This window comes from Panthera tigris, chromosome B4 (assembly GCF_018350195.1).
Source record: "Panthera tigris isolate Pti1 chromosome B4, P.tigris_Pti1_mat1.1, whole genome shotgun sequence".
In the NCBI taxonomy this organism is placed as follows: domain Eukaryota; kingdom Metazoa; phylum Chordata; class Mammalia; order Carnivora; family Felidae; genus Panthera; species Panthera tigris.
The window spans coordinates 84,504,310-84,576,398 of NC_056666.1; the positions used below are offsets into that span (position 1 = coordinate 84,504,310).

Sequence of the window (72,089 nt, forward strand, 5' to 3'; positions counted from 1 at the left end):
AAAAAAATGGTGCAGCCATTGTTAGAAAGCAACCACCATGTTAGAGAAAGCCCAAGCCATATTGAGTGAACATGCATAGGTGTTCCAGCAGGCAGGCCTATCTGATGTCCCTCCCAGTGGTTAATCGCCATTAACCACCATGCATGTGAGTGAGGATATACTTTCAAGATAACTCCACCCCCAATCACTGACTACAATCACACAAGAAATTCCAAATGTGAATCAATGAGCTGAGTGTAGCCAACTCCTAGAACTGTGAGAGATAATAATATTGTTGACTTTTTATTGAAGTATAGTTGGCATACAATGTCATATTAGTTCCAGGTATACTACACAGTGACTTGATAATTCTGTACTTAAGGCAATACTCACCACAATAAGTGCAGTTGTCATCTGTCCCCAAACACTGTTGTTAAAATATTATTGACTGTATTCCCTATGCTCTATTTTTCATTCCCTTGACTTACTTATTTTATAACTGGAAGTTTGTACCTCTTAACCCCCTTTGTCTATTTCTCCCATCCTTCCAAAACCCATCCCTTGGGCAACTGTCAATTCTCTGTATTTATGATCCTGTTTGTTTATTTTTGAGTCCACATATAAGTGAAATCGTGGTGTTTGTCTTTCTCTGATTTATTTCACTTAGCATAATACCATCTAGATCCACCCATGTTGTCACAAATGGCAAGATCTCATTCCTTTTTATGGCTGAGTAATATTTTGTTATGCGCATGCGCGCGCGCACACACACGCGCGCGCGCGCACACACACACACACAACATCTTTTTGATCCATTCATCTATTGATGACTGTTTGGGTGGCTTCCATATCTTAGCTATTGTAAATAATGCTGCAATATACATAGGGGTGCGTATATCTTTTGAAGTTAGTGTTTTCATCTTCTTTGGGTAAATATCCAGTAGTGGAATTACTGGGTTGTATGTTATTTCCATTTTTCACTTTATGTTTTGTTTTTAAAATTTTTTAATGTTTATTTCTGAGAGAGATAGCACAAGCTGGGGAACAACAAAGAGAGAGGGAGACAGAGAACCCGAAGCAGATTCCACGCTGTCAGCGCAAAGCCAAACGTGGGGCTCAAACCCATGAACCCATGAGATCATGACGTGAGCTGAAGTCAGTCCCTCAACTGAGCCACCCAGGTTCTCCTTCCATTTTTCATTTTTTAAGAAACCTCCATACTGTTTTCCACAGTTGTGCCAATTTACATTCCCACCACCAGTGCATGAGGGTTCCTTTTCTCCACATCCTCAACAACACTTGTTATTTCTTACATTTTGGTATTAGCCAGTTTGACTGGTGTGAGGTGATGTCTCATTGTGGTTTTGATTTGCATTTTTCTAATTATTGGTGATGAGAGCATCCTTTCAGTGTCTGTTGGCCATCTGTATGTCTGCTATTTTAAGGCAAGGCACTAAGTTTGGAGTCTTTTGTTAGGCAGCCACAGATAACTGTAACATAATAGGGAAGAATTCAACAGTCATTCTGCTTTTCCTGTGCAATCTACATCTCAGGGTAAGAAAATCTTGAGAAATTTTTGTATGTAAATATTTGAATTAAGGAAAATTATAGAATTAGAATAGAACAGAATAGATCTAGGCTATGACCATTAGTAACTCTAATGTCTCGAAATGAGACAGTGAAATTTTATGTGCCTTTTATGAAACTTTATACTGCCACCTATGAAGCATGCTTGCTGGAAATCAGACCTGAATTTGATCTTAGAAGTCTGTCATGTTACAGGAAATGGAGATGACAGAGCAGCATATTAATCATGGGAGGCAATCAACAAATTCTGGGATATAGGAGATGCTTCAGGACAAATGACTCAATCTTTTAAAGAAAAGTAATTCAAGAGAAGGAGGACAATAAGTAGAAGAGAGATAACTAGTTGCAATAGATCTTATTTTGATCTTGATTAAACAGACCATTAAAAACATGTATGAGACAATCAGGTAATTTGATAATTTAAAGCAATTTTTGTTAACATTCTTAGTGTGATAATGATACTGTGATTGTGTTAAAAAATAAGAAAAGAGTCCTTATCTCTTAAGAGATACATGCTGAAAATGCTTTCATAGCTAAGCTTTGCTTCAAAGTAACCTCAGGCAGGAACATAGATGAAATAAGATTGGCCAAATGTTGGTAATGGTGGAAACTAAGTGATGGGCACATGGGAGTTCTTTATATTATTCCATATCATTCTCCTTTTGTACAAGTTTAAACTTTTATGTAAAGTTTTAAAAAATGCATTTGAACTACTGAATGATAATTTTAGGGTCTCTTATCTTTGGGGCAATATCTTCTTTCTTCATACTGAGGTGACTTCTACCCGGTAAATCAGAGTGGCTGAACCTGGTTATGCAAGTTTCTAAAGGAATTTCCTAAATGAGGTGAGAAAAATTTAAAAAAATATTTTTTTTTTCAGGAAAAAGGGCCCTGAAGTCTTTCTCCTTCCTCCATTGATTTCTTTTTTTTTTTTTTTACAAAGTTTTTATTTCAATTCCAGTTAATATTCAGTATAGTATCAGTTTCAGGTGTACAGTTTAGTGATTCTTGGGGTGCCTGGGTGGCTCAGTCTGTTAAACATCTGACTTTGGCTCAGGTCATGATCTCATGGTTCGTAGGTTGGAGCCCCACATCAGGCTCTGTGCTGACAGCTCAGAGCCTGGAGCCTGCTTCAGATTCTGTCTCTCCCTCTCTCTCTGCTCCTCCCCCACACACGCTGTGTCTCTGTCTCTCAAAAATGAATAAACATTAAAAAAAAAAAAAACCTTACCTACAACACCAGGTGTTCATCAGGAAAAGTGTGCTCCTTAATTCCTATCACTTGTTTCACCCAACTCCCTACTCGCCTCCCCTCTGATAACCATCAGTTTGTTCTCTACGGTTAAGAGTCTGTTTCTTGGTTTGTCTCTCTCTTTTTGTCCCTTATGATTGTTTGTTTTGTTTCTTAAATTCCATATATGAGTGAAATACTCAATTGGTTTCTATCATAAAACTAAGTAAAGGTGAAAAGTCTAGGCATAAAAATGAAACTAGTAACAAACAAATGAAAACATTGCTTCAGAACTGAGCCAGTTCTCAGAGGCTGCATAGAGGGAAGAGTGTGTTGCTGTGTCTGTAAAGCTGGATTCCTTCTCTGAATCTTCCTCTAATAAGGGGAGTGGCCTTAGGCAGATCACATATCTTGTGGCCTCAATTTCCTTATCTGTTCAGGTGGACCATCATGTGGTACAGTCTTCCTGGATTCCAGTCTAATACAATCCAACTTCAGTTCAGTTCTGTTCTGCTCTATGTTCTTCCACAAATGATTTGTTTAAAAATACAAATTGCAATAAACAGATGAATCTGTTTTGCCTAGAAATGCATTTGCTGTCAGGGGTGGGGAGGACATTCTCTGTCAAAAACGACAACAACAAAACCCCCAAAACTCATTTACTATGTCAAACAATTGGGTTAAACACTAATGCATTATTTTAAATATCCTCTCTGGTAATTAGGTTAGACATGAAGTAATACATCAATCTTTCTCTTCCTTCTCTGAAAAAATACAGGAATCAAAGGAAATTCACATTGATGTTACATTTCCTTTTATTTAGTATGATTGAAAAGTTCTAATGTATTCATATAACGGCCAGGAAATTTTCACAGGATGATAAGTCTGAATCTTCTAGTACTAAGGTTGCAAATATTTGCATTGATTAGTCTTAAAAAATCATTTTCCTTCATTTAATATGCATATTCAGTGCCTATATATCATTGATGGTGATGCTTAATCTCCACTCCTGTTTCCATCTGAAAGAATTTCCGTTAGAATAACATTTCTGGCCGCCTGTGCTCCGTGTGATGCTCACTCACTCTTCCCTAGAGCAACAAGTCTGTTCCTTGGCTGGTGGGTTTGCAGGAAGGAAAATGAACAGGCTTGGCTGGTCCCTTGATCTTCACTTTGCTCTATAGCCTGCCCACAGAGGCGATTCTGAGCTGATTTCATCCTTTATGAGAGGGCCTGAAAATGACCAACTCTACTTGAGACTGGATTAATCTTTCTTTTTCTTTTTTTTTTTTTTTTGTGGTGATGTGTTAACAAGCCCCTTTGTCCACAAGTCTAAAATTATGCCCTGTTTAGTAATCCCCTAACTTTTGTTTAACATTCACTACCCTTGCAGTCAAGTAGGCTATACATTTTTAGTTTTACAGCTTTTACTAGGTTTCAGAGACATGGTAAGATCACATTACTAGCAAATATAGAAGTCAGTCCTGATCCAATTGGGAGTCTTCAAGAGGGTTAATTAAAGTGTTTCACAGCCCTTTCCCTGAACCCAGTTCTGAGAAAATTGGGGAATAAATCAACAAGTGATAGATAGGGGACAAGAATCAACGATATTTATATTAAGTGTTAAACTGCCAATGCCAAATCCTAGGGTTAGGCAGATTTGTACAAAGGACTGGGACATATCTTCCACCCCCACCCCTGTTGCCTCCCATTTCTTTTCTCCCCTTTCTTCTATCCTTCCCCACGCCCAGCAAGGATAGAGCCCGACTATTAACTAGTCGAGAGACACTAAGGAGAAAGAAAGCTTGTTCCCTGAAAGCAACTCACTCTCACAGTTAGAATCTCAGAGAGGTGGTAAGCACACTTAAGCTCAGTCTTCTCCAACTTGCCAATCGCTTAGTTTGCTCAGATTTCTTTGGAGTGGAGTGAGTGAAAGTTCACAAAGAGGCTATAGGGTAGTTCTGCACCTGCATGGAAGGAAACATCAGGAATGGGAAGTAAGCATTCACTCCCAAACTTCACAGATTACTTTTTTTCTTAAACCATTACATTCAAATGGTAATGTCATGCTTAGCCCACAGAGGAGAAGATGCACCAGGTATCAGATAGTCCTCTCATCTTCATGAGTTTATTCTCCAAATTCTTATTGCCTATCCTTTCGGATTCTCCTGGGACCCCTGGACCACTGTAAAATTGGCCTCTAGAATGCCCTGAAATGGATATGTACATTTCATTAAGTAAATCAACTTTAAGGCCAGTCTCAATCCAAAGCTGAAAAGTCATTCCTTATTTTGTTTCCATTTCTAGATGATGTTCAGTTGTGTTCTCCCATAGCACGTCAGAGGTTCTTTGATGAGATTTAATGACAACAGGAAAATAGAAAGTATAAGATTTCTCTAGTAGGGAGATGGCAACACCATAGAAATACCCCAAATCTGAATATAAAGACCCCCCACTACTATAAAAGTCCCAAGGCAAAACTGAAGTTCAAAGATTAAATCTCTTTTCAAGTTAAAGTCAAAATATAGTAACATCCAAATGAATTAAAGTCTGATATCAAATTATTCTCCCTGTGGAATTAAGTGTTTGAAGTTTGAAAATTCTAAGTTGTAATTAAGACCCAAGCTATCCTTCCAAATTTATTCAGCTCAGTCTCAGCAGAGGGATTCTGGATGCCTGGGTAGAGTTGGTCTTCTTTCGGCAGCTGCCTTCTGAGATCTCAGAGGAATAGGTGTAGTATAGTTCCTTCATTCAGGGCTTCAGAATTTGTAATGTCAAGTCTCCAATGCACCTCACTTTAAAAAATCCAAAGTATTCATACGAAACAATAGTATTACACCACTGGCTCCACACCCACCAGATTGAGAAAACAATTTATCTGTAGTCCCTAGAGTTATCATCCCACACAAAATTATTTTGCCAGGAGCCAGTGTTAACCAAAGACCATCGCAGAGCTTCAGTGCTCTGTGAGAGAAGGATAGAAGGACGCTGGTCAGTCCATACCAGTTGTCTGTACTCCACTCCCTAGAAATGTAAACTCCATAAATCTTCCAGCAAGAAGGTAATGAAGGTACTACCAATTTGCAAATCTCGGGGTAGGGCTCTTCCCCTGTGCATACTGTTTTCTCTCTGAGAGAGTGACAAAAGAGCCATTATTGTCTGTACGTTGAGAAATTCACATCAATGACAATCCCATATAACAGAACTTAGTTAAGATGCCTTTCTAGCCATGTATTTCTATTTCTTAGTTAAGATGCCTTTCTAGCCGTGTATTCAAAGCCTCTTGATTTCTACTGCTTCTGGTATTGAGTGTAGACTCCATCTAGTGCCACAGCGTCTTTCTTCTGCAGCAAGATTAGTTCTTGAACCACTATTATTGCTGCCATGCCCTCCTGTCTAAAGTTATATTTGGGGCCCCAGAATTGTTTCCCTGAGAATGTTTGTCATTTTAATTATATTATGATTAATGAGTCAAGAACCAAAGTGAGTTTGTGGGCAAACCTCATAAATCCAAGGCTAACCCCAGCATGTTTCCCTTGCTACACTCCAAACACAGTTCAAAACATCTAGAAGAGGATAATTTTGGAAGCCTGTTCAGGCATGGCATGACAAACTTAAACCTTATTAGTGCTCTCTATAACACTAGAAGAATCTGCTCATTTTCACTGTAAAGTGAAATTACACCGTAAAGCAGGAAATATCATTCTGTCCAACAGTGCCAGTAAGACCTGGAAGACCTATGGCGATGGAATGTTGCCTCAGCCATGACTACTTTGGAAATTTGTACCTACTTTTTATAGTGAGCTGAGGTCATCTGCAACCTGCTGAGGGCCTCCTGGTGGGACTCTGTCGTCAGGCCCCAGTGTGGCTAGGAATTTGACTGTGGCCAGATCTCTACCGAGGCCAGCACTCTTTGCTTTGGCCCAGTGTCTAAAAACGCCCAATTGTTAGCCTGTGGAGGAAGTTGCCCTAACCTATTTTCATCCACCAAAGTCAAAATACAACATTCCTCAAAATTTAACATCTCTTCTTCATGTCCTAGCAATTAAAATCTAACCCCTTGTACATCTCAAAAAAAGAAAAAAAGAAAAATGCAATTTCAAGACACCCCACCCAAACAGCAAAGCCCAAGCCTGAGATTGTGCCTTGGCTCCTCCCAAAACCTTTATGTACATTTCGTCTTCCATTTCACTCTAGTGTTTCATTTCTCAAGGTTCCCGGCCCAAGAAAGAAAGGTTGGGAATCTTGGTGCGAGAGGGAGCAATACACTCTTCTTCCATAATTAGGTTCTGAACTAATTCACAGATAAAACAAAGGAATACAGATGGAGTTTTAAAATATCAGCTTATTTTTGGTACATGCCAATTTGGAGTATGTGATTTACATATACAAGCAGGTCAACTTCCTCCTGCTGTGTTTCTGAGTTAGAACTATCCACATGGTTGCAGATAGCACTAAACTGGTGGGCCTCCTTCCACAGACTGTTGGAGTGACCAAGGAAGCTTGTTGTCAGCTCCCAAGAGAAAGAAGGGCAGAACTCAGCCGAAAATGCCCAATTTATTCTTCACAAATTTAGCAATTGTGAATGTCTTTCTGCCTCCCCAGAGAGGAGCAAGGAGAGAATAGAGAGTGTAATGTTAATGAACACTGTGCCCAAAGGAGGAATCATCTTAGGACATAATTCTACCCCCCGCATCCTCCATTGCCCTTAACAGATCCAAAAGCTTATGTATGACTCTCGATCTTTCTATTAGAGAGCACCTGTTTTCCTACTGGTAAGGAGTCTGTGCTGTTGTTCAGATGCATATCTAATATACACAGTCCGTTATCTTTCAACAGACTGTCATCTCCACTTACTGTATCACAGTCTAGATGTATGTATCAGCTGAGACCATGAAGGTGATGGTGAAATTAGACGACATTAAACTGGTCTATGGCAGAGTGCCTTTACCTTAGTTCCAAAATGTGAAGGTGTTAATGTCGCCCACAAGAACCAACAATATTACTTTTCCGTTCCCACAGCCTCTGGAATTAGAATAGAGAACAAAGTCGGTAAGAGGCCATGCATGTGAAAGGGACTGCCTGTGCAATTATAGTGCAGTATACATTAATTGTCCCTCTCCTTTCCTGTGAAGAGACACATTCCTAACACATCTGAAAATGGAAACAAGTGAGGAGAACTTTATTCTTTATGCTGAAATGGCATTATTTATTTAAATGCTTTGATGACACTTGGTGGAACATAGTTATTTTTGTGATAGCTGGGAATAAGCCATTTTTTTTAAACCTTCCTTAAATGAGAAATTCATCAGAATGAGTCAAACAGTCTTTACTGGACTATGCCTATTGATTCTGATTTGGGGCACAGAGTCTCTCTTCCTTATTGTTTGAGATCTGTTGTTTATAGAAGAAAAGGAAGCCTACTGGAATTATTAGCACTGGGGAGTTGGAGAGCAAATAATACTAATAGAATAAATAATACATCATTTATTAGAACTGTTCTTTAGGGATTTATACCAAATCACTTTATTAGCCTCAGCAGCATAATATTTAGCAACCTCTAACAAGTTTCAGGGAGAGATATTACTTTGTGACTCAACAAGGATCCTTGATATACTGCCTAAATTAGATAGCATATTAAAAATTAATGGCAGGCCAATTCCTTATGATTATACTTTTATCTGGGGAATGGACAGCCTGGTTTGCATGACACCAGTAACTTTTGGCTGTGCATTTTCTCTACAACTGGAGCTGAGTTTGTCGATGAATTGTTTTCACATGTGAGCATGTTCATAAGCAGATATACAAAAATGGGTATGGAGCATCACATGATAAACATTTTAGAGTGACCTGAACTGTCAATGGTATCAATTTAAGGTGGCTGTGGGATGGACACTGGGATGCATAGCCTAGACTTGCTTTCTGTAACTGAAGGACTAATTCCCATAGCTGCTGAGAGTGGGAGAATTGGCCTTTAGCTGCCAGCTCTTTAGGGGAACTGCCCTTAAAGAAGAGGATTGCCTCAACCAAGATCATATCTCCTTCCAGAGGCAGCCCACGTCCAATGGCTGATCAGTGTAGCGCTCGTAAGACTCAATACTCAGTCCCCAAGTTAGGAGAGCTTTTAAGGTCCATCTTAGTTCCAGAACTCCCCAGGGGCTCACCTGAGAATTTGATTGGGACTGAGTCACAGGTTAACTGATTTCTTTGCCCCAATCCCTGTTCCTCATGCTAATGTCTAGATCAGTATCTGCTTTTTGGGGAGCTAGAACTGCAGCAAGCTGTCAATTCATAATTATATTCTGAATCAAATTTTCTACACACACACACACACACACACACACACACTTATCAGCTACTCTTTTATACCCATCTGTTGGCCCACTGGGAAGGTAATAGATTGAGCCTTCTCTTTTCCCTCCTTCCTCAACTAGTGAGCAAGAGCAGTGTTGCTGTAGGTTATCAAACACAGAGGCTCTGGGCAAATAAAATTGACAACTTAAAGGTATTAAAAAAGACAAAATAGCAAATTTGGCAGAAGAATGAATGGAAAGCTAGGGGCACCTGGGTGGCTCAGTCAGTTAAGCATCCGACTTCTGCTCAGGTCATGATCTCACGGTTCTTGAGTTCGAGCCCCACATCGGGTCCTGTGCTGACAGCTCAGAACATGGAGCCTGCTTCAGATTCTGTGTCTGCCTCTCTCTCTGCCTCTCCCCTGTGCATGTTCCCTCTCAAAAATAAAAATTAATTTTTTTTTAAAAAAAGAAAACTGAATGGGCCTATTCTTATTAAAGATATTAAATTCTTAATTGAAAAGTTCTCCACAGAGGTAATCTAGGTCCAGATGGCTTTCCTGGTAAATTCTACCAAATATTTGAGAACAAAATAATTCTAACCCTACTGAAAATCTTTGGAAAAACCAGTATGGGGAGAATGTTTGCCAATACACTTTATGCTCATAGTAAAATGATGCAACATTACAAGAAAACTACAATAAAACCAAAAACATACTCTAAAAATATAGGTACAAAATATTTATTGATATATATTATGTTTTTATAGATCTACTTAATACATATTCTTAATTAAAATAAATATATATTTTTTCCTGTTACCAAATAATTTATCATGACCAAGTATCATTTATTCCAGAGTTGCAAAGTTGATTTAACTTTGGTCAGTCACTCATTATATTCATCATAATGGCAGAATAAAGGACAAATATATATGAATATGATCATGTCAATAGATGCTGGAAAAAAGTACATTTGCTTATATTTAAACTCATTCATGATAAAACCTCAATAAACCATGAGCAAAAATACTTCTCAAAGTAATTAAGGGCATCAACTAAACCCCACAGCGAGCATCACGCTGAACACTTTCCCACTGAGACTGGGAACAAGGCAAGGTATCTGGTCCCACTACTTTTATTCAGCAATGTTCTGCATACAGTGCAGGATGGCAGTAAAGAATAATAAAAGGCATAGACATTTCTGAGAAAGAAATAAAATCTTTCACAATGTGGAAGGTCTGTCTTGTCTTATAGTGTTATTCAGTTCATTCTTTTCCAGAAGAGTTCATTTTTCCAATTTGCCTCTTCAGATCCTACATATTTTCAAGTACTTTTTTATAGCCAGTGCTCAGATCTCACACCTGTTTTGGAATTAGGCCTTGCCATCCTGGATATGATTTTGTCTGAGATCTTCCGGCTACCCCATCTCTTCAGGCACACCCGATTTCCATCTTGCCTGTGGAGTGAGGTCCAATTATGTCTGCTAGAATTTGGTGTTAATTTCTTTCCTTATATGCATTTGAAGGATTGTGACACCCTCTGTGTCCAGGTGATGTCAGAGAAGGCAGTTTTGTGTGGTTTCATTTGCCCTGTTTGTTGATTAGTGTGCCTTTTGGAGGAAGTATTGAGAGATTTTAATCTAAGAAGCTGGCTCTTTTCCGGAGCAACCCAGAAGTGCATCCCATCAATTTAGCAAGTAATTTTCTATTACTTACATTTGTGTAATAGTTATCTCATTAAGATAACCATATATGAAATTGCTGGGAAAGGTAAAATCCATAAAGACAAAGTAGATTTGTGGTTGCCAAGAGCTACGGGGATAGAGAGATGGGGAGTTACTGCTGATGGATATAGAGGTTTTTTTTTAATAGACTTTATTTTTTAAAGCAGTGTCTGCTTCACAGCAAAATTGAGTGGCAGGTACAGAGTTTTTTCCATCTACTCCTCCCCATGCATATAGCCTCCCACATTATTAACATCCTGCACCAGAGTTGTTCATTTATTACAATTGATGAACTTATATTGACACATTATTATCACCCAAAGTCCATAGTTTGCATGAGGGTTCACTCTCAGTGTTCTGCATTCTATGGGTTTGACAAATGTGTAATGACATGTACCCACCATTATAGCATCATACAGAATAGTTTTCACTGTCATAAAAATCCTCTATGCTCTGCTTAATTTTGGGGGAGGGTAATAAGAAAGATGTTGAAAATTAGATTGTGCTAATGGTTAAACATCTGTGAATATAGTAGACATTGAATTAGTAAACCCTGGTGGCTGAACTGTATATATTATATATATTAATAAAGCTGTTAAAATATTTTGTGGAGTTTCATTGTTTGGATATTTTCATTGTTCAGATTTCTGGGTAAATATACACTCATGAAGTAATGAATTCTGTAAATTATTAATATTAGATTATTTCTAAATTTTCCCTTCTCCACCTAGTAAATGGATCCTTGCTTTGCTTCCAATTTTGTTCCCTTCACCTCCTCCTCTGAGGGTTAAGTTGTAAGAAAAATTCTTCGTCTTTTATCCCTCATGCACGTTTTAAAAAGGAAAAGGAATACCATAAAAATAAAGCACGCATATACTAAGGCTTCAGTGGGAATTTTTCAGATAATTTGAAGAAAGGCACTTATGTCACTAAAGAGGATGGATGGAAAGGGGCTATTACTAAGCATTGCTGTGATCTAAATATGATTTACATATTGAGAAATGCAGGTACACATTTGCTTATTTTCAAGTTGCATTTTGGTTGTTAAACTGTTTTCTTAATGATTACTGGACCATTTAGATCATGGCTTCAATATATGTATAATTTGGGGTGGGGCATATAGTTCGGCCCTCAGCTGAATCCCAGGGAAAATAAAGCCCTTAGACTTGAATCATTTGTTCCTTTTTACCATTTTTATCGGACAGTTGGAACTGGGTTGTGAAGATGGAGCCAGGAGGTTATCAGAATATCATCAGAACAGAAGAGACAGGGTAGAGACAGCGCTAATGTCTGAGTGAAAACTATAGGAGCATTTGCTTGTCTGGACTGGATGTACCAGCCAGAGAATTCTACTCACACGGTGTTTGTGAGTCACGCTAAAGTGAGAAATTAAAAAAAAAAAAAAAAAATTAAAGCACCCTCTGCAAGTAGCAAACTGAGAATATTTATTCCAAAATCTGTTGACATACACACTTTTTAGATGCCTACAGGTGGTTAATGCTAGGCATGAATGAGCTAGATGTAAATAGCATGATCTCAAACAATTATCTTAACTGCATTAAGCCTCAGGGGGTTTTATTTGTAAACTAGGGATTATACTAGAAATGTCATGCAGATATTGTGAGGTTTAAATGGGATAATATATCAAAACTACCTGGCACATAATAATTAATAAATGCTAACTTCATTTGGTTCCTCCTCCTTTCCTCTTTATGCAGAATTTTCACTAATCTCAAAAGAATCCATACATTTACATGTAAATCTTCTTTGGTTGAAAACCATAGGGAAACATAATTACATTTAATCGATGAGCAGATATAAACACATATTAACAGATGCCCCATTTTATAGTGGCAAAGGCTCACTGCTTTACAAATGCTTGTTATAAAACATGACATTAATCAAGAAGACTAATTTCAGTGCTGATGTGATTTGAAGTACTTCCACTCAAACTCCACCTAGGGGAAGTAATATATTCACAAACAGTAGCAACTGGGGCAAATCCCTGTTTGCTGATCTTACCTATATTAGCTTTTCTGCCTATGGGAATATGATTAATTTCAAAGTGTAACAAAGAGAATAGGATGCTGAGAGAACTTTAAATTTAATTTCTTGATTAGTTAATGTTTCAGCTCTTAGGATTTCACTTTTATTCAAGTCATTTCCCAAATTACTATTTTATATGAAATGATCAGATGTGGAACTCAAATATAGGACAGCAGACATCATATTTTCAGCACCTATCCCCTTAATTCACCTGATAATATAATTTAATTTTATTATGACACTTACCATAACATATTGTATGTGGGTATTTATTTGTGTATCTTTTTTTAAAATTTTTTAAAAATGTTTTTATTTTTTGAGAGAGAGACAGAGTAAACAAGGGAGGGGCAGAGAGAGAGAGGGAGACACAGCATCTGAAGCAGGCTCCAGGCTCTGACCTGTCAGCACAGAGCCTGACATGGGGCTCGAACCCATGAACCGGGAGATCATGACCTGAGCCAAAGTCGGACGCTCAACTGAATGAGCCACCCAGGTGCCCCTATTTGTACATCTTGATGTACAATTTTAAGTGTTCTCTCCTCACCATCTTAGAATCATGCCTGGCCTGTGTCAGTGGCATATATGGTGCCATAGTTGCTTAATATGGCACAAATCAAGCCATGGTTGCTCAATAGCATTCTTTGAAAAAATACTTAGAAAAGGTTTAATATGATTTATAACATACTTAAATGTCATGTATTGAAGTAAATTTAGATAGTATGATAAACAGGAGAGATAAACTGTCATAAAAGTCTCACTCTAGCTGTGTAGAGCATAGTATAAGGTTAAGAGCACAGACTCCAGAGCCAGCCTGACTGGGTTTGAAACTCACTTCTATTTTTACAGCTGTGTGATCTTGGTCAGGTGATGTAAGGTCAGTGTGTCTCTCTTTTTCTCCTTTGAAAAATGGGCATAATAATAGTATACTCCTAAAATAGCAGGACAGTGTCTGGTACATAGTAAGTACTAAATTACAGCTTGCTAAATATAATGAAAATAAGCATAGGGGCGCCTGGGTGGCTCAGTGGTTAAGCATCCGACTGTGGCTCAGGTCATGATCTCGCGGTCCGTGAGTTCCCGCCCCACGTCAGGCTCTGTGCTGACAGCTCAGAGCCTGGAGCCTGTTTGAGATTCTGTGTCTCCCTCTCTCTGACTCAAAAAAAATAAGTAAACGTTAAAAAAAAAGCATAGAAGAGGGCATATGATGTCTGTAGTGGACCGAATTCTTATAATGACCCCCAGTGACCCTGATCTTTGTATAATCTCCTTCCTTTAAGTATGGGTGGGTATTTGATATGGGTAATTTTAGTAGAAAAGTCTTCAAAAGATGTACTTCAGGAATTTCACACTGACTAGAAAGCCAGCTTCCATACTGTACAGAAGTGAGCTATCACATAACAGTTCTATGCAAATCTACCACTTTTTTTCCAAGTGTGGGAGGGTGGTGCTGGGAGTTTTTTAAAATCATACGTGTAAAAGTTCATTGGGTTTTACTAGCAAGTTCCTTTTTATTTCAAGCTACTTTTTATGAAAACGAAAATTTGGTTTCCAGTGTGATTTTAACACATAAATATTTCTAACATATTCAGACCAGCACTTAGCTATGTATCCATTCTATAAAACGCATCATGTTTTATATTTCTAAATATAGTATATATATAGTGTATATACATACACTATATATACACTATATATACTGTATATATATATATCTATATATACTGTATACATATACTTATATATACTTATATATACAAGTACACATATACTTATATATATATACATATATGTATATGTATATATACATCTATACACATATACATATATATAATATACATACATATATACATATATAAGTATATAAGTATGCTTGTATATATATAAGTATATATACATATATATAGTATACTTAATATAGTATATATATACTTATATATAGTATATATACATATATAGTATACTTAATATATATATACTATATATATAGTACTATATACTATATATATACTGTATACTATCTATGTACATATATACATATATATATACAGTATATATTTCTTAAAATACTGCCTTTTTAAATTTATTTTTTAAATTTACATCCAAGTTAGTTAGCATGTAGTGCAACAATGATTTCAGGAGTAGATTCCTTAATGCCCCTTACCCATTTAGCCCATCCCCCTTCCCACAATCCATCCAGTAACCCTCTGTTTGTTCTCCATATTTAAGAGTCTTTGTCCCCCTCCCTGTTTTTGTATTATTTTTGCTTCCCTTCCCTTATGTTCATCTGTTTTTGTCTCTTAAAATCCTCATATGAGTGAAGTCATATGATATTTGTCTTTTTCTGACTAATTTCCCTTAGTATAATACCCTCTTGTTCCATCCTTGTAGTTGCACATGGCAAGACTTCATTCTTTTCTTTTTGATTGCCAAGTAATACTCCATTGAAAATACTGCCTTTTTAATGGTGGTTTCAAAACAGAAGATGTCCCACTTATTGCCTTAAATATGGGAACCAATTTTCACTTTTTGAAAAATAGTTGCATTTAAAATAATCTCACAGTGTTATTACCAAAACAAGTTCAAATAAACAATTTTTAAAAAATCATATTCGTCTGTGAGTATGATGACATATCACTCTCCTTATGATTATGTTATGGTGAAAGGAATTTATACACATTTAAGTAAGGTTTTTAATCAGTTGGTTTGGGGCCCATTAGAGAGTATCTGGTAGGCCCAATCTAATTATTTAGGCCCTTTAAAAGCAGAGCATTTTCTCTGGCTGTGGCAACAGGGGAAGTCAGAGAGATTGAAAGCACGAGAAGGATTTGATATACAATTGCTGATTTGGAGACGGAGGAGGCTACCAGGTAGGAAGCCTCTAGCCATGAAAGTGATTCCTCATTGACAGCCAGCAAGGAAAGGAGAACTTCAGTCTCAAAACCATGAGACCCTGAATCCTGCCAACACTCTGAATGAACTTGGAAGCTGATTCTCCCCTGGGGCTTTCGAAGAAGAATCCAGCCAGGTTAGCCAACACTTTAATCAGCCTGTGAGTCCTCAGAGAATAGAGTCAAGCCTGCTCAGACTTCCATCCCCCAGACTATGAGATAATAAATGGATGTTATTTAAATGCTAAGTTTGTGGTAATTGGTTACATGTCAATAGAAAATATATACATGTATACAGGTCCATTGGAAATAAATAGCAGGCTCATCCAACTTAATCTAGAAAGACCCTTAAGGCTTCCTAGAGGCAGTGCTATGAAGCTAAGACATGAAATGATGAGTACGAGTTTTCAAAGAAAAAGCAGTAGGAAGAGAAACTCAGAGACGTGCAGAGTACGATGATGAAAAATAAATGCACTTGGAATGGAGATAAGGTCAGAGGACGGCCAGGGTGAGAAGCATGACAGATGAGTGTGCATAATTAGCAAAGTCTAACCAACCAGGCCAGGATGGGACTTTAAAGCAAAATTAGGATATTTACATATTGTCTATATATGTGTGTGGTGTCACATACATTACACACATACATGTACACATAGCTTTGGAAAGCTGTATGAAGGACTTAAATAGAGGGAGAGTAATGTGGTTAAGATTTCCTCATCTTCTTTCCTTGGTAAGGACATCCTATTTATATTTCAAACGCACCCTCCTTTCTGAAGCTTTCTGGTATCCCCAAGGTAAATTTAATGACTTCTTCCTCTGTTCTTCCATACATCTGAAGTCTCACATTCACTGGGCACAGATTGTTTCAGGCACAACTCTAAATGCTTTACACTTATTAATTCTAGTATTTATTATTCCAACTCCATGAGATAGACATGTGTACAATCCCTATTTCGCTTATAAGGTGGGCCAAATGTGGGAGATATTATTGGAATCATGCGAGCCTTCATAGCCACTGAGTCATTCTGTAGGTAATAGTCACTTCATTTATGTATGCTTATGACCAATCAATCAACAAGTACTTATTGATTGGTATTTCATAGCTTGTCCGGGGCTAATTTTAAGGAAGGTTTGGATGAGGCATTCTGAAAGGAATCTGTTATTATATGTTCCCACTAAGTATGCACATTTGATTTTTAAAAATACAAAGATTAATCTTTTTAATCATGGTAGTGAGCACATGTGAATTTTAGCTCTACACTCTCCTCAAATGAAACATATCCTTCCATCTCTGTTCTAAAATAGAAGACATATTTCCTTATTATCTTGGAGTTTTATTTACTTCCAAGCTTTCCCTGAAGCTCTTTTGTTTGCTTTTTCTACCATGAGAATATTAGGGAGTTCTGCTAGGTATTGTAGATGGTTCTAATCAAGGCTTCATTGTGCACAATATATGCTCAGAAAAATCCACACCTGATTATGCCAAAGCAAGTTGAGGGTTGTTTTTCTTTTTACTCAGTTATGGCATTTTTTATTAGGTCCCAGATTGCTTACTTTGCCTTAGACATTTCCTATGTTAATTAAACTGATGATGGTTTCACTGCTTAAATTCTTCTCTTTTAAAGAGTTGAATAAAAGGGAGAATGCCTTAGAGTATTTTTGAAACTTTTGTGTTTTAACTGCCACATGAATATGTAATCTCATTTCTCTTCCTTATAACCATTGAAATTCCAGAGAGATAAATATTTGGAGCCCAATTTACAAAGTCTTGATTGACAATTGAAAAATTGCTCTTTGCCAGACGAAAGAACATCTCTTTAGATGTCAACAAAATTAAGCACAACGTACAAACCTTTTTTATAGATTTCAAGATGATCTCATAAAACGAAATGATTTTAAAATAAAAACTAGCATGATGTTATGTCATAACATTGTCAGACAAAATTTTGCATTTATTTGTAATCAGAGTGGAATTAACAGGCTCTGCACTAGTGTTTCTATATTTGAAAGTAAACGGTAATAGTAAAAAAAATCTTGAAATTGTTGACATCAATTATAAAAATATTCCTTCTAGATAATAAGACATTTGAGTTAAGAGAGGATGAGATAGCTGTGTTGTGCTAGTTGTTACAACTACTCCAGACATCCCTACCCCCTTAGCAGGTACATTAAGGGTTGCCCTTTCACAGATCTGAGGATGTTTCTTTTCCTTTGGCTAAAATTCCCTTGCAGCGTTAGGAATAGAAGAACACGCAAATGTCCTGAGTCTATTTGCAGATATGGACCCAGAACCATTAAGGCTCTTGCATTACTACTTTTCAAGACAAACAAAATAAGTTCTCTAAGTGTAAAGCTAGGGCTGAACTTACACTGGCCTTACCACCACTTCCAGGTCATTCCCAAACTGACATTTGTGTTAAACCGGCCTACACAACTGGCCCCAGGATTGAGTGACTCTGCAAATTAACAACCGTTTGATGTTTTCAAAATGCAAAAAAGCATGTTAAGAGTTGACTGTTATCCACTTCTTTTTCCTCCTGCTCACGTTTGCTCTACTGAAATCAGTCTGGATAACTACACACCTCCTTTGCCTACCTGGAGTTGTATACATTGCGTCCACATTTCTCCCTTTATTTGCCCAGATAGAGGGCCTTTTCTTTAAAAGCCAATACCTCACTATTACGAGAACTAAATACATTTTTATAAGAAAAAGACACAGGGTAGTGATACTGTCTTTGGTTCCAGAGGCTACAAAGGAAAAGATTTTCTTGTTCACTGAATATTGTCTTTAAAAGTTACCTTTTAAATGCATCTCAGTGGGAATTCTGTTTGACTTCGTAGTGAATACATTAGCAAGTGGTGTGTGGTTATATTTTTAAAAACCCTGAAGCTAACAAAACCTCTGCAAAATGACTCAGAATGAAGAAATGCTTTCCATCACGGCCTTTATTATTCATCAAATCTACCCGATTGCAATTTTGCTTTGAAAGAAGCAAATAGGGTTAGACATCTTATATCACAAGGATATGCTTCTTGAAATTGGGAATTAAAAGGTAACCTAAAATTCCATTCATGCACATGGCAAGGACTAAAACCCTTAATTTTATTTGTGGGAAGTTGACATTGGTTTTATTAAAATATTTACTGAATATAGGTTCTGATCAGGAACTCTGTTAGGAGCTGGGAAAATACATGATCAGTCACAGTGTCTACATTTAAGGAGGTTGGAATCTGTATCAACTATTGCTGCCTAACAGTTTACATTATATACACCTAAATGGCTTAAAACAACATGTGTTTGCAATCTCATCATTTCTGCGAGTCAGGAATCTAAGCATGGCTTAGCTCAGTCCTCTGTTTAGTCTTTCACAGGCTGCAGTCACGGGCCAGCCAGAGTTGGGTTCTCAACTGAAGAAGGATCTGATTTCCAAACTGAGGATTGAGGAACTCTCTTGCTTGCTGGTGACTGACTAGTGACTAGCCTCAGTTCTTTGTCATGTAGAACTCTCCAACATGTTCAGTTTCTGTAGAAAGATGAATATTGCTTATTTAAGGCTATAAAAACTTTGATTATTGTAATTTTTTACTTTCTCTCTTTTCCCTCTCTCTGACACACACTTGTACATATATGCCTCTTTTTTTCTTTTGTTTCTTTTCGGCTGTGCCTTCCCTAAGGCCTCCATAGCTCATGATGTTTAACATTTGCATTTGCAAGTATTTTCTTTCCTTTAAAAAAAATTTGTTTTGAGAGAGGGAGAGAACAAGTGGGGAAGGGGCAGACAGAGATGGGGAAAGAGAATCCCAAGCAGGCTCCACACTCTGTGCGGAGCCAGACATGGGGCTGGATCTCACCACCATGAGATCATGGCCTAAGCTGAAATTAAGAGTCAGGATGCTTAACCAACTGAGCCACCCAGGCACCGGTGCAAGTATTTTATATCCAATGAGACTTGTGTGTCTACATCTGTTGCCACATGACCCCATACCTTTTGATGTCCACCTGGATATTTTTCTTAAGGACACCTACAATGAAACGGAATAACCAAAGGAGAGTAATGACAATATACAGGAACTTAAAGGAAATCTTTTAGTTTAATTAGTTGTCTTAGAGTGTTTCTGTTAGCTGTAGATCATAAAATGGTAGAGCTTAGAACCTGTTTTTGTCATGTTTATTTTAATTTCTATTTCATTCTGTAAGCATTCACTGTAGATACTCAGTAAATGCTGGTTTTCATTAACAAGTGGGATTTGTCAGTTGATTATGAGGCACTATGCCTGATTTTGTCAATTAGTGAAGACCTCTATTCACTAATTAGAGTCCTGGAGTTCCTGAGCACATTCGCACAGCAGATGAAATAAGCACCAGCCTTATAAAAAACAAGATTATCGATGTGCCAAAGAGAACTTCCCTTGGGTTAGCTGTCATTGGCTTGTGTCGGTTAGAAGGCACTTTTTTTTTTCCTTTCCAATTACATTATCCCACAAAGGCACATTTTTTGTCTCCTGAATAAAATTTTGATATTATTGTGATTTAAGCCAAATCATTACTCAGAAATGACTGATGAACAGAGTTGTGGCTACTAAACACGGACAATTGAGATGTCAACTGGCTTCACTTTATTAACCGTCACTTTGGTACCTGATGAATCTTCACATGTCTCCTTCAATCCAGTCATGGTCATTTATCCACAATGGAGTACCTTATTTTTCTCCCACACCAGCAACCAGGTGTAATGCAGACATGTTGGACAAAATCTATACGATACAAAAACTTACAAATGAAAATTTTCAGTAAGACCAATATTTAGTCAACACGATACTAAACATCTCGACATTTGAAAACTTGCAGAGGACAGAAGCAAGGGTTCACACTTTACCTGTATGTCTCTGCTGTGTTGCTAATGTACTGATTAACTTTCTTCCCAGCATATCAAGTTGTTCCTTCTATCCTAAAGGAAACTGAAACAGTGGGTGAGAAAAATTAAGCAAATTTCTTCTTTCTTCAAGCCATCATTAAATTGAAAACTGTGAGAGATTGAAATTTTACTGACATGTGGTTTCCAGCACAGTGGATGGGTGTGGCTTTAGCAAAGTAGGTGGCTATCTTTAACCTGACTCCCTGAACACACAGTTCCTGTACATTTTCTAAATCATTATGTGCTTTCTGTAATTTGCCAACCCCTGCTCCCCTGCACAGAAATACATTCCTATCAGGGTCACAGCTGAAAGGAGTTTTCTCTTAGAATGAAGGAAGTGAATAAACACTTTTCCAGGTTTTATATACATTTTACGTACCCTAGTTTCAAGGGCAATAGGAAGAACATGAATTGCCTAAAAACATCTATGACTTACTATAGTTGAGAGACACAGTTTTATCTGTTCAGTTTTATTTCAGTCCTGAAACCTTTATTTGTACAGTTTCAAGAATATAATTCATCATCACTTTTCTTATTTGTACAAAAAGAAAAAGGCCAACAGATTATCACAATAAGAACCTTAAGTTACTATATATGATGATAAAGCCTTTGGTTGGTGAAAGTCAGAATAGAAAAAAAAATGGTGAGATGTACCATTTTATGGTCTAATTCCTTATAGATACATTTAAATGTTGAGGGTCAGAGATCTGAATCTAAATCCCGGTTCAGATTTCTGCAGCTTCCTTTAAAGGCATTGATCTAATCTCCCAAGAAACGATACGGGGATGGCAATTTCCACAAAATCTCTAATAATCTGATTTCCTCTTAGAGCATTCCTAATATACATAGGAAAATATCTAGAAAGTAGTATAGAGCATGAACCCTATGAACAATAAATTAAAAGAAATTCAAAGTCTGCATTTTGTTTCAGTTTGTCTTTATGGTAAATGATATAAAATGATTTATATAGGAAGTTATTGAAAAGATCAGGAAAATGTTAAGTTAATATGTTTTGTGGCTATACTGAGATTTCTGTTATTGAATAATAAGTGGTACTTATTTTTTAAAGGACCCTTGTAGAACAATGCATTTCAAAAGGGTTCATCACTTATGAAATTGTATTATATTTAAATTTTGTGCATTAGCCAGCTTCTATCTTCTGTTTTTTGGCCCCTTGCTCATAATTCTTCTCTGTTCCTCTAGGCCGCAATGGGCTGATTTTTCCCATGTTTGCTAACTCTGCACACAGTCCATTCAACTCAACACTCTTGTGACAAAATCTGCTGCAAAGACTGTGCCATGAAAATGTACTGTTACCTTTTCAAGTCCAACCTTAAATATTAGTTTTGACCCAAATTCATGCAATCAGAATATTCTTTATATGTCATGATATCTTACAGTTGGAAAGGATTTTTATATTTTCTGGCCAAATTAATACTGTACCAATACATTTTCCAACTACCTTTATTTTAAAAATCTGTACAGAATAGTAATTACTTTCAATAAACTATAATTAGTTTGTTCAAGTACTATTTTAGGATTGGTATTCAATACACCATTCCTTGTATCTATATAATTCATGATTTGATTTTGAGTGTAAATGTATAAAAAATATTTAAAATAGCCAAGGGAAATTAAATAACATATAATTTGATTCCAGAATAACAAAATATGAATTAATAGTAAATAAATTATGTTACTCAACCTTTTTTAATATTAAAGAAATGCAAATCAAAATGAGGCACCATTTTTTCACCTATCAGATTAGCAAAAGTTAAAAAAAATTACTAAATATTTGCAAGAGTGTTGAGAATCAGAAGTTCCAGGTGATTTTAGTGGGAGGTTAATTAATACAATCCTTTTGGAATTAACAATAGATGTCCATATCCTTTGAACCAATAAATTCACCATATTCCAGAGTTACAGTAATCAGAGCAGTATGGTACTGGCATTAAAAACAAACACATAGACCAGTGGAACAGAATTGAGAGCCCAGAAATAATCCCACACATACACAGTCAACTAATCTCTAACAAGGGTGTCAGGAATACACAATGGAGAAAGGATAGTCTCTTTAAAAAATTCTTTTTTTTTTTAATTTTTTTTAACGTTTATTTATTTTTGAGACAGAGAGAGACAGAGCGTGAACAGGGGAGGGGCAGAGAGAGAGGGAGACAGAGAATCCGAAACAGGTTCCAGGCTCTGAGCTGTCAGCACAGAGCCCGACGCGGGCCTTGAACTCACAGACCGCGAGATCATGACCTGAGCCGAAGTCAGACACTTAACCGACCGAGCCACCCAGGCGCCCCAGGATAGTCTCTTTAATAAATGGTGTTGGGAAACTGGATAGCCTCATGTAAAAGAATGACACTGAATCCTTATCTTTATACCATATACAAAAATAAGTCAACATGGAGTAGAGACTTATATGTAAGACTTGATATTGTAAAATTCCTAGAAGAAAAGAGGGAAAAAGCTCCTTGACAGAGGTCTTGGTAATAGTATTTTTGATCTGACACCAAAAGAACAGGCAACATAAGCAAAAATAAACAAGTGGGACTATATCAAACTAAAAAGTTTTTGTGCAACAAAGGAAACAGTCAACAAAACGAAAAGGAGACCTACCAAATGAGAGAAAATATTTACAAACTATGTGGGGTTCATATCCAAAATATATAAAGAACTTCTACAACTTAAGAGCCAAAACCCCAAATGAAACAAATAAAAACCTGATTGAAAAATGGACAAGGGACTTGAATAGAAGCTTTCCCCAAGAATATATACCAATGGCCAACAAGTATATGAAAAAGTCAACATCACTAATCATCAGGGAAATCCAAATCAAAATTACAAAGAGATATCCCCTCGCACCTGTTAGGATGTCTAGTCTCAAAAAGACAGACAAAAAAATGAAAGTATTGGTGAGACTATGGAGAGAAGGAACACTTGTGCACTGTTGGTGGGAATATAAATTGGTACAAACATTATGAAAACCAGTATAGAAGTTCCTCAAGAAATCAAAAATAGAATTACCATTTTTAGTAATTCTCCTACCACCACTCCTACTTCTGAGTATATATCCAAAGGAAATGAAATCATGGCCTTGAAGAAATAGTTGCACTCTCCTGTGTATTGCAACATTATTTATAACAGCTAATATATAGAAACAACCTAAGGGTCGACAAGTGAATGGAGAAAGAAAATGTGAGGTATATATCTCATTATATATTATAATGAATACATTATATTGAGATACTATTAAGCCATGAAAAGGGGAAATCCTGCTCTTTGTAATAACATGGGTAACCTTCGAAGCTGTTACTCTAAGTGAAATAAGCTGGACACCAAAAGACAAATACCAGATGATTCCACTTATATGTAGAATCTGAAAAAAAGTCAAACTTATAGAACCAGAAAGTAGAATGAATGATGGTTGCAAGAGTTCGGGAGTGGAAGAAATGGCAAAATAGCGATTAAAGTGTATACTTTTTAGTAATAAGATGGAATAATTTCTGAAAATCCAGTGTTACAGCTTGGTGGCATAACTGGTAATGCTCTAATGTATACTTAGAATTTGCTAAGGGAGTAGATCTTAAGTGTTCTAACACAACAAAAAAGTATGAGAAGTGATGGATGTTTTAGTTAACTTGTTTGTGGTAATCATTTTATAATGTATGAGGATCTCAAAAAATCAAGTTGTACCTTGTACAAAATGTACAAGACATACAGTATATACAGATTTTATTTGTCAGTTAGATCTCAAAAAGCCAGAATAAAAAGAAATTTATCTTGGAATTTCCTTTACATGAATACTGCAAAATTATGCATACAAGAATATTAAGTGCAGTAATAGAAACCTGTAAAACCATCTGAGCTTTTAGTACTAGAGAGATGGCTAAGACATTATGTGTTGGGCTACTATGCAACTGTGCAGTATGATATTTGGAAACATCGTGTAGATCTGTGTAAGCTCATAGGGATGGTTGCCCACTATTTTGCAAGATCAAAAAAATGCAAATTCTCAAAAGTTACATATTTCGTGCACGGCGCTAGAAAATTTTCCTAAATTTTTATAATTTCTGTCTTAATATTCCCCACTCTTCTTGTGATACTGCCTTTTCTTTTTACACTAGGAGGACGTTGACTTTTTATTTTGTAATCTCACACTTTTGAATTTGTTTTTGTAAGATAATTAGAAAAATATAAAGGGATAAAGTAGAAGAAATATCTTAAACATTTTATTTTTACAACAATTCTTAGTTAGTACATGGTATCTTGAACATCAACATAAAGAGGGTCCTGAAACTGGGAATAGTAAGAGTGAGGTCTTGCTGGAGAATTGAGTTTTAGAATCATTACCAGTGGTTTTGGCTGAACCGATCTAGGTAAATGTGTTTCCTGGGGAAGGCAAATAGATTGAGGACTTCAACATTTAAGGAGTAGAGATAGCTGAGGAGCCAGGAAAGAGAATTTGACCTTCAGTCGCATTCAACAGAATTTGTTGAATAAATGAGTGAATAAGTTAAAAGGTTTTCATGAGAACCAGGAAAGAAAGTTGTATGTGGCATTAGAAAGTTTTCTAAGACTGTGCGTCAATCAGTTTAAGGGTTGGAGAGAGATTAAAGTAAAAACAAAAATATCCATTGGTTTTGGCAAAATGGAAGTTTTTAGTATCCTTAGTAAAGCCATTTCATTAAAAGGTGGAGAAAGAAACCAGGTTGTACTAGGTTGAGAAGGAAATAAAAATCAAAACAACTGAGGGCTGTGAGTTAGACATCTTTTTAAATAAACGGATTGAGAAGGAAAAAGTAAGAATAAACTAGTACCTGCAAGCAGCTTTGGGCCCAGGTGTGTTTTCTTTAAGACTCAGGTGGTTAGACCTGAGTTTGCTGAAGAGGAATGTGTTCTGAGAAAACATCTGAAAGAGAAAAACCTGATAAAGACTTACAACCATATCTCTCTAATACCAAAACATAGACAAACTAGAAAAGACCTGTGTTGCCAATATTTAAGTTTTAATGAGAAACTATCCAAATAATGGGATAGTATTTTTCCCTCCTTAAAAGCTATTTGCCTGCATTTCACCTTCAGGTGTAAAGTATGTTAATGCTACTTATGCTTAAATACTTCATGAAAACATTGCTTTTAAAATAAGAAATTGGAAATGTATTACCTTATATCCAACAGGGCACATTTTCATGCAAGAAACATCGCTGAAACATCACAGCATAATCTTTCAGAAAGATGTGTAAATTGCAGGGGAAACTTTTGGTGGGTTTGTGATTTTTCTTTGAAGTTGAAATGGTGAACCAAAGTTATCAAACCACAAATCCTTGCTCAGTGAAACCCTCACAGAAAGGAGAGTAGACAGCTTTGTATTTCCTTATTCTAAAGAAACTACTCATACCTGCGGTTCAAAGAAAACACATGATCATTGTATATTTTTTGCCCTATGCTTGAAATGGTGAACTTGGAACAGGTCAGTTGGCAGAAGTATGCACTTGAGGAACAGACTTTGATTTCCTGGAAGTAGGTCCATTCTCTTGAGATGTGATTTTATGTTAAAAATGGAATGGTTTGGGGCGCCTGGGTGGCGCAGTCGGTTGAGCGTCCGACTTCAGCCAGGTCACGATCTCGCGGTCCGTGAGTTCGAGCCCCGCGTCAGGCTCTGGGCTGAGTTCGAGCCCCGCGTCAGGCTCTGGGCTGAGTTCGAGCCCCGCGTCAGGCTCTGGGCTGATGGCTCGGAGCCTGGAGCCTGTTTCCGATTCTGTGTCTCCCTCTCTCTCTGCCCCTCCCCCGTTCATGCTCTGTCTCTCTCTGTCCCAAAAATAAATAAAAAACGTTGAAAAAAAAATTTAAAAAAAAAAAAAAAAAATGGAATGGTTTGAAATTAATTCGGCCACACGCAAGGCAAAGGGAGCACAGTATAAGAACATATTTTGCAAATGCTTTCTTTCACCGAAACCCATGTGTGGTGGGAGGGGTGTGGGAGAGATAATGAACTCTTAGCCGAACTCATCTTTCTTTCACCACTTGTAAAACAGAAAATTTTTTTAAAAATGCAAACGAGAGCAGTGTTTCTGCTGGTAACAGCAGGAGGTCACGTTGGATCAGATGATTTATAGAATCGTTAGTAACCCCGCAGGAGTATGATTGGCCCTACCTTTTTTCTTTCTGCCTTTTTGTGCTGTGCTTTCTCCATTTATTCCTTCTTAAAAACTCCACACATGGTAAGTGGACTAATGTACCTGACAGCAGGGAAATCAGAGAACTTACTTCAGTAAAAACCAGGATCTCTCTCTTTTTAATTAATGTGATTTATTAGATTTGAAGGTAGATAAACAACTCCTGCTGGAGTTTCCATGTAGTTCTCTCATTACTGGTTTAATTTATTGAATCTCTCTACTGTACTCTCCTGGTTAATTTTGTTACACTCTCCAACAATCCAAAAACACACTGTTGTTTGTAAGAGCTTTTGCAGTATTCAGCTTCTTTATGTCCTGTGCAAAGGTCAGGTCAAATACAGAAATGTCACATTACGAAATAGTCACAGTAAACAATCAAGATCTTCTTTGTAAACCATAAATAATGTGGGAGAGAAGGTGACAAAGAAGAACAGTGCTGGAAATGTTATTTCTCCCAAATGGTATCAACAGGAAAAAAAAAGTTTCTTTTGAAATAAGTGTAACGGTTTCTAGTTTATGAGTTCTATACCTGCTATTAAAAGTAGTATTTTACCCAAAATGACAAAGACAAAATTACATTTGTATCTTGATTTTAACTCTGGTGTAGTTCTGACATTTTATTTAATACTTCCATATAGTGAGACCTAGTATTGACAATTGCATAATTAGTACTGACTCAAAGTGACATTATATCCATTTGACTCTATTGTTAATGACACTATTATATAACATTTATGCATATGTTGTCAAGATCAGCACTTGGTAAGTTTTCACCCACTCCTAAAGTCAAGCTCAAGGTCAACTATTTTAGCTCATATTGATTTTCCTGCTTGCTGTTTTAACCAAACCCTTTATTAGTTCTATCACAAATTTTGACACTCAATTTATATGTCTGAGTTTATTTTTCACTGAGTGGAAATATATCCCAGTTACAAATTAAAATCTTTAATGTAGTAATTAAGCAGTATTTTTAGTCTCACAATTACTAACACAGTCTAGAAACTTAGCAAAGATTCAACAAATACATAGATTAGAGAACTGAAAATATAAGGGCAGTTTCCCTAAAGTAGACAACAAAAGGAAGATTGTTTTATAGTTAAGCTTTAGGTCTAGACTTTGCCCCCCCCGCCCTTGAGTAATGTTTCTTTCAACTTTCACAGTAACAAAGAAAAATCCCAGTGTTGGGATGACTATGAGGTATATAGTCTAATTTCTCTAATTTGGAGCATAACTAAGAAGTGATTGGCCAAACTCTGGTGAGAGAGAATTTACTACGTCTTAGGGCAAATGTGCCTTTTTAGACAGCTCTGACAAGTTTTATATTAAGCTGAAATTCATCTCCTTGTGACTTCTACAGACAACAAAATTGTGCACTAAAGCCATCCTCTTGAACAGCTTGGTGTTCTCGTTTTGCATCTCTTCTCTAGATTGTTTAATACTTCCTCATACCCCTCCATATATTGGTTAGTGTGTTTTTGGCTACAAGAAATAGCAAACTTTGATGACAATAAGCTTAAACAGTATGGAGAGTCATTATTTCACATCATAGTAAGAGTTAGAATAGACTCTAGTGTTGGTTGATTCAGCTATTCAAGGATGATATCAGAGACTCACATTTTTTCTCCTTTTTTTTCTCCTATTTTCCTTAATGGTGTCTTCATGATTTGAGGCACGTAGGTGGTGCAGTCAGTTAAGCATCTGACCCTCGATTGCGGCTCAGGTCACGATCTCACAGTCTGTGAGTTCAAGCCTCGCGGCAGGCTCTGCACTGATTGCATGGAGCCTGCTTGGGATTCTGTCCCTCCTTCTCTTTGCCCCTTCCCCGCTGTGCTCTCTTTCTCTTTCTCTCTCAAAATAAACAAAAGAAATGGCGTCTTCATCATTAAGCTGGTAGGAAGATGGCATCTTTTCATATATCAGAGAAGATACGGATGAGAGATTGTCTTGTCATATATTGCTTTTCAGAATAATACAGAGATTAGCATGACTCCTATGCAAGGATGACGCATGCAAATTCACGAACCATTCCATATATTTTTTAAAAGAACAAGACACATGTCTCTACACCCCTTAGCAGGTTTCATGCCTCATTTAAAAAACTGGGCCTGAAGCAATTACTGGCAAGGGTGATGAAATTACCGTAACTGTCTTCAAAAACATTATCTGCTGTGAAATAAAGTCAATCACATTTCTACTGCACAAGGTTTTCATACACTTTTTGTTCTATTTTCTTCCTCAGCTCTATTGAGATATAACTGACATATAACATTGTATAAGTTTAAGGTGTAGAACATGTTTATTTGATGCACTTACATATTGCAAAACAATTACTGCTATAGCCGTTAGCTAATGCCTCCATCACATCAAATAATTACCCTTTCTTTTTTGTGATGAGAACATTTAGCATCTACTCTGTTCTTTATGCAGTTGATAACAAACTATGGGATTTTGACCCCTCTATATTGAAGGTCATTAATAAGTTGCTATTTTATGTTATCACCAAGTTGTATCTAATAGGAAAGGCTTCTGATAACACTTTGATATATACCAAGTAAGTAAATGAAAACTTTACTTTTTTATTAAGTAAAGAAGAGGTTAAGTAAAAGTAAAAAAAATGGGGGATGTCTTATTGAAACAAATGTTGATTTATTTGTATGTAACCTATACATATCCTTAGAGTATATCTTTGTATTTTGTGTAATTTGTAATTGTAGATTTATATTCATCATAGTGCATGAAAACTCCCACACACTCAAAAACAACCATTTTCATGTGTTGAACTATGTCATGAGCTTATCTGAAAGTATTGTTGGTTGTTCTGAAGCAAACATTGTACTTTTGTTTATTTGGTACAAATTTTTGTTGTTTTCGAGGGAAGAATGAACTGAGGCTTTTTAATATTTCTTTCTTTTCCACCGTGCTCATATTGGGTAGTAATTTAATGTATAAATGGTAAATACCTTGGATGAGACTCACCATATTCTGCAGAGTCAGATTACTAATCAATTTCTTCTTTAGAAAGATGAAAAAAGCAACAGCTAAAAATTTCTGAGACATACTGTCCTTTTTGGAAAATGTCAGTCCCCAGTTTAAATTCAATAGGAGTAATTTCAGGAGATTTCTCTGATGCAGTCCTTCTAAAATTTTGTCAGGGGGACAATACCTTGTTTATCCCCTGATTAATGTATTACTTTGAAAGAACAGCTGAGGAGATCTGATGTGTCAGTTCATTTAAATGCTGCCATTTTGCTTTTGTTGGAGGAGCACGGCAATCACCCTCACACCGCGATGAATAAGACCTTGGCAGTTGCTGCTGTAAACGTCTGATCAATCTTCATGCCTTAGGCAGACAAAGGGAGATGGGGAAAAAGGCAGGAGGAGGAGTTCCTTTATATCCATATTTCCCAGAACTCTCCTGACAGACTGTGCACCTTCTGATTTATGTTATGTGCAAAGTGAGCTAGAGAATGGCTCACATCATTTGCAGCTTAACTTCTCTGAAAGCTAAAAGACAGCAGCGTGAATCGTCAGCAAGTCAGACATATGGCCTTAACTCATCTGTGGAATAATCAATTGTCTACGTATGTGACAAAAAAATATGTATATATAAAATGTCTAATGTTAGCATTATTTTACTTTATGTGGTTTGATTTAACACATGTTACCCTGGCCTTGAGGAATTTATTTTTTTTTAATTTTTTTTAATGTTTATTTATTTTTGAGACAGAGAGAGACAGAGCATGAACGGGGGAGGGTCAGAGAGAGAGGGAGACACAGAATCGGGTCAGAGAGAGAGGGAGACACAGAATCGCAAGCAGTCTCCAGGCTCTGAGTGGTCAGCACAGAGCCTGACGCGGGGCTCAAACTCATGGACCGTGAGATCATGACCTGAGCCGAAGTCAGACGCTTAACTGACTGAGCCACCCAGGCGGCCCGAGGAATTTATTTCTTCAGACTCTCTTACCTTGGTCAGTGTCAGCACCATCTATCTGTCCAGTTGTTTGTGTTAAGAAACATGGAGCCCTTCTCGGCTCTTTCTGCTACTCAAAATATCTTCACTATATTTCTCAAGTCTTCCCCAAATCCTTGTCCTCTACCCCCATTTCCGTAGTGTCTGCTCTATTTTATTATCTCTAGTGTCATAATTTCTTTTTTTTAATGTTTATTTATTTTGGGGGGCGGGGAGAGAAAGAGCAGGGGCGGGGCAAGTAGAGAGGCAGAGGGGGGAGAGGCAAAGTGGGGGGAAGGGCAGAGAAAGAGGGGGACAGAGGATCTGAAGCACACTCTGTGCTGACAGCAGAGAGCCCAATGCAGGGCTCAAACTCACAAACTGTGACATCATGACCTGAGCCGAAGTCGGAAGCTTAACCGACAGAACTGCTTATTACATCCCTAGTGTAATAATTTCAACAATCTTTTTACAAGATGTTCTTCCCTCCAGTGTCCCCTCGATAACCAGTTCTTTACACTGTGGCAAAGTGAACATTTTCAAAGAAAAACTTCATTATTTCATTTGCTTCTTTGTTTAACATCTCCAATCTCCACCCTCAACCCCAGAATCTCTTGTAGGGATAAGTACAAATAACATCCTTGTAATGCCCTCAAAATATGACTTCAGGCTAGTGTTCTGACCTCATGATTCTCACAGTGGCTTCCACGGGCTGCTGCTCCTTTCTAAACCTAGAAAATACATTGGATGAGACTCAACATAGAAGTCTCCTCCTACTTGTAACTTTCCCTTCTCTACATTTAGACGCAGTGAACACTCTGATTCTCTCTTTCCATAGCACTTTATATATTTCTATTAGAGATTTTTATTTCTTTGTAGGTATTTTATGATATTGCTTCTCTTTCTGTGTATAAGACAGATTGTGCTTTTTTCCAGCATCTCATAGCTAATTACTAGTAATCACTCTAACAAAGAAACCTGGTACCATTAAAATGAAAACAATAAAAGCTGATTCAAAAAAATTTTTTTAGGTATGCCCTGGGTGGCTCACTAATTTAAGCATCTGACTCTTGATTTTGCCCATGTCATGATCTAACAGTTTGTGAGTTCAAGCCCAGCATTGGGCTCTGCACTGGCAGCGTGGATCCTGCTTGGGGTTCTCTGTCTTCCTTTCTCTCTCTGTGCGCCCCCCCTCCTTTCAAAATAAATAAATAAAAACTTAAAAAATGTTTTTAATTCCCCAGAAAGGACATCTATATGCTTCTAGGCCTTGTGTAAATTCTTCAGTTATTTTTATGGACACCCTTCCCTTAAGTACTATCATTGGTTGAAAACAACTGAAAGATCCTTAATTGTAACTTAAGTTTTTAGTGCGTTTCCCAGTAAAGAGTAAGCACTCAAAAGACTTGTTAAATGGCTGACTCGAAGTATGCTTTCTAATTTAGTTGTTTCTTATAGGTCTGGCTTATCATTATCGTAGTTCCTCACTTTCTCAGCATGCTCCTTTGAACACTCTTGCAGAAATTCCCAATCATTTCAGGATTATGTAATCCAGAAACATCACTTTCTATTCCTCTTCCTCACTGTCATCTATTGACCAGCTGGCACTTACCTATTAGGCAGAATTTTAGCCCTAGACATCTTTTCCTTTAACCCAGATCTTGCCCGGATCCTATATTAATTCAATAATTATATAGCTAACTTCCTTTGAGCCTTGGAATTCCTACCTTTCTATTTTCTTGAGTGTTTTATCAGCTCCCGTCAATAATCTATTCATCCTTTTATTTCTTTCAGAGTATAAAAATACTCTGTATCCTCACATCTTCAAAACTACTCTTATGTCTTCAGCCCTGCACTAGCAGCAAGCCTCTTTCTCCTTCATGGTTAAGTCTCTAGAATGAGTTGTTTGCATTTCCTACATACTCTTCCTTGTCTATTTTTTCTCAAATGATGGCCATCTAGCCTCTGTCTTTATGACCTCAGTTTAATCATTTCAATGCTCTCTTTTGCTAAATTTGATGGGAAACGTTGTGTTCTTTTTCTCTTATTCTATATATGACAACATGTCTCATGTCACTTTTTTGAAGTCTTGTTTGGGCTCTTTCATTGTATCTCTCTAATCGATTCTTCCGACATCTATTTAGACTTCTCTTCCTCTACCCACTCGTTAAATATTGGTGTTTTCCAGCATTCTGTCCCTGGTCTCTTCTTTTACTATTATCCTCGCACCATAGGGCCTTAACCAATGTCACAGTCATATTTGGAGGTTGTGCTCTGTGACTGGTGAGCCCTTGATATTCCACACATTGTCTTTAAGGGACTACATGCATTGTCTTTGGCGGAGGGTGTTCATGAATCCTGAGAACTTTCATTCAAAATAAATTGTGGTATATACATATGATGAAATATGATTCATCCTGAAAGAGGAGTGAAGTCATGATACATGCTATGACTTGGATGAACCTTGAACACATTATGCTAAATGAAAGAAGCCACAGTCAGAAGTTTACATATTGTAGGATTCCATTTATATGAACTATCCAAAATAGGTGCATCTATAGATTCATAAAGTAGAAAGTGGTCGTCAGAGGCTGGAGAGAGGGGAAATTGTGAATGATTAATTAATTAAAAAAAAGATGTTTTCAGGTGATGAAAGGTTTTAGAGAGTGGTGATCGCACCTTGTGAATGTACTATATACCCCTGAATTATAAAATGGTGTTGTGTGAATTTTACCTTAAACATAAAAGTTCAGAGGATTATTTCATAACCTCCACCAAAATAAGGGCCAAAGAATTTTTGTATTGGATTCTTTTTTTCCCAGTTTTATTGGGATATAACTGACAGATAACATTATATTAATTAAAGATATAGACTATAGTGATTTGATGTATGTTCCGAACTGTCAGCACAGACCCGAATGTGGGGCTCAGACTCAGAAACTGTGAGATCATGACCAGAGCTGAAACCAAGAGTCAGATGCTTAACCGACTGAGCCACCCAGGTGCCCCTATGATACAGTATTACTAACTGTAATCACCATGCTGTACCTTACCTCCCCAAAACTTATGTTAAAACTGGAAATTTATACCTTTTGATCACATTTACCCTTTTCACCTACCTCCTAACCTTCAACTCCAGCAGCCAGCAGTCTGTTCTCTGTGTCTGAGATTGTTTTTGTTTGTTTGTGTTTTTTTTTGTTTTTTTTTTCTTAGATACCTCATAGAAGTAAGTTAATAAAGTACTTGTCTTCATCTGTCAGACTTATTTCACTTAGCATAAGGCCCCTCAAGGTCCATCCGTGTTGTTGCAAAGGCAGGATTTCTTTCATTTTTATGGCTGAATAAACTTCTATTGTGTACATATTCCCATTTTCTTTACACATTCACTTCTCAATGGATATTTAACATTATTTTCATGTCTTAGCTATTGTTATTAGTGCTGCAATAAATATGAGGGATGCAGGTATCTTTTAGAGATGACGATTTGATTTCCTTCAGATATACACTCAGGAATGGAATCTTTGAATCACACAGTAGTTCTGTTTTTAATTTTTAACATTCCATACTGTTTTTCATAGTGGGCATATCAATTTACGTACCTACCAGTAGTGCACCAGAGTTCCTATTCTTCACACTTTGCCAACACGTATCTCTTGTCTTTTTGATTATTGCAATTCTAACAGGGATAAGGTGATGTAACTATCTCATTATGATTTTGGTTTGCATTTCCTGATGATTAGTGATGTTGAGCACCTTTTTTAACCCACTCGTTGGATATTTGTATGTCTTCTTTGGAAAATATCTATACAGTTCCTCTGCCCATTTCTTAATCAGAATGTTTGATTTTTTTTGCTACAAGTTGTATGAGTTCTTTATGTAATTTGGATATTAACCTCCTGTCAGATATGTGACTTGCAAATATTTTTGCCCACATCTTTTCATTTTGTTAATGGTTTCCTTTGCCCTGCAGAAGCCTTTTAGTTTGATGTAGTCTCACCATTTATTTTTGCCTTTGGTGTTAAAGCCAAAAATCATTGCCAAGGCCTATATCAAGGAGCTTATTCCCTACATTTCTCCTAGGGAATTTTGTGCTCAGGTCTTACATTCAAATCTTTAATCTATTTGTCCTTTCCCTAGTTCCTTGAGGTGTATAGTTAGGTTGTTAATTTTTACTATTTCTTTTTTCTTTTTAAAAAACTTTTTAATGTTTGTTTTTGAGAGAGATCGAGAGAGACAGAGTACGAGCAGGGGAGGGGCAGAGAGATGGGAGACACAGAATCCAAAGCAGGCTCCAAGCTCCAAGCTTTCAGCACAGAGCCTAACTTGGGTGTCGAACACGTAAACCGTGAGATCATGACCTGAGCTAAAATTGGACGCTTAACTGACTGAGTCCCCCAGGCACCCCTATTTTTTTTCTTAATGTTAGACTTTTATCACTTTGAACTTCCCTCCTTGGACTGATTTTGCTGTATCATGTACATGTTGATATGTTGTATTTCTACTTCATTTGCCTCAGATGTTTTTTATTTTTCTTTTAATTTTTTTTATACATGAAATTTATTGTCAAATTTGTTTCCATACAACACCCAGTGCTCATCCCAAAAGATGCCCTCTTCAATATCCATCATCTACCTTACCCTCCCTCCCACCCCGCATCAACCCTCAGTTTGTTCTCAGTTTTTAAGAGTCTCTTATGCTTTGGCTTTCTTCTACTCTAACCTCTTTTTTTTTTTTCCTTCCCCTCCCCCCATGGGTTTCTGTTAAGTTTCTCAGGATACACATAAGAGTGAAACCATATGGTATCTGTCTTTCTCTGTATGGCTTATTTCACTTAGCATCACATTGTCCAGTTCCATCCACGTTGCTGCAAAGGGCCATATTTCATTCTTTCTCATTGCCATGTAGTATTCCATTGTGTATATAAACCACAGTTTCTTTATCCATTCATCAGTTGATGGACATTTAGGCTCTTTCCACAATTTGGCTATTGTTGAGAGTGCTGCTATAAACTTTGGGGTAAAAGTGCCCCTATGCATCAGTACTCCTGTATCCCTTGGGTAAATTCCTAGCAGTGCTACTGCTGGGTCATAGGGTAGGTCTATTTTTAATTTTTTGAGGAACCTCCACACTGTTTTCCAGAGTGGCTGCACCAGTTTGCATTCCCACCAAGAGTGCAAGAGGGTTCCCGTTTCTCCACATCCTCTCTAGCATCTATAGTCTCTTGATTTGTTCATTTTGGCCACTCTGACTGGCATGAGGTGATATCTGACTGTGGTTTTGATTTGTATTTCCCTGATGAGAAGTGACGTTGAGCATCTTTTCATGTGCCTGTTGGCCATCTGGATGTCTTCTTTAGAGAAGTGTCTTCATGTTTTCTGCCCATTTCTTCACTGGATTATTTGGTTTTCGGGTGTGGAGTTTGGTGAGCTCTTTATAGATTTTGGATACTAGCCCTTTGTCTGATATGTCATTTGAAAATATCTTTTCCCATTCTGTTGGTTGCCTTTTAGTTTTGTTGATTGTTTCCTTTGCTATGCAGAAACTTTTTATCTTCATGAGGTCCCAATAGTTCATTTTTGCTTTTAATTCCCTTGCCTTTGGAGATGTGAAAGTAAGAAATTGCTGTGATTGAGGTCAGAGAGGTCTTTTCCTGCTTTCTCCTCTAGGGTTTTGGTGGTTTCCTGTCTCACATTCAGGTCCTTAATCCATTTTGAGTTTATTTTTGTGAATGGTGTAAGAAAGTGGTCTAGTTTCATTCTTCTGCATGTTGCTGTCCAGTTCTCCCAGCACCATTTGTTAAGAGACTGTCTTTTTTCCATTGGATATTCTTTCCTGCCTTGTCAAAGATTAGTTGGCCATACGTTTGTGGGTCTAGTTCTGGGGTTTCTATTCTATTCCATTGGTCTATGTGTCTGTTTTTGTGCCAATACCATGCTGTCTTGATGATTACAGCTTTGTAGTAGAGGCTAACGTCTGGGATTGTGATGCCTCCTGCTTTGGTCTTCTTCTTCAAAATTACTTTGGCTATTCAGGGCCTTTTGTGGTTCCATATGAATTTTAGGATTGCTTGTTCTAGCTTCAAGAAAAATGCTGGTGCAATTTTGATTAAGATTGCATTGAATGTGTAGATAGCTTTGGGTAGTATTGACATTTTAACAATATTTATTCTTCCAACCCATGAGCATGGAATGTTTTTCCATTTCTTTATATCTTCTTCAATTTCCTTCATGAACTTTCTATAGTTTTCAGCATACAGATCTTTTATATCTTTGGTTAGATTTATTCCTAGGTATTTTATGCTTCTTGTTGCAATTGTGAATGGGATCAGTTTCTTTATTTGTCTTTCTGTTGCTTCATTATTAGTGTATAAGAATGCCACTGATTTCTGTACATTGATTTTGTGTCCTGCAACTTTTCTGAATTCATGTATCAGTTGTAGCAGACTTTTGGTGGAGTCTATCGGATTTTCCATGTATAATATCATGTCATCTGCAAAAAGTGAAAGCTTGACTTCATCTTTGCCAATTTTGATGCTTTGATTTCCTTTTGTTGTCTGATTGCTGATGCTACAACTTCCAACACTATGTTAAACAACAGCGGTGAGAGTGGACATCCCTGTCACGTTCCTGATCTCAGGGGGAAAGCTCTCAGTTTTTCCCCATTGAGGATGATGTTAGCTGTGGGCTTTTCATAAATGGCTTTTATGATGTTTAAGTATGTTCCTTCTATCCCAACTTTCTCGAGGGTTTTTATTAAGAAACGTTGCTGAATTTTTTCAAATGCTTTTTCTGCATTGATTGACAGGATCATATGGTTCTTATCTTTTCTTTTATTAATGTGATGTATCACGTTGATTGATTTGCGAATGTTGAACCAGCCCTGCATCCCAGGAATGAATCCCACTTGATCATGGTGAATAATTCTTTTTATATGCTGTTGAATTCGATTTGCTAGTATCTTATTGAGAGTTTTTGCGTCCATATTCATCAGGGATATTGGCCTGTAGTTCTCTTTTTTTGCTGGGTGTCTGTCTGGTTTAGGAATCAAAGTAATACTGGCTTCATAGAATGAGTCTGGAAGTTTTCCTTCCCTTTCTATTTCTTGGAATAGCTTGAGAAGGATAGGTATTATCTCTGCTTTAAATGTCTGGTAGAATTCCCCAGGAAAGCCATCTGGTCCTGGACTCTTATTTGTTGGGAGATTTGATAACTGATTCAATTTCTTCACTGGTTATGGATCTGTTCAAGCTTTCCATTTCCTCCAGTTTGAATTTTGGAAGTGTGTGGGTGTTTAGGAATTTGTCCATTTCTTCCAGGTTGTCCAATTTGTTGGCATATAATTTTTCATAGTATTCCCTGAAAGTTGCTTGTATTTCTGAGGGATTGGTTGTAATAATTCCATTTTCATTCATGATTTTATCTATTTGGGTCATCTCCCTTTTCTTTTTGAGAAGCCTGGCTAGAGTTTGTCAATTTTGTTTATTTTTCAAAAAAACAACTCTTGGTTTTGTTGATCTGCTCTACAGTTTTTTTTAGATTCTATATTGTTTATTTCTGCTCTGATCTTTATTATTTCTCTTCTTCTACTGTGTTTAGGCTGTCTTTGTTGCTCTGCTTCTACTTCCTTAGGAGTGCCATTAGATTTTGTATTTGGGATTTTCTTGTTTCTTGAGATAGGCCTGGATTGCAGTGTATTTTCCTCTCAGGACTGCCTTTGCTGCATCCCAAAACATTTGGATTTTTGTATTTTCATTCTCGTTTGTTTTCATATATTTTTTAATTTCTTCTCTAATTGCCTGGTTTACCCACTCATTCTTTAGTAGGGTGTTCTTTAACCTCCATGCTTTTGGAGGTTTTCCAGACTTTTTCCTGTGGTTGATTTCAAGCTTCATAGCATTGTGGTCTGAAAGTATGCATGGTATGATCTCAATTCTTGTATACTTATGAAGGGCTGTTTCGTGACCCAGTATGTGATCTATCTTGGAGAATGTTCCATGTGCACTCGAGAAGAAAGTATATTCTGTTGCTTTGAGATGCAGAATTCTAAATAGATCTGTCAAGTCCATCTGATCCAATGTATCATTCAGGGCCCTTGTTTCTTTATTGACCGTGTGTCTAGATGATCTATCCATTGTTGTAAGTGGGGTATTAAAGTCCCCTGCAATGACCACATTCTTGTCAATAAGGTTGCTTATGTTTATGAGCAATTGTTTTATATATTTGTGGGCTCCTGTATTTGGCACATAGACATTTATAATTGTTAGTTCTTCTTGATGGATAGACCCTGTATTTATTATATAATGCCCTTCTTCATCTCTTGTTACAGCCTTTAATTTAAAGTCTAGTTTGTCTGATATAAGTATGGCTACTCCAGCTTTCTTTTGACTTCCAGTAGCATGATAAATATTTCTCCATCCCCTCACTTTCAATCTGAAAGTATCCTCAGGTCTAAAATGAGTCTCTTATAGACAGCAAATAGATGGGTCTTGTTTTTTTTTATCCATTCTGATACCGTGTGTCTTTTGGTTGGCGCATTTAGTCCATTTACGTTCAGTGTTATTATAGAAAGATATGGGTTTAGAGTCATTGTGATGTCTGTAGGTTTCATGCTTGTAGCGATGTCTCTGGTACTTTGTCTCACAGGATCCCCCTTAGGATCTCTTGTAGGGCTGGTTTAGTGGTGATGAGTTCCTTCAGTTTTATTTGTTTGGGAAGACTTTTATCGCTCCTTCTATTCTAAATGACACATTTGCTGGATAGAGGATTCTTGGCTGCATATTTTTTTCTGTTCATCACATTGAAGATTTCCTGCCATTCCTTTTTGGCCTGCCAAGTTTCAGTAGAGAGATCCATCACAAGTCTCTTCGGTCTCCCTTTATATGTTAGAGCACGTTTATCCCTAGCTGATTTCAGAATTTTCTCTTTATCCTTGTATTTTGCCAGTTTCACTATGGTATGTCGTGCATAAGATTGATTCAAGTTACATCTGAAAGGAATTCTCTGTGTCTCTTGGATTCCAATGCCTTTTTCCTTCCCCAGATCAGGGAAGTTCTCAGCTATTATTTCTTCAAGTACACCTTCAGCACCTTTCCCTCTCTCTTCCTCCTCTGGAATACCAATTAGGTGTAGATTATTTCTCTTTAGTGCATCACTTAGTTCTCTAATTTTCCCCTCATACTTCTGGATTTTTTTTTATCTCTTTTTTCTCAGCTTCTTCTTTTTCCATAATTTTGTCTTCCAGTTCACCTATTCTCTCCTCTGCCTCTTCAATCCGAGCCATTGGTCGTCTCCATTTTATTTTGCAACTCGTTGATAACATTTTTTAGCTCCTCCTGGCTGTTCCTTAGTCCCTTGATCTCTATAGCAAGAGATTCTCTGCTGTCCTCTATACTGTTTTCAAGCCCAGCGATTAATTTTATGACTATTATTCTAAATTCACTTTCTGTTATATTGTTTAAATCGTTTTTGATCAGTTCATTAGCTGTCATTATTTCCGGGACATTTTTTTGAGGGGAAATCTTCCGTTTTGTCATTTTGGATAGTCCCTGGAGTGGTGCGGAACTGTGGGGCACTTCCCCTGTGCTGTCTTGAATAACTTGCGTTGGTGGGTGGGGCCCCAGTCAGACCTGATGTCTGCCCCCAGCCCACCACTGGGGCCACAGTCAGACTGGTGTGTGCCTCCTCTTTCCCTCTCCTAGGGGCAGGATTCACTGTGGGGTGGCGTGGCCCTTCTGGGCTACTTGCACACTGCCAGGCTTGTGGTGCTGGGGGTCTGGCGTATTAGCTGGGGTGGATCAGCAAGGTGCATGGGGGCAGTAGGGGCAGGCTCAGCTTGCTTTTCCTTCTGTGATCAACTTCGGGAGGGGCCCTGCAGCACCGGGAGGGAGTCAGACCCACCGAGGGAGGGATGGATCCGCAGAAGCACAGCGTTGGGTGTTTGCATGGTGCAAGCAAGTTCCCTGGCAGGAACTGGTTCCCTTTGGGATTTTGGCTGGGGAATGGGCAAGGGAGATGGCGTTGGCGAGCCCCTTTGTTCCCTGCCAAGCTGCGCTCTGTCGTCCGGGGCTCAACAACTGTCCCTCCCGTTGTCCTCCAGCCCTCTGGCTCTCCGAGCAGAGCTGTTAGCTTATAACATTCCAGATGTTAAGTCCCGCTTGCTGTCCGAACACACTCTGTCCAGCCCCTCCGCTTTTGCAAGCCAGACTGGGGCCCTCTGCTTGGTCGGCAGGCCGCCCCTCACCCCTGGCTCCCTCCCGCCTGTCCATGTAGCGCGCACCGCCTCTCTGCCCTTCCTACCCTCTTCCGTGGGCCTCTCTTCTGCACTTGGCTCCGGAGACTCCGTTCTGCTAGTCTTCTGGCGGTTTTCTGGGTTATTTAGGCATGTGTGGGTGGAATCTATGTTATCCGCAGGAGGCGCGGTAAGCCCAGCGTCCTCCTACACCGCCATCTTCCCATCAGTCTCTTTTAATTTTTTTTAACATTTATTTATTTTTTGAGAGGGAGACAGAGACATAATATGAGTGGGGGAGGGGCAGAGAAAGAGGAGGTCACAGATTCTGAAAGAGGCTCCAGGCTCTGAGCTGTCAGCACAGAGCCCACACGGGGCTCGAAGTCATGAATCAGGAGATTATGACCTGAACTGAAGTCGGATGCTTAACTGACTGACCCACCAGGCACCCCTTTAATTTTTCTTTTGATTTCAGTACCATGTTGTTTCATATCCACATGTTTGTGAATTTTCCAGTCTTCTGTAATAATTGATCTGTAGTTTCATGACATTGTGGTGGTTGCCAAAGAGGCTTAATATGGTCTCAATCAAATTTATTAAGGCTTGTTTTGTGATCTCATAACATCTGTTCTAGAGAATGTTCCATGTACACTTGAGAAGAATGGGTTTTCTACTGATTTTGGATGGCATGTTCTATATATATCTATTAGGTTCATCTGATCTAATGTGTAGTTTAAGTTCCAGTGTTGTCTGGATGATCTACCCATTGTTGAAATGATTACTTTCAAACTTTAAAATTTTTTTTAACGTTTTTTTATTTACTTCGATAGAGAAAGACTGAAAACAGAGGAGGAATAGAGAGAAACACGGAGAGAGAATCCCAAACAGGCTCAGCACTGTCAGCATGGAGCCTGATTCAGGGCTTGATCTCATGAATCATGAGATCATGACTTGAGCTGGAATCAGGAATCAGGCACTCAACTGACTGAGCCATCCAGGTGCCCCTCAAACCTTTATATTTTAAATCCCAAATTTCTCCTAAATTCCATACCTATATATGCAACTAACTCTAATGTATATCTCAATCTGGATATTTCACAGATACCTATATCTCAATATATTTAAAATAGAATTTATCATCTCCCAAATTATGCCTGATATTTTGTTTCTCATTTTTCTATGCAGTTCAAAAATCTAAGAGTCAGCCTTACCTCCTCCATTTTTCCCACTTTTTCCCATATCCAGTCAGGCTTGAGATCTGTTATGTTCTATTTGATGAAAGTATCACTGTTTTTAGGGGCACCTGGGTGGCATAGTTAGTTAAGGCATCCAACTTCAGCTCAGGTCACAATCTCTCAGTTCATGGGTTCAAGCCCCACGTTGGGCTCTGTGCTGACAGCTCAGAGCCTGGACCCTGCCTCGAATTCTGTGTCTCCCTCTCTCTCTGCCCCTCCCCCACTTGCGCTCCATCTCTCTCCCTCTCAAAGATAAATAAACATTAAAAATTTTTTTAAATGAAATATCAGTTTTCTCCATGAAATATTTCAATATTCTTTAAACTGAACATTATCACTTTCTGCTATGAAGGAAATATTCTCTCTCTCTCCCCTTTGCTTTGGCTATTGTGCTCTTGGAATGTGGCTGATGTTTCTGAAGAACTAAGTTTCAATTTTATTTAACTTAATTAGTTCAGTGGCTAGTGGCTGCCATATTGAACCACATGATTTTGACCCCATGTCACTTAAACTGTGATCCATAGACTGGCAGTATCAGCATCATCTGAGAACTTGCTAGAAATGCAGAATCTATTTCTTCATTTTGTATGACTAGTATGAGTATATGATCTTCCTATATAAAACCCTTCTATAGATTCCCATAGACTTCTCAACCTGGAATTCTAGATTATCCATACCTTGACTCTCTTCCAGCCTCATGTTTTCTCACATAACCTCCCATTTCTCTTTATTGTATATCTTACACACATGATTTAACTTCTCAGCAACTCAGTATATTCAAATGTAAAATGTAATAGGTAATAGTAATACCTACTTTATAGAGTTGTAAGGATTTAATAAACAAATATTAAAACATGTAGCATATAGCAGCCCTATGGGCAAAGCAATCAATAACTGTTATCTAGTGTTATTATTTAAGCATATACTTTCTCCACACAAATGTTTGTGGTTTTTGTTTTCCTTTCTTTTTGTTTTTGCAAAGCAGTCTATGAATAACCTGTATCAGAATCATCTGGTGTGAGTTTATTAAAAAAAAAAAAAAGATTCCTGGCTGGCCCCTTAAGAGACCTATGGAATAGGTCCCTGAGGCTAGGTTTTAAACATCTTAATTTTCAGTAACTATCCTAGATTATCAGCTTTCTGCAAAAGGTATACATATCTCTGGGGGCACATGAAGATTTTACAAAGGGGGGGGGGGCTCATGTAGTTCTCAGAGAATCAATTTCCAAATTCCCAATTTTCACAAGTGCTATTCCTAAAGCTAAGCTACTTGAGAATGTATTTGAATTATTCTGGTTTTCTTTTTATCACATCCCTTTTTACACTAGGTTGTCTAGGTCACAAAAGCAGCCCTTATGCACTGTGAATATAACAATGGTACAGCGACTCCAAAATGTAAATCCTCCAGAGTGCCAAATACAGGGATAATTTTAAATATTGATGTTGATGTTGAGAAGGTAAATGCCACTAATGATTAGAAAATAAATCTCTCTGCAAGCACAGTGGCTTCTAATTGTTTCCTTTCAACAAAATTAAAAGAGAACCAATTGAGTCGTCAGCTTATAGATCATTAAACATAATTTTTTATAATTTATTACTGAAATTTTTGGCATATAACTCAAAAGGAGTTTAAAGAGTCATGTTATATTGCTATTATGAAACTCTTTCCAATCCCATCTAGTTATTTATGTGAACAATGTTTCTCAGGGATGAATTTTTTTTTTCTAAAAATTAGTAATAGGTTGGTGTTAAAATCTTTCTCATTCTGGTAAAAAAATATTTACCCTTGGATACATGATCTAACTTGGGAGGGAGTAACTTTCATTTCATTAAAACATAAATTTCCAATGAAATATTGTTGATGTACAATATTATATTAGTTTCAGGTATACAACATAATGATTTGACATTTATGTACATTGTAAAATGCTATGTAAAATGTATATGTGTAGTTACCATCTGTTACCATACAAAGTTATTACAGTATTACTAACTATATTCCCTATGCTATACTTTTTTATCTCTGTAACATTTATTTCATAACAGGAAGTTTGCTCCCCTTAATCTCCTTCACCTATTTCACCCATTTCCCTTCCCCCTCCCCTTTGGCAACCAATAGTTTGTTTTCTGTGTTTGAGAATTTTTTTTCTTTTTCTTTTTTGTCTATTTGTTCATTTGTTTTGGTTTTTAGGTTCCACATATATTTGTATTTCTGTGTGACTTATTTCACCTAGCATAATACCTTCTAGGTCCCTCCATGTTGTTTCAAATGGCAAGATTTCATTCTTTTTTTATGGCTGAGAAATAATCCATTATACATATATACCACACCTTCTTTATCCATTCATCTATTGATGGACACTTAAGTTGTTTCCATATCTTCGCTATTGTACATAATGCTGCGATAAACATGGGGGTGCATATATCTTTTTGAATTAGTATTTCTGATAAATACTCAGAAGTGGAATTACTGGATTGTATATTTCCATTTTAAAATTTTTGAGGAAACTCCACACTTGGAATTCTTCTAGATCTGAGTTCCATGAGTGCATGGGTTGCATCTACTTTGGGTATATAACCGGTACTCATAAATATTCATTGACAAAAGAGTTAGGTGAATAAGGACCCTTCTATAAATATCATAACACATCCTAAGGTCTGAAACAGAAAGTCATCCATTTAAATTTTACTATGCAGTAAGGATAAAACATATCAGAAGACTTCTGGGGGAAGATGGCAGGGTAGGAGGACCTTAGGCTTACCTTGTTCCACAGATACAACTAGGTAACACTCACATCTGTGTAAATAACCAGAAAATGACCCAAAGACTGGCAGAATTAACTCCACAATTAAATATAGAGAAAAGGTCACATTGAAGAGGGTAGGAAGGATGAAGATGTGGTTGGAAACTAAACAGACTTGCACGACTGTCTATAGGAGAAAGGCACACCACAGCACAGGGAGGGGAAAGAAATAGGCCCCCATACTAGAAACAAACCCCCCGCAATTCAAAGAAGACAGATTCCCATAATGTTTGGCTTTGAAAACCAGAGGGGCTACATTTCATGAGTTCTAACAACAAGTGGGATTTTAAACCTGGAATTAAAAAAAAAAAATCAGCAGAGAAATCTGTGGAAGAGCTGATGGGCTACAGGAAACTGAGTTCTCACTGTTAAAGAGACAGCACAACAAATAGCCCATGGAGATACAAGACAGAAACATCAGTATGAAAGGTGCCTAGAGAGATCATATGGGAGAGGGAGTTATTTACTAACCTCAGAGTGAATCCTACCAGGAAAAAAAAATTTACTGGGAACTCCCCCAGGAACAAAGGAACTGGAAGGTGCCATTTCCAACCCCTGCACAGCAGTGTAAACACACTGCCACCTCCCAGATTCCCATTCTAACTTGCTAATACTTTCACCTTGCCCACCCACCCTGTGCTTCCAGCAATCTCCTTCAGTCCCAGTGCTGCAGAGCCCCTTCCCCAGAGGACTAGGGGGCACACAAAGCTGGCTAGCACTGTTCCATGCTGCAATACCCATGTGCTGTGCTTCAGTGGATCTGCCCTTTCCAATACTGTCTTGGCCAGAGCCCATACAGGGTGGCACCACAGGCCTGACAGTGTGCAAGCAGCCATGACAGTGGCCAGCACCACTCTAAAGTGACTCCTGCCTCAGAGAGAGGGAAAGAACCACACACATCAGTTAGATACAGGACCTAGCAATGGACTGGAGGCAGACAATAGGTCTGACTGCAGGCCCTGCCCACCCTTGAGAGCTTCTCAGGAGACAACACAGGGAAATCACCCTGCAGTTTGGTGCTACTACATCTCTGGCAAATGCCTGGTCTGACTCAACCAAAACCCAAAGTGTTCCCAGACTGTCCCACTAACACCATAAAACCAAACATTGCCCACAAGAGGCAGAGAGAGCCATTGCAGACTGGACTGAAGAAAAAAGCAGCTCAGCCACAACAGCAGGGCATCACATAGAGGAGACACCCTTGAAGTACCATGATCTGGTGAACAGTGGACCCTGCATGGCAGGGCACTATAGGACCTCTTCTTCATAAACCCTTACTTTCAAGTGCAGGAAACATAGTTGTCTATCCTAACACACAGAAACAGACACAGAGAATTAGACAAAATAAGGAGACAGGGGAATATGTCCCAAATGAAAGAATAGGACAAAAATCACAGTGAGAGACCAAAGTGAAACAGATAATAACAAGTAATATGCCTGATAGAGAATTTAAAGTAATGATAATGAAGGTATTTACTGGACTTGAGAAAAGAGTGGAGGACATCCGTGAGACCCTTAGCAATAACATAAAAAAGAACTAATCAGAGATGAACACAATAAATGAAATTAAAAATATACTAGATGGAATAAATAGTATACTAGATGAAACAGAAGGAGGAATCAGCAACCAGAAGGACAGACTAATGGAAGGTAACCAAGCTGAGCAGGTGAGAGAAAAAAAATATGTAAAACAGGAATAGGCTTAGGGAACTCAATGACACCATTGAGCATAATAGCATTTGCATTAAAGGAATCCCAGGAGAAGAGAAAGAAAAAGAGGCAGAAATTTTAATTTGAAGAAATAATAGTTGAATATTTTACAAATCTGAGGAAGGAAACAGAAATCCAGATGCAGGATGCACAGAGAGTCCCCAACAAAATCAACCAAGGAGGTTCACATCAAGACACATAGTAATTAAGATGGTAAAAAAAAATAGTGAGAAAGAGAATTTTAAAAGCATCAAGAGAAAAGAAAGCACTACATAGTAGGGAAACCCCCCGTAAGGCTATCAGCTGATTTTTCAGCAGAAACTCTGAAGGCCAGAGGGAATGGAATTATATATTCAAAGTGCTGAAAGGAGAAAATCTGTAGCCAAGAAAACTTTATCCATCAAGGCTATCGTTTCAAATAGAAGGAGAGATAAAGAGTTTCCCAGACAAACAAAAGTTAAAGAAATTCATGATCACTAAAACAGCCCTATAAGAAATGGTAAAGGGATACTTTGAGTGGAAAGAAAAGACTCATAAGCAAGAGTAAATAAAGTAGGAAACACAAAAGCAGTAAAAATAAGTGTATCTGTAAAAATAAGTCAAGGACTCACAAAATAAAAGGGTGTAAAGTATGACACCATATACCTAAAGTATGAGGAGGAGAGGAGTAAATAATTCCAAACATAAACAACCATCAACTTAGTATAGACTGCTATATGCAGAAGATGTAATATACAAACCAAATGTTAACCACCATTCAACAACCAGTAATAGATAAGTAAAATATAGAGAAAGGAATCCAAGTATATCACTAAAGAAAACCAAATAAACATGACAGAAGAGAGTACGAGAAGAAAGGAACAGAGAAAAACTACAGAAACAACCATAAAACAAGTAGCAAGATGGCAATAAATAAATACCCAGCAATAATTACTTTGAAAGCAAATGGGCTAAACACTTCAATAAAATGACATAGGGTGATGTAATGGATTAAAAAAAACATAAGACCCATATATATGCTGCTTACAAGAGACTCATTTCAGACCTAAGATACATGCAGCTTGAAAGTGAGGGAATGGAGAAACATTTATCATGCAAATAGTTGTGGAAAAAAGCCAGGGTAGCAATACTTATATTGGACAAAACAACCCTTAAACAGGGACTGTAACAAGAGACAAAGAAAGCTACTATATAATTATTCAAGGGACAATCCAACAGGAAGATATAACAATTGTAAATACTTATACACCTAAACTGGAAGCACCCAAATACTTAAAGCAGTTAATATAAAATAACAGATATTATTACAGTAATAGTAGGAGACTCTTATATCCATGGACACCCCACTTATATCCATGGACAGATCACCCAAAAGAAAATCAACAAGGAAACAGTGGTTTTGAATAACTCATGGACTAGATGGATTTAACACATATATTCAGAACAGTCCATACTAAAACAACATAATACACATTCTTTCAAGTGCACATGGAACATTCTCCAGAATTGGTCACATATTAAGTCACAAAATAAGTATCAATAAATTCAAAAAGAGCAGTTTTTCCATGCATCTTTTCTGACCACAATGGTATGACACTAGAAATCAACCACAAGAAAAAAGCCTGGGAAGAACACAAATACATGGAGGTTAAATAACATGTAACTAAAGAATGAATGGATCAATGAAGAAATTGAAGAGGAAATTCAAAAAAATGCATGGAGACAAATGAAAATGAAAACACAATGGTTCAAAAATCTTTGGAATGCAGCCAAATCTGTTCTAAGAGGGAAGTTTCTGGCAATACAGGTCTCCCTCAAAGGAAATAGAAAAAGAACAACAAACAAAACCCAAAACAGGCAGAAGAAAGAAAATTATAAATATTAAATCAGAAATAAATGAAATCAGAGCTGAAAACACCAAAAGAACAGATCAATGAAACCAGGAGCTGGTTCTTTGAAAAGATCAACAAAATTGATAAACTTTTAGCCAGATTCATCAAAAAAAATATGAGAAGACTCAAAATCAGAAATGAAAGAGGAGAAATAACAGCTTACACTACAGAAATACAAAGAATTATAAGAGGGATGTTATGAAAAGTAATATGCCAACAATTTGGACAACCTAGTAGAAATGGATAAATTTCTAGAAACACATAACCTCCCAAAATTGAATCAGAAAAGAAATAGAACATTTCAACAGACTAATTACCAGCAATGAAATTGAATCCGTAATCAAAAAACTCCCAACAAAAAAAAGTCCAGGGCCAGATAGCTTCACTGATGAATTCTACCAAACATTTAATGTGAGTTAATACCTATTCCCAAACTATTCCAAAACATGGAAGAGGAATGAAATCTCCCACATTCATTCTATGAAGCCTGCATTACCCTGATACCAAAAGCAGATGAAGACATACAAAAAAAATTTTTTTAAAGATAAATATAGGCTAATATCTCTGATGAATATAGATGCAAAAGTCCTCAACAAAATGCTAGCAAACTGAATCCAACAATACATTGAAAATATCATTCATTGAGGCACCTGGATGACTCCATTGGTTGAATGTCCAACTCTTCTTTTCTGCTCAGGCTTTTCTGATCAAGCCCTGTGTTATGCTCTGCACCCAGCATGGAGCCTGGTTAACATTCTCTCTCTCTTTCTGTATCACTCTTTCTCCCTCTCCCTCTGCCCCTCCTCCCTGATTGCATTCTCTCTCTCTCCCTCTGCCTTTCTTCCCTACTTGGTCCCTCTTTCTAAAAACCAAACAAACAAGTAAAAATATCATTCATCACACTCAAGGAGGATTTATTCCTAGCATGCAAGGGTGGTTCAATATTTGCAAAACAATCAATGGGATACATCACATTAACAAGAGAAAGAGTAAAAACCATATGATCATTTCAATAGATGCAGAAAAAGAATTTGACGAAGTATAATATCCATTCATGATAAAAACCCTCAAAAGAGTAAGTTTAGAGGGACTATACCTCAACATAATAAAGGGCATATGAAAAACCCACATCTACCATCATACTCAATGGTGAAAACCTGAAAGCTTTCCCCCTAAGATGAGGAACAAGAAAAGGAAGTCCACTCTCACCATTTTTATTCAACATGGTACCAGAAGTCCTTGCCACAGGAATCAGACAAGAAAAAGGAATACAATGCATCCAAAATGGTAAGGATAAGTAAAATTTTCATTATTTGCAGATGTTATAATACTATATATAGAAAACTCTAAAGACTCCACCAAAAAAACTACTACAACTGATAAAGGAATTCAATAATTTCACAGGATATAAAGTCAATGTACAGAAATCTGTTGAATTTCTATACACTAATAATGAAACAACAAAAAGAGAAATTAAGAGAACAATTCCATTTACAACTGTACCAAAAATAAAAAAAAATGCATAGTAATAAACTTAACCAAGGTGGTGAAAGACCTGTAGTCTGAAAACTATAAACCACTTATGAAGGAAATTGAAGACAACACAAAGAAATGGAAAGATATTCTATGCTCATGGATTGGAAGAACAAATATTGTTAAAATATTGTACTACCCAGAGCAATCTACAGATTTAATACAACCCCTATCAAAATACCAATAGCATTGTTCACAGAATTAGAACAAATAATTCTAAAATTTCTATAAGCACACACACACACACACACACACACACACACACACACACACAAACATGAATGGCCAAAGCAGTCTTGAAAAAGGAAAACAAACTGGAGGTATATTTCAAGTTATAATACAAAACTATAGTAATCAAAATAGTGTGGTACTGTCACAAAAGTAGACACATGTCAGTAGAACAGGAAAGAAAACCCAGAAACAAACGCATGATTATATGGTCAATTAATCTTTAACAAATGAGGAGAGAATATGCAATGGGACAAAGACAGTCTCTTCAACAAATGGTGTTGGTAAAACTTGACAGCTGCATGTAAAAGAATTAAACTGGACCACTGTTTTACATCATACACAAAAATAAACTCATAATGGATTAAAGGCCTAAATGTGAGACCTGAAACCATAAAATTCCAAGAAGAAGCACAGGCAGTAATTTCTCTGACATTGGCCATGGCAAAATTTTTCTAGAAATGTCTCCTTAAGCAAAGGAAATAAAAACAAGAAACTATTGGGACTATATCAAAATAAAAAGCTTCTACACAGTGAAGGAAACAAGCAACAAAGCTAAAAAGTTAACCTGATGAATGGGAAAAGATATTTGCAAATGACACAGCCAGTAAAGGTTTAGTATACAAAATATATAAAAAACTTATACAATTCAATACTAAAAAAATCCAATTAAAAATAGGCAGAAGACATGAACAGACATTTCTTCAATGAAGACATCCAGATGGCCAACAGACACATGAAAAGATGCTCAACACCACTCATCATTAGGGAGATGCAAATCAATACCATAATGAGATATTACCTCACACCTGTCAGAATGGATAAAATAAAAATAAAAAAAGAAACAACAAGTATTGGTGAAGATGTGGAGAAAAAGGAACCCTTTTACACTGCTGATGGGAATGCAAACTGATATAGCCACTGTAAAAACAGTATGGAGATTTTTTAAAAAGTTAAAAATAAAACTACACTACAATCCAGTAATCACACTACTGGTATTTATGCAGAGAATATAAAAACAGTAATTCAAAAGAATATATACACCCCTATGTTAATTGCAACATTGTTTACAACAGCCATTTTTTTGGAAGCAGCCCATATTTCTATTGATAGATGAATGGATAAAGAAGTGGTATGTGTGTGTGTGTGTGTGTGTGTGTGTGTGTGTGTGTATGTTTGTGTGTGCGTGTGTGTGTGTGCGTGTGTATTTGATGAAACAGTATTCAACCATAAAAAGAGTGAAATCTTGCCATTTGCAGCAACATGGGTGGAACTAGAGAGAATAATGGTAAATGAAATAAGTCAGAGAAAGACAAATACCATATGATTTTACTCATATGTGGAATTTAAGAAAAAAATGAACAAAAGGAAAAAAAGAGACATATCAAGAAACAGACTCTTAACTATAGAGAGCAAACTGATGGATACCAGAATGGAGGTGGGAGGGGAGGTGATAAGGATTAAAGAGTACACTTATCATGATGAGCAATGAGTAATGTATAGAATTGTTGAATCACTATATTGTACACCTGAAAATAATACAACACTATACAGGGTTAACTATACTGGAATTAAAATAAGAAAACTGAATAGAATTTTTTAAAAGTCAAATTATGGTACAGCCATTAAAAAAGAATAAAACATCAAAATTTGAATTTAAATAGTTATTTAACTAGACTTTTAACATACATATTTACTTCTTTAAGAAAATTTACATAAAAAATTAAAAATGAAAGTTTATGTAAGGAGACTAAGTAGAGAGTCATTGATACAATACTACAATGACTATATGTTACTGAAGTAAAGCAGATCATGAACAATGGCATATAAAGGTAAGTTTGAGCTCTAGTGAATTTCTTGTCCCAGTTTTCATGATAAAGCTTACCTTGGTATCACTTTTGATATAGATGTCAGTAAAAAAAAACTTACCATTAGAAGTATTTCACACATTACTTGACTAGATATACAAGATCCTAGGCATGTGTTTTGAGAGAGGTACAAAACAAGAGTGTCCTGTAAATTATAGAAGAGTAAATTATGGGATTAGAAAACAGATTAAGAGGAGGTTTTGAAAGCTTTGAATGCTGCTCCCTTAAATTGTATGGAAAGCATTTTTTGGAATGGAATGGTTTAGTGTGTTAATATGCAATTTAAAGTTTTATAGTGTATTGAGTTCAAAATGTTTCTTTATTTCTGAGGAAAGTAGACATTTATAGTTGACCTTTTGCAATGATATGTTCCTTGAATTTAGGTGAGAAGTTCATAAAGATAAATTGTTCTCAAGTGTCATTCACTTTACAAAGGACACCATAATAAGGAGACAACTCAAAAGTCAGAATATGACACGAGGGCATTATATAGAGAATCAATATTAGAGTAAGATAATTGTTGAAACAAGTGAAAGAAAGAGTGGCTATGAAATTCTTTATATTTGTGGTTTTCATGCTACATACCATTTTAGTTATCAAAAAATCCATCTGATTACCTGATTTATCCATACCTACTTGTCACTAAAAAAAAAACCTATCATTCTATGAATAACTATAGCAGCATATGGTTTGGGTTTTTACTTTACTTACAGAGAAATTTGGCATTCTTTTATTATTTTAATATTTACAGTAATCCTTAAAGTTGCAATCTCATCTCATCACCCATCACAGAGCTCCATTTTTAAACTGAGAACAGATGCCCATAGGAAGATAGTTTGAACTATGTCACAAACATATATTAGAGTTTAACAAGTACAATATGTCTTGTAAGAAATCATGTTCATCTATGTGCCTTCTAGCTTTTACTTTTCTTCTCTTAATAATCTGTATTCGATAGAAACTTAAGAGGAAGGTGAACAGTCTACAGAAAAACATGGAAATTTTAAGAACTCTGTTAGCATACTGTTTAAGCAGGCCAATGCCATCTGTCACAATATTTAATTAAAACATTGTACGTTGCCAGTTTTCTTTCTTTTTAACCATATGTTTTCGATAAGTTATTTTATATACATTTTTCATCAAGCCTATCATAAATTTATGTCTTCCTTTCCTATTTGAATGCTATTTTAACCTCACAACAATAACACAAAATCACTCAGAACACATCACAGCAACTTTTTGGTGGCAATAATTGAGTTTGCTTCTACTTATGGGACAGCCTTTTGCCATTAGTACACTCATAATCCATACACCATTAAATACTTCAAAATCTAAATTTTAATTTTGTTTAAGTCTACTGGTGCCATCCTTTTTTGTTCAGTGTGCCTGGGTTTTGTCTTTCTGATAAAAATTTTGGATCTTGTACTTGATTGAGTGGGCTCAGAATATATGGTAATTGTAGAATCCTTTGAAGCAGAAATAATACTTGGATCTTTAATACTTAAGACCTTTTACATTTCCTAGCATATACGCTACCCAACAAATAAACTGTGTAGAAGTGTTGTGTGTTTTAGTAAGCTTGGAAAACACTGGCATAGTTCTTTGTTCAACAAATCATTTTAATTCTAAGACTCTGATAATCCTATAGTGAAGAAATCTATTCACATTGCCCAAAACTATTTTACCATAGGCATCATGTTTTCAGCAATTTCTATTAAACTCTGGAATTGAAATTGCAGGGACACTTTGGGAAATACTAATACGGTAAATTGTTTTCACTTTACAAATGAATCAAATGAAACCCCGTTGGTGATGATATAATACCATCACTAAGATAGTTATTGGCGGAATTGGGAGTAGAATCCAGCTCTTTTGCCTCTCACTCTTGACCACAGGCTCATGTTCTTAAAGAAGACAGATATGTATGCACGTTCATGAAACAATCAGCGGACTCTTTAAAATTACACCATATATAAAACAGATGGCTGAGCTAATGCTGTGATTTAACTAAGTTTATGTTTAATATCACTTTTAATGATTTTAAAATATATCAGTGAAAAATATTTCTCACTGACATTTAAGAAAGATAGTAAAGTAGTCCACTTGTAAAACCAGGTGAGATTTATGGCACACTCTCAGTTTGGCCATGGCAAGTGACTTGAAATTAGTTTCTAGATGGAAGGATAAGTCAAATATAGTGTATATAATGAGACTATATTCCAGTAAAATACCCAGCAGAGACTTTTTATTTTGGTCAGAGAAAAAAATGGAGAAATGCTGTTGGGATGGTTGTATAATTTGGTGGATTAGATAACTCAAAAGAAGCTTTTTTACACTTTTCTTAATCCTGTCCTATCCCATACTTTTGTCAATAACTAGGAAGCAAATATAAAAGGGTAACTTATAAAAATTGCTGATGAGGGGTGCCTGGGTGGCTCAGTCGGTTAAGCGTCTGACTTTGGCTCAGGTCATGATCTCGCGGTCTCTGGGTTTGAGCCCCATGTCGGGCTCAGTGCTGACAGCTCAGAGCCTGGAGCCTGTTTCAGATTCTGTGTCTCCCTCTTTCTCTGACCCTCCCCTGTTCATTCTCTCTCTCTCTCTCTGTCTCAAAAATAAATAAATGTTAAAAAAATTTTTTTAAATTGCTGATGGTATAAAGTTCAAAGAAACTGTGAATTAGCAATCGGAATGTGGGTTTCAAAATGTTTGGACAAGCTATAGCCATTCAGTGTATTGAATCTAACATGATAAAATTCAGTTAGGATAAATGTAAAGTTTTGATGATCTGTAGAAAGCAAAGGAAACAAATTAAGCATAGTCTTCTGCAAATCCAGGATGGGGATATGTTCATCTTTGAGGTCAAGTGCAAAATTGTGATGAAGATCATCTCCTGAATTGTACTCCAGACTTTCAAGGGTGGTGAAAGTTGAGAGAAAAAGGGAGGAAGCAGTATGGTGTAATGAAAAGAAGGTAGGCTTCAGAATCAGGAGCTCAGGATTTGGTGTACATGTTCAAATTACAGATCCGTTACTTACCAGTACACAGACGGGCTGTGCCTTGGTATTGAAGAATACTCAGACCTTCATTGAACACTACTTCCCTCCTGCCTATCCAATCTGAAGAGCAAGATCGGAAAGGATTAAACTCTTTTCAAATCATTTAACTATAACCTAGAAGAAAACAAAATGATCCAGAACTAAAAGAAGTAAAAGTGATTTCTGTGTATCATCTAATAAAAAAATTCCAGGCATCCTTGCTAATGGACTAGGTGTAGTAAGAAGAGGTGAGGCACTTAAATGGCAGGGTCAATAATGACTCTGAATATTCAAGCAACAATGTGTACAGTGGTGCCCTTGACTGAAATGGGGAGACAGGAATGATGTGAGTAGAACAAAGTTGGAGCAAACTGTAGTCAATACAGGTGGAGTTGACAAATATGCAATTGGATATGTGAGTTAGTAGCTCAAAGGAGAATCTGGGGTGCCTGGGTGGCTCAGTTGGTTGAGAGACTGACTTTAAAACTCTAAAACAAAGCCACAAAAACTATGGAACTGGAGTGAGGGGGCAAATTCCATCTTCTGAAGCTATAGAAAAGGTGACATATTGGGGCACCTGGGTGACTCAGTCAGTTAAGCATCCAACTTCAACTTTGGCTCAGGTAATGATCTTGCAGCTTGTGGTTTTGAGCCCCACGTTGGGCTCTGTGCTGACAGCTCAGAGCCTGGAGCCTGTTTCAGATTCCGTGTCTCCCTCTCTCTCTGCCCCTCCCCCACTCATGCTCTGTCTCTCTCTGTCTCAGAAATAAACATTAAATTTTTTTTTTTTAAAGGAGAATCTGGAGCCAGAAATATACATTTAGAAATTTTTAAAACACAATAGCTTATCAGAAATGGAACTATGGATTTTTTCCTAGAAACATTAATAAGAAGTAAACATATTTTGCTGTTTGTCTATTGGCTGTTAGGTGTTTTTGCAATGAAATTTCTAATATAAACTAAAAACTTCTAGGCATGCAAAGAAGCAGGAAAATATGATCCATAATGATGAGAAAAATTTAAGAATCAAAACCAACCTAGTACTGATAAGTTTAAAATTATTATTATGAATAATTCTTTAAACTTTATAAAGATTTTACATTTGTACTTTGTAAATTCATTTTGCTGGTTTGGGTAAATATTTATTGAAAGTTTTAAATCTTTGTTCTATTATCCATTGTTTAACACTTACTTTCAAGAAATGTAAATCATTTTTTTCTTTATTCAAATTTTTCTTAAGCCGCTTTTTTGGTCATACATTGTGTTATGGAGAATGCACATATTTAGTAGATTCAATTCTTTCCTTCTCAGAATCTATAGTGTGAAGGGAAGATTAGCAAGAGATTTTAATTTGTTTAAAACAGTGCTTTAAGTGCTGATATATTAATTATGTGAACATAGGGGAGAGAGTGCCTGCTGCTTTCTTAGAACAATTTTAATAATTTATATACATTAAATGACCCTAGACCGAATCTTTAAGGATACTCAGAATTTATCCAAAGGTACCACCCTAGGTCTGTTTTCTTAGAAGCAGGTTGTCAGATGAAGATTCCTATGAAATAGATTTATTGAGGAGGGCTCTCAGGAGCAGAGGAAAGAAGGAAACAGGATAGTGTAGAAGAAAACTAAATAAGGATTCAGATTCTATTAGAGATTAGCATCAGTCTAGTCCATGGGGCATTCTGAAGCATGAATTGCACTATTTGCTTCTATCTTGAAGCAAAAGTGCCATCTTTTGTACCCCGATGACAGTCACTAATTGGTTATCACCTCAGTAGTTCAGGTTATCACTTCAGGAAGTGGAGTTAATTTCCTAGCCAAGGCAGCTCCTGTTCAGCCAAGGACAATTCTCCAGAGAAGAGGACAGCTGTGAGCCAATAGCACAGAAGTTGAGGGTTCCGTCCACCCTCTCATTAAGAAAGGATCTGGACAGAACATCAGAAACACCGACTATTTCAATAAAAACAGGAAGCATATTTGAGACTAAAAAAACAGCATGTGGGAGACATGAATGTGTGTAACAACAGGCCACATTTGGGATTCTGTTAGCATATATGATGTATATAATATAAGATAATGCATAATATATAAATATACATATATATCATAATACATATATATACAACATATATTATATAATGAGAAATACGACAGGAACAATAAGCAAATATCACCAATGGCCTTGAAAAATGAACAAAGTTTAGATTTCAGTCTCCAGGTAGTATAAATCTGCTTTTCTTCTTGACAAAAATGGACAAAAATATTCAATAGAACAGGATGCTGTAGCATGTTCGTAAAGACCCCTTTCCTGTTTGCTCCATGAGTCAGTTTTCTTGGAATTATTTGTTAAGTAGTCTATAAAATTACATAAATAGTCTCATATTCTCCATAGGAGTACCATTAAAAAGTTTTTGAGATAATATTTAGCATAGGTTTTTAAAAAACTGTCCTTCCAAGAGCAGAAAATTTCCACTCATATTTAAAGAATGATGAAAATAAATACAGTTGACCCTTGAACAACCACCCACACAGTAAAAAAATCTGCATATAACTTTTGGCTGCCCCCAAATTTAACCACTAATGGCATACTATTGACCAGAAGCCTTATGGATAAAATAGCCAACACATATTTGTATCTTATATGTATTTTACACTGTATTCTTATAATAAAGTAAGCTAGAGAAAAGAAAATGTTATTATGAAAACCATAAGGAAGAGAAAATACATTTATAGTACTATATTATATTTACTGGAAAAAAATCCACATGTAAATAGATCCATGCAGTTCAAACTTAGGTTGTTCAAGGATCACCTGTATACTAATCTACATAGTCAAAAGACCTCAGAGGCAAGTACCTCCAGGATTGATAAATTCATCTCCTGAATAATGTCATCAAGGTCCCAGTTTGTTAACTTCCTACCCTGCCACACTCACTGTGTCATTGATCTTTCAAGAACTCAATACAATTATCCCAGTTTTGGTCACAATAATCAGATAATGCAACATTCAGTGGAAGGGGATACTTCCTCCTATGTTTCACTTTTTTATTTCTAGCATTGTCTTTCACAAAAGAACCTGAATAGACTTCCCTCATATTTTATTGGCTGGAATTATATTGCATCCATGCCAAAACCAATCACTAAGAAGAGAAGTGGCACCCCCATGATTGGCTTCAACAAATCATAGTTAAATATAGTTGTTTCTATGTTTAGACATGGTTTCAACATACATTAAGCACAGTCCTATGAACAAAATCAAGACTCTATTAAGAAGATAAGAGTAAATGTTCAGTAGACAACTAACAGTGCTACTATGACATAAAAATTAAAAACAAAAGAAAAATAATGCAAAAATCAAAATAAGACTGGGAAGACTAGGTTGGTATGACTGATTATAATGAGCACATGTTAGTTTCAAATAATCATGACACTGTCTTGGAAACCATCTCAGGCATCTCTGTTTGGAGGATAGACAAATATATCCACATTGATATGCCACAAACATAATTCCAGAAATGAAATAAAATAATGCCAGAAGAGAGGCAACTTTCTGTTCTAGATCCGTTCTTCACTGATATGTGGTGGAAAGACTCTCAACCATAACAAATGGCCAATAATAGCCTGGCAGCCATTGCCAATATACTGTCTCCCTTCTAAAAAAATAAAATAAAAAATCTACATAATTTTTCCTGGTATTTGAAGGGATTAAAATAAGATATATGTTATCCAAACTTCCTTTCCAAATATTAAATCTCCCATGGAATTATGAGACTGAATCCAAAATCAATGAGGAACAAATGGTCAACCAAAGTACTTACTGGAAAGCAGACTCAAAAAGCCTACTCTTTGCAATAATAAGAGCTAACATTTGTGGAATGTTGGCCAAGTGCCAGTTTCTCTGCTAAGTGCTTTTCACCATGTGTAAATATAATCTTCAAATACTTAGGTAAGTGCAATTTCTGTACCCATTTAGTGGAGGAGAGAAGTGAAATGTTGACGCGTTAAGTAACATGTTCTAAATCCTGCAGCTAGAAAGTGTCAGAGCCATGTGTTAAACTTGCACATTTGGATTTGAGAGGCCAGGGGCTTAACTACTGAACTATTTAACTTTCAGTAATGAACCTCATGATGGAAACTGGGAGGATTTGGAGCCAGGGGTAGGGAATTAAAGACATGGGATCTGGAAAGACTCTTAAGTTCTGGGAACCTAACACGAGTGAATTTCTTACTGTTACATGTGTCCTTTATTGTGGAGGGCTTTAATAAAGGCACTTTTTGCTTATTACAAAATATTTTTAATTGTGAAGTATCCCTTAGACACAACCTTTATCTTGGGTTTTAGAACCAAAGATACCCTTGTTCTAAAACAAGGATATCACTAGATAAGATCTGGGATTTAGAACAAAATATCTCTAGACCTGAATTCTCCACAGACTGCATTCAAATATTAAAATATTAGTAAGATCCTATGCATAATTAAATCTTTTAATATAAATTGTATTAATGTAATGAAAAAACTGGTTGTCCTCCTGAGATAAATTATTTTAATTATTATCATTAATGCTTAATAACAAATCAAAATCTAGTATTGAGCATATGAAAAAGTTACTGCCATTCATTCACATTCAAATTCATAACATTCCTACTCTATGCCAATGCTATATTGGGTGCTAAGAATAGAAAATAAAATAAGATCTAAGTTTTGCATTAAGTGCTTACCATCTTTTTAAAAATTTATATTTATTTTCCAGAGAGAGGGGGGAGAGGGCAAGTGAGGGAGGGGCAAAGAGAGAGGGAGGTACAGAATCTGAAGCAGGCTCCAGGTTCTGAGCTGTCATCACAGAGTCCGATGCGGGGCTCAAACTCACTAACCGTGAGATCATGATGTGAGCTGAAGTCGGAGACAAAGGACTGAGTCACCCAGGCGCCCCAAGTGCTTACCATCTTTTATGGAGAGATACAATAGAGTTATCATTGGCATTATAGGTTAAACTGCAAAATGGCTGAGAAATCTTCATTTTTGAAAGACACAGAAAACAGAATACACAATAGGGTATGCCTAGGAGCTTGAGATAGCAGGTATTTCTATTATCTGTTGCTCCATAACAGACTGCCCCTAAAACTCAGTTGCTTAACACATGATCATCTATTTGCTTGTAAGAGGAGCTGAGCTCATCTGGGATGACTCGATGCTACTTTAGGTGGTGTCAGCTGTGTTCACGTACACATTGGGCTTAATTTGTGTTGGAAAGGACTGGCACCTCTCTACATCGGCAATAGACAGTCCCATTCAGAGAGCAGGAGGAATAGAGTCGCTGGATCATAGCAATTCTGAAATATAGCCAGATCTCCCTATGCCTATTGCTATCTCAAGGACTGTTCCTTTATTAGATCCAACTTTGCTTCCTGAGTGGTTCTCTAATCCACTGTGCTTCACAACTCTTTACTCTGCCCTCTGAGAAATCTTTTCTCTCTCATAAAAAATAGCTGAGTAGGTTTCTCATCTAGCTTCCTGCCTATAGAGGTAGAGCCCAGAATCTAATTCTGCTTGTGAGCTGTCTCTGTTCCTGATATATTCTTTTTTTTAAAATGCCATAGGTTTTCTATGAATTAGATTATATTCCATTAGACAAAAGCCACATACACAATTCTTTTCTTTTTGAGATCTCCTTTCCTAGTCATCTTTAGAAGTACTTTGGAGGGGCGCCTAGGTGGCTCAGTTGGTTAAGCATCCGACTTTGGCTCAGGTCAAGATCTCATGGTCCATGAGTTCAAGCCCCGCATTGGGCTCTGTGCTGACAGCTCAGAGCCTAGAGCCTGCTTTGGATTCTGTGTCTCCCTCTCTCTGACCCTCCCCTGTTCATGCTCTGTCTCTCTCTGTCTCAAAAATAAATAAACATTAAAAAATATTTTTTAAAAAAGGAAGTATTTGGAATTAGGCTTTCCTGAAATTACAACTTTACGATTCTAAGAGGTCTTCTGTCAAAATGAGAGGGTCTAATAGACATTGTCTTGATTATTTCAAAGGTCATATAACCTTGATGGGATGTTTACTCTGGAACAATTTCTTTCTCTGAGAATCTTTTTTTTTTGTCTATAAGCAATGGAGATGTGAAATAGTTTTTATTTTCCAACTCAGAGATCTTGGCTTCTCTGTATTTCTTCTATTTTTGCTTGAAAACTTAGCAGTTCTCTTTTTAGCCCATCTCTTTTTTCCTGCATTTCATTACATACCATTAAAAGAAGACAACTGAAATTTCAAACATTTTGCCTAGTCATAACCTTAGCAGATTCACAATTACGTATATTTTCTATATCATAGATGACCTTTTTGTTAATTTTTTCATTACTATAGGCATGGCTTACCATTTTTCTGGATTCCAATAGCAGTTTCCTCATTTCAACTTCTGGACTCTACAAACAATTGTTTTTTTGTGTGTGTTTTTTTCAACATAGATTTTGATAACAATTTCCTCAGCTCTTTTATAACCTTTGCCTGTCACCCAGTTCCAAAGGCAATCCCATATCTTAGGTTTCTGCAGGTGTGTGTGACACCTGTGAAAATAATATGCTGGTAGGAGGGTCTTTGGGACTTCTCAAGTCACTGGTTCAATACCAGATCAGAAAAGAATCACTGACAGAGGAATCACTCTTATATTTGGGAACATGAAGATTTATTTTCACTCAAAAGAATAAGGTGAAGGTGTGATTAGAGAAGGGATAAATTGGGAAAACTAAGACTGTGGGAAAGCTCAGATGTTTAGCATTGAAGAGAGAGAATTTGGTGCAGAACAAGCAGAGGAATTCATGGTGTCAACATGCTTGATAGGCCCTTGTTATAAAACATGTGCTACATTTTAATTTTCTAGGAAATTACAATTCGAAATACCAAAATTCAATTTGAAATATATCTTTCAAATATGTGTCATGGTGTATTGGTGAATTTTAGTCTGAATAATTGATTGTATCATAACAAAATGATTCTTCCCAAATTTTATTTGAAATATATCGCTTCTTAAAATACCAACAATCATAAAAATAACAGACACATATGATCGTCTAAGTATAATAGTGTTTTAGCTGTATCCTTCAGTATAAGTTTCTTTTAATAGCATGACTTTTGAATTGTATTCTTACTGTCTGGTATTTCTATGATTATATAACTAACATAAAGACTGCTATGCAAATGGAATTATGTGAAATATGAGGTAGTAGTGGTACATAAAGTTATTATTTACAATGGGTTTATGGCATATTTATTACAAATGCCTAATTTTTTCCACTCTAACCAAGTAAATAAATTATATCACAGTGGTAGGTTGAGAATTACCAGAAAGAAATATTATACTAAAATAACATCACTCATAGGAAAAGCACAGGTTTATGGTTCATGGCCAAAGAGAAAAAAAATTAAAAAAAATAATAACTAACACTAGCATATTTCATCAGAGAAGGCCCTACTCTCTCCTTTCTGATTATCTAAACTTCATTGTTTCTTCACTTCCTAGTTCCACTCTCAGATCCTCTTTGGTAGCTTCAAGTTGCCTTATCCTTCAGGAGTATGCTTTCTTCTACACTATTGTAGATCTTGGCATGAGTTTTTATTTTAACACTTAAATATGAAATCAAATTTGTATATATTATCTTTTATGGATATCACTTGTCTGAAAAACTAGTTCTTAAATCCTTGAAGGAATTTATTCAACGAACATTTTTTGAATGTCTAGTCTACCATGCCGCAGACACCGTCAGTGCTACATTCTAGGTTTATGATGGTGATGGTAAAACATCTCCACAAGCAAACAGTTTTATATCCTTGTGGAGCTCATATTATATTGGGAGATCCAGAAGTTAATCACAGAGTGCACGAATACATTAAAACCTATCCGTGGCAAGTACAAGAAAGATGAGGTACATGGATATGAGACCACGTGATAGGGAAAACTTAGGAGACCAGGTGGGTAAGAAAAGTTTTCCCTAAAGAAATTAAGATTGGCTATGAATCTGAAGGAATAGTAGGAGTTAACTAGGAAAAGTGAGGTTGGAAGATGGGAAAGAACATTCCAGACCCAGGCAGTATATGCAAAGCTCCTATGGTGGAAGATAGAGTGGCAAGTGCAGGGAAATGAAAGCGTAGCATCATGGCTGCAGTGCAGAGAGCAGAGGGCCACGGTGACTTGAGGCAATAGAATCCAAACCATGTAGGTCATAGAAAAGACTTCGGTCTTTGTCTGTGATGGACTGAATGCTATGTCCTCCAAAATCCATATGTTAAAGCCCTAAACCCTAATGTAATGATGTTGGGAGGTGGAACCATAGGAGGAAAGCAGGTTTAGATGACATCATAAGAGAGGATCCTCTTGATGGGTTTAGTGCTCTTTGAGAGATACCAGAAGCTTGTTTTCGATCTCTTTCTGTCCTTCCTTCCCACCCCCCTCCCCTTTCTCTTCTTTGCCCCCCACTCTCTGCCATGTGAGGACACACCCAGAGGATGGTCATCTGCAAGCCAGGAAAAGAGTCCTCACCAAAGCCCAACTGTACTTCCAGCCTCCAGAACTATAAAAAAATAAATTTCTGTTAAGTCACATAGTCTATGATATCCATTATGGCAGCCCAACAGACTAAGAGATCATCCTAAGAGCAATTGAAAATCATTGAAGGATTCTAAGTAAAGCATATTATATCCTATAAAGGTTATAATGGCCACAGTGTAGATAATGGAATTGTTGGATATCAGTAGTTGTAGAAAGTACTGTTAGGATGTATATCAGATACCTCTTATACACCTCCCTCTGTACCATCCTCTCTCACACCTTCAGCTAGTTGCTTCACTCTAACTTCAGTGCCTTGGGCCCTTTGTGGTTGTAATCCCTGGGGTCTGCTAAGTAGAAGGCCCAGTCTTTCCTTTTGGTAACTGCTGAAAAACCAAATCAGTTAGCCTCATGCTCTGAGTTTCCAGCTTTTCCAGCTAAGTCTGTATTTGTAGGAGGTCTACTTCAGAGTATGTGAACCACAGAGGGCAGATAATGGTACTCCAAAGTGTTTGAGAGTTAGCTCTTTGTGATGTCACTTTGATCATTGGCAAACAGAAGATAGGAAGAAGCCAAATGAATTATCTCTCTTTCCTCTTTCCTATGGACTATACCTTGACACACTTTCTTTGAATATTATGCCTAGAGATAATTCATGTGGTTGAGCAACTAGGTATGTCTGCTTTGTGACTTACCATGATGAAGCCAACATAATAATGCATCACCTTACATTACTTCCTATCCTTCTCGCTCTTGCTTTGCTATATCCTCAATCTCCCTGCCCTGGGATGTCACCTCAAAAATCAAACATCATTACTTAATGTTTGCCTCAGATTTTGGTAGGTGAAGGCAGAGAGCTTCTGCAGCAGTAAATGTGAGATGATAGTAGTCTGAAGTACGTGATGGATAGTGTATTAGTTTCTTAGGTCTGCTATAACAAAATGCCACAGATTGAGTGGCTTAAAACAGTTTTAGATGCTGGAAGTCTGAAATAAAATGTTGGTAGTGTCATGCTCTTGAGGAAAGAATCGTACCTTGTCTCTATTTGCTTCTGGTGGTTACATAAAATCCTTAATTTCTTGGTTTGTAGATGTATCCCTCCAATCTCTTCCTCTGTCTCCATATGGCTTTCTTCCTCATGCATCTGTATCCAAATTTCCCTCTTATAAGAATGGGAATCATTGCATTATGGACAATCTTAATTTAATATGAACTCATCTTAGTTTTATTATATTTGTAAATACCTATTTCCAAATAAAGTTATATTTACAGGTTCTGGGTGAATATGAATTTGGGGGGGACACTAGAGAGATATTTAGAATTCAATCAGCAAGACTTGTTGATGGATTAGATATTGGGGGTGAGAAAGAGGATAGAATCATGGATGACTTTAGATTTCTGGCTTGTGTAGTGGTGTGATTCACTGAGATAAAGAACCTTGGAGTAAAAAAATACAAATTCAAGTTTGAAAATGTTGAGTTCAGGCCACGTTGGAAGGGCTTATATGTCTCTTACTTCTTGTTTTCCTCAAGATTCAGCATATGGCAGGTGCACAATAATTACCTATGGATGGTCTAATTGTGCTTGTAATTAGAGTGGTAAGAAAGCCTGAATACTTCTCCAATTTTAGCATTGGCAGTTCCTCTGTCAGTATTGACTACCAAAGAGAGGTTACAATATGGTGCTACTACTACAAACTATGATAATTATGACACATTTACCATTTACCTAGCACTCATTATATTTAGACCCCTTACTGGATAGTTTGTAAACATTATTTAAAATCCTTCATCCAGTTTTTAAAAGAAACATTTGATGCTCACAGCGAGTAAGTAACCTATGCAAGTTCAGACAGAGATGGCAGAACTTGAAACCTGTGCCTGTTGCAAAGCTTTTCTTCATACTGGTATACACTGAAACAAATGAAGAATGCCCTTGATTGGCTTATTGGTAGACTGGGTACAAAGGAAAGAATTTCTGAGCTTGAAGACACGTCAACAGAAACTTAAAATAGTAAAGCAGAAAGAGAACATGGACAAAACAGAATGTCCAAGAACTGTGAGACAACTTTAAAGTGCGTAATTCATAAATAATGAGAATGCCAGAAAGGAAAGAAAGGGAAAAGGTAACAGATAAAATATTTGAAGCATTACTTACTTATAATTTTATTAAATTGATGCCAAACACCAAACCACAGATTCGGGAAGCTCATAGAGCAACAAGCAGGACATATGCAAAAAACAAAACAAAAAAACTACATCTAGGCATATCATTTCCAAGTTACAAAAAATTAAAGATAAAGAAAAAGTCTTGAAAGAAGCCAAAAAGAAAAAAAAATACCTTATCTGTAAAGGAGCAAGGATAAGAATTACATCCAAATTCTCTTCAGAAACTATAAAAGCAAGAAGAGAATACAGTGAAGTATTTAAAGTATTGAGAGAAAAAGACCACCAACCCAGGAATATGTACCCTGCAAAACTATCCTTCAAAAGCAAAGAAGACATAAAAACTTTCTCAAACAATATTGAGGGAATTTATTGACAGTGGACCTGCTTTCCAAGAAATATTTAAAGAAGTTCTTCTGCGAGAAGGAAAAGATATAGGTCAGAAACTTGGATCTACCTAAAGGAAGGAAGAATACTGGAGAAGGAATAAGAGAAAGTAAAACAAAACTTTTATTTTTCTTATTCTTAATTAACATGTGAGATAACAATTAGCTTAAAATAATAATAGCAACAATATGTTCAATTATGTGTGTATATAGATGTATGTATTTGTGTACGTATGTGTGTGTATATGTATATGTATATGCTCATATATAAGTGTAGTGAATGACAGCAATAATATAAGAGACAGAAGGGAGTATTATGATTCTTTTGGTATTATAAAGTCCTTCCATTATGTATGTTGCAAACTCTAAGGTAACTACTAAAAAAGTACAGTAAATAATAAATAAATGATATGCTAAGAAAGGAGTGAAAAAAAATGGAATTATATACAATGCTCAGTTAACACCACAAAGGGAAAACAAGTGGAAGAAAAAAATATGTACCAAGAACAAATGCAATGGTTAGAAAGGAATAACAAGTGTGTCAGATATTAATTCAAATATGTCAATAATAACTTTAAACATCAGTAGTGTAAGTGCACCAAGTAAAAAACATGACTTGAGAAAGTGGATTAAGAAAACAAGATGCAACTGTATGTTATGTTCAAGAAACCCATTTTAAATATAAAGATACTTGTTGATTGAAAGTAAATGGGTAGAGAAAAATATACCATGCTAATAATAATTAAAAGAAAGCAGGAGTAACTATATTAATTTCAGAGAAAATAGACTTCAAAGCAAGGAAAGTTATTAGGGGTAAAAGGAGACATTACATAATGATAAGGGGTTCAGTTCTCCAAAAGGTATAATAATACCTAATGTGTATACTCTTAAAAAAGAGTGTCAAAATATGTGAAGCAAAAACTGATAAAACTGGAAGTAGAAATAGATGAATCCACTACTATAGTTGGAGATTTCAACATTTCTCTTTTGTAAATTGGCAGATATAATAATAAAAAAACCAGTAAGGACATAATTGAACTCAACAGTGCCATCAATCAACTGGATATAATTTACATTTATTGGCTACTTCGTCTAACAACAGCAGGATTCACATTCTTCTGAAGCTCACATGGAACAGTCATTGAGATAAGAGATACTCTGGGCCACAAAACATTCCTTGACAAATTTAATTTTTTAATCTTTTAAAATTTTTAAATTTATTTTGAGACAGCGAGAGCAGGGGAGGGGCAGAGAGGGAGAAAGAGAATCCCAAGCAGGGTCCATGCTGTCAGTGCAGAGCCTGATGCGGAACTGGAACCCATGAATCACAAGATCATGACAAAAGCTAAAATCAAGAGTCAGATGCTTAACTGAGCTAGTCAGGAACTCCCATACCTTAACAAATTTAAAAGAATAGAAGTGATATAATCTTAGACCACAATGGAATTAAACTAGAAATCAATAGTAGAGAGATAGCTAGAAAAATCAAAAATTGCAGATTAAACAAAACACTTATAAATAACACATATGTCAAAGAATAAATCTAAAGATAATTTTAAAATATTTTGAACTTAGTAAAAATGAAAATCAACTTATCAAAATTGGGGAGATGCAGTAAAAGTAGTACTTAGAGGGAAATTTATAGCATGGAATGATATACTGGAAAGAAGACAGACCTAAAGTCAATAATCTAAACTTTCATGTATAAAACTTGAAAAAGGAAAAATTAATTGCAAAGTAAACAGATGAAAGAAATTATAGATACTAGAACAGAATTCAGTGAAATCAAAAAAAACAATACAGAAAATCAGTAAAACCAAAAGCTGGTTATTTGAAAGCATCAATGAAATGAATAAGGCTTGGGGCACCTGGGTGGCTCAGTCGGTTGAGCGTCCGACTTCGGCTCGGTCACGATCTCGCCATTCTTGAGTTCGAGCCCCGCGTCGGGCTCTGGGCTGATGGCTCAGAGCCTGGAGCCTGCTTCAGATTCTGTGTCTCCCTCTCTCTCTGCCCCTCCCCCGTTCATGCTCTGTCTCTCTCTGTCCCAAAAATAAATAAACGTTAAAAAAAATTTTTTTTAAAAAAAGAAATGAATAAGCCTCTAGTCAGACTACGTAAGAAAGAAGACACAAATCACTAATACCAGAAATAAAAAGGGGAACATCATTACTGATCCCATGGCCATTAAAGGATAAAAAAGGAATATTATTAACAATTCCATGCCCATACTTTAAACAAAAAGATGAAATGGAACAATTCTTTGAAAGACACAATCTGCCAAACACACACATGAAAGAAATAGGCTATTTGAATAGGTACATATCAACTAAAAAAATTGAATCAATAAACAATAATTTTCCAAAACAGAAAGCACCAGACCCAGATGGTTCACTGGGTAATTCTATCAAACATTTAACAAAAAATTTATACCAATCCTCCATAATCTCTTCCAGAAGATAAAAGCAGAGGGAATACTTTCTAAATCATTCTATGAGGCCAGCATTACCCTAATGTCAAAACTAAAGACATTACCAGAAAAAAAAAAAAAACCTTGCAAATCAGTATTTCTCATGAATGTAGATGCAAAACCCACAACAAAATATTAGCAAATTGAATTCAACACAATATAAAAAAATAACTGTACATCACACCCAAGTGTAATTTATCCCAAGTTTGCAAGTCTGGTTCAACATTAACATTTGAAAATCAATTCATATAATCCATCACATCCGGCTAAAAATACAAAAAAATTATTTGATCATATCAGTAGATGAAGAAAAAGCATTTGACAAAACCCAACACCCATTCTTAAAAGCTGTCAGTACATTAGGAATAGAGAGGAACTTCTTCACTTGAAAAAACATCCACTAAAAACCTGTGAACATTATACTTAATGGGAGGAACTAGAAGCATTCCCACTAATATCAGGAACAAGGTATGGATGTCCCCTCTGACAACTCTTTTTCAACATTGTACTGGAAAGTCCTGGATAATGCATTAAGACAAGAAAAAGAAATGTCTTACTAATTGAAAAGGAATAAATAAAACCATCTTTGTTTACAGATGACATGACTGTTTACATAGAAAACCTGAGACAATTGACAAAAATACTCTTGGAACTAATAAGCAATTTTAACAAGGTTGCAGGATACAAAGTTAATATACAAAAGTAGTCATAGCTTTCCTATATCCCAACAATGAACAGGTAGAATTTGAAATTGAAAACAAAATTCCATTTACACTAGACCCCCCCCAAATATTTAGATATAAATCTAAAAAGTGTATATATATATACAGGATATATATAGGACATATATAGGATATATACATTGTATATATATACACTGTATATATATATATATATATATATATACATCTATATATATATAAAGGCCACAAAACTCCAATAAACAAAATCAAAGAACTAAATAAATGGAGATATATTTCATGCTCATGAAATTCGTGGACTTGATATTGTCAAGGTGTCCATTCTTCCCAAATTGGTCTATAGATTTAATACAATCTCAATATAAATCTCCCCCAAATTATTTTGTGGATATTGACAGATTCTAAAGTTTATATGGAGAGGCAACGACCCAGAATAATCAACACAGTATCAAAGGAGAAAAACAAAGCTGGAGGGCTGACAGTACTCGACCTCAAGATATGTTATAAAGCTAATGTAATCAAGATAGTGTTGGATTAGTGAAAAAATAGACAAGTCAATGGGACAGTACAGAGAGCCCAGAAACAGACCCCCATAAATATAGTTAACTAATCTTTGACAAAAGAGTAGCATCTAGATACAGTGGAGTAAAGATAGTCTGTTCAACAAATGGTTCTGGAATAACTGGACATCCACTTGCAAAAACTGAATCTAGACACAGACATTACATCCTTAACAAAATTTAACTCAAAATTGATCATACATCTGAATTTTAACGATAAAACTGCAAAACTTTTAGAAAATAACATAGAAGAAAATCTAGATGACCTTGGATATGGGGATGCTTGTTTAGATACAACATCAAAGCCACAATATGAAAAATAATTGATAAGCTGAATTTCATTAAAATTAAACACCTTTTTTCCTACAAAAGACACTTGCAAGATAAATGTAATACAAGCTATAGATTGAGGGAAATGTTATATAAAATATACAAAAACTTCTGAAATTCAACAATAAGAAAATTAACTACCCAACTAAAAAATGGGAAAATGTCTTGAACAGACACTTCACCAAAGAAGCTGTTCAAGTGGCAAATAAGCATATGAAATTATGTTCAACTTCATACGTCATTAAGGAATTGCAAATTAAAACAACAGTGAGATGCCCCTACACACTTCTATTGGCCAAAATCAAAAACACCACCAAATACTGGCAAGGATGTGGAGCAACGGCAACTTTTATTCTTCACTTGGAGAAATGCAAAAGTATAATCACTCTGGAAAACAGTTAGGTAGTTTTTTACAAGATTAAACATACTCTTCTTCCCATACAATCCAGCCATTGCACTCCTCGGAATTTACTCAGAAAAGTTGAAAACATGTCCACACAAAAACCTGCACATGAATGTTTATAGCAACTCTATTCACAATTGCCCAGTCTTGCAATAAAATACGATGTTCTCCAGTAGGTTAATAGATATACAAACTATGGTTCATCCAGACAATGGATTATTGTTCACTGTTAAAAAGAAGTAAGCTAGCAAGCCATAAAAAATACATGTATAGTACTTATGCATATACTTAAATACATATTACAATGTGAAAGAAACCAATCTGAAAAGGCTACATGCTTTATGATTCCAACTATTATGACATTCTGAAAAAGGTAAAACTATACAGCCAGTAAAAGAGTAATTTATTGTCAGGGGGTAGGAGTAGGGGATAAGGTGATAAGTAGAGCACAGAGGATTTGGGGGGCAGTGAAGTTATTCTCTACGGTGCTATAATGTCATTATACATTTGCCAAAACTCAGATATACGCCAAGAGTGAATGCTAACATAAACTCTAGACTTTCGGCGATTATGATGTATCCATAAAAAATAATATTATATTTAAAATAAAAATAAGATAAAAAATAAATATCAAAATTGTAACAAATGTACCACATCGGTGCTGGTTTTTTATAGTGAGGGGGGCCGTTCATATCTGGCAGCAGGAGGCTATAGGAAATCTCTGTACTTTCCTCTCAACCTAAAACTGCTGTAATAAATAAATAATGTATGTATGTATGTATGTATGTATGTATGTATGTATGTATCAAATAATGCTCTGGACAACTCCCTGGTTTAGATACACCCTTTCATTGTGTGATTCAGAACTCAGATGTCCACAGCTATGAACAGTACACGTAATATTTATTGACCATTAATTCTGTGCTGAATTCTAAGTTCTTTTGTAATACTAAAAGGAAAAAAAAGTACATTAAAATAAATACATAAAAATAGTAACATAAGCTATTTTTTAATGATTAGACTTATTATTTTTTCTCATTTTATATTTTCATTGTATTGTTCAATACTTTGTGCTACCCAATACTTTTTAAAAATTATGTTTTTGTTGCCCCAAATGGGAAAATTAGGTAATCATTACCCTTTTTATATATAGCTAAGACATACACAATTGATCCTTGGAACAATATGGAGGATAGGGGCACTGACCCCCCATGCAGT

The 72,089-nt window shown here is 36.5% G+C and overlaps 1 long non-coding RNA gene and 1 other non-coding gene across 2 annotated transcripts; one reads left to right on the forward strand and one right to left on the reverse strand.

Annotated features, from left to right (window-relative positions):
- Positions 1–20,381: 20,381 nt before the first annotated feature.
- On the reverse strand, positions 20,382–52,421 carry LOC122240108. The gene is made up of 4 exons (XR_006219444.1): positions 52,355–52,421; positions 25,489–25,580; positions 20,624–20,705; positions 20,382–20,517 (listed from the first exon to the last, which is right to left on the reverse strand). It is a non-coding gene; the product is annotated as an uncharacterized LOC122240108 (long non-coding RNA).
- LOC122240659 lies at positions 28,781–28,884 on the forward strand. Its single transcript, XR_006220432.1, has one exon. It is a non-coding gene; the product is annotated as a U6 spliceosomal RNA (small nuclear RNA).
- Positions 52,422–72,089: the final 19,668 nt, after the last annotated feature.